This window comes from Polyodon spathula, chromosome 26 (assembly GCF_017654505.1).
Source record: "Polyodon spathula isolate WHYD16114869_AA chromosome 26, ASM1765450v1, whole genome shotgun sequence".
Classification (NCBI taxonomy): Eukaryota; Metazoa; Chordata; class Actinopteri; order Acipenseriformes; family Polyodontidae; genus Polyodon; species Polyodon spathula.
In genome coordinates, this window is record NC_054559.1 from 2,996,718 (window position 1) to 3,068,025 (window position 71,308).

At 41.5% G+C, this 71,308-nt stretch overlaps 4 protein-coding genes across 30 annotated transcripts in view; 2 read left to right on the top strand and 2 right to left on the bottom strand.

Annotated features, from left to right (window-relative positions):
• The window catches only part of mapk8ip3 (mitogen-activated protein kinase 8 interacting protein 3), a 210,818-nt gene extending 206,175 nt beyond the window's left edge, over window positions 1-4,643 (top strand). For all 22 annotated transcript variants that reach the window (XM_041229732.1, XM_041229743.1, XM_041229734.1 and 19 more), the window contains 2 exons: window positions 2,926-3,072; window positions 4,027-4,643. In XM_041229732.1, the coding sequence (XP_041085666.1) occupies window positions 2,926-3,072; window positions 4,027-4,148 (269 nt within the window). In that variant the 3' untranslated portion in view covers window positions 4,149-4,643. The remainder of the gene's footprint in view (window positions 1-2,925; window positions 3,073-4,026) is intronic.
• Window positions 4,644-8,154: 3,511 nt separating this feature from the next.
• Window positions 8,155-13,822, bottom strand: nme3 (NME/NM23 nucleoside diphosphate kinase 3). Its single transcript, XM_041229840.1, has 5 exons — window positions 13,722-13,822; window positions 11,308-11,438; window positions 10,876-10,977; window positions 10,590-10,702; window positions 8,155-10,254 (listed from the first exon to the last, which is right to left on the bottom strand). The coding sequence occupies exons 1-5, from the start codon at window positions 13,765-13,767 to the stop codon at window positions 10,137-10,139; spliced, it is 510 nt and encodes a 169-aa protein (XP_041085774.1). The 5' UTR covers window positions 13,768-13,822; the 3' UTR covers window positions 8,155-10,136.
• Window positions 13,823-15,851: 2,029 nt separating this feature from the next.
• mrps34 (mitochondrial ribosomal protein S34) lies at window positions 15,852-21,733 on the bottom strand. Of its 2 annotated transcripts, none has more exons than XM_041230045.1 (4): window positions 21,651-21,733; window positions 20,772-21,097; window positions 20,009-20,051; window positions 15,852-16,381 (listed from the first exon to the last, which is right to left on the bottom strand). In XM_041230045.1, the coding sequence occupies exons 2-4, from the start codon at window positions 21,087-21,089 to the stop codon at window positions 16,089-16,091; spliced, it is 654 nt and encodes a 217-aa protein (XP_041085979.1). In that variant the 5' UTR covers window positions 21,090-21,097; window positions 21,651-21,733; the 3' UTR covers window positions 15,852-16,088. The 2 variants fall into 2 exon arrangements, with proteins under 2 accessions (XP_041085979.1, XP_041085981.1); XM_041230047.1 differs by having other exon boundaries at window positions 21,667-21,716.
• Window positions 21,734-21,736: 3 nt separating this feature from the next.
• On the top strand, window positions 21,737-46,333 carry LOC121300989 (probable crossover junction endonuclease EME2). Of its 5 annotated transcripts, none has more exons than XM_041230041.1 (10): window positions 21,737-21,780; window positions 22,757-23,260; window positions 30,790-30,929; window positions 31,867-31,959; window positions 36,854-36,978; window positions 38,727-38,793; window positions 40,361-40,476; window positions 43,784-43,979; window positions 44,578-44,771; window positions 45,228-46,333. In XM_041230041.1, exons 2-9 carry the CDS (start codon window positions 22,765-22,767, stop codon window positions 44,746-44,748), a joined length of 1,404 nt encoding a protein of 467 aa, XP_041085975.1. In that variant the 5' UTR covers window positions 21,737-21,780; window positions 22,757-22,764; the 3' UTR covers window positions 44,749-44,771; window positions 45,228-46,333. The 5 variants fall into 5 exon arrangements, with proteins under 5 accessions (XP_041085975.1, XP_041085976.1, XP_041085974.1 ...); XM_041230042.1 differs by having other exon boundaries at window positions 45,231-46,333; XM_041230040.1 differs by having other exon boundaries at window positions 44,578-46,333.
• The last annotated feature ends 24,975 nt before the right edge of the window (window positions 46,334-71,308 follow it).

Consider the following 71,308-nt stretch of genomic DNA (forward strand, 5'->3'; position numbering starts at 1 on the left):
ATTAACAGGATGCAATGCATGATGCTGCAGCTGTCACTGAATTAAAAAAAAGATGGTTTTCGTAAACTCATGTCTAGTTTATATTGATAACATTCCATAGTACTGTAATCTGTTTGGAATAAATATTTTAGTAACACCCTATTACGTTAAACTTGCTTTAGGCTTGAGGCGAATGTTAACTGCAGGACTATTAAAACAATCACGTCGGAGGGAGAGGGATGGAGCGAAATGTAGGTGGGCAGTGCAATCATCGATATTTATTCGAACGATTATATTTTGTGTGCCCAATTAATCGATTGCTATTTTTAGGCTTAACTGACAGCCCTAAAATAAATAAATAATATATATATATATATACACACACACACACACACACACACTGTAGACGTTAGTAGCAAAGTAACGGTGCCCTTTGTTATGTTGCTCTTAAACAGCGGTTGCATTTATGTTATTTATGCATTTATGTTATTCCGGGTTTAAAAGGCATGTCCTATGCAGACAGGCTAAAAGAATTGAACAAAGAAGACTACGCAGCAACCTGATTCAAGTATTCAAAAATTCTAAAAGATATTGGCAATGTCGACCCAAGGACTTTTTCGACCTGAAAAAAGAAACAAGGACCAGGGTCACAAATGGAGATTAGACAAAGGGGCATTCAGGACAGAAAATAGGAGGCGCTTTTTTACACAGAAAATTGTGAGGGTCTGGAACCAGCTCCCCAGTAATGTTGTTGAAGCTGACACCCTGGGATCCTTCAAGAAGCTGCTTGATGAGATTCTGGGATCAGTAAGCTACTAACAACCAAACGAGCAAGATGGACCGAATTTTATAACTCGTAAAGTATCCGGCTTTTTCTGATACTTAAAACAGTTACAGTACCTGCTACATTCTGTTCAAGTATATTTGTTCCTAAGACACTTCCGAAAAACATTAATCAAACTCATCCTCTAAGAGTACATTTATTTTCTTTTACTTTAAAATGTAGGTTACATGTTTACAAATAAAATATTTGTGTCATTATGAAGGAAACAATGCCCAACTGCACAAATAGATACTATATATAGCATGCAATAAGCAAGCTTTGTACAGAACTTGCATTCACTTCCCATGCTCATTTTTTGTCTGTTCTTTTGTATGATCCTTATACAGCTGTATTTTCTTAGTTCCGATCACGTCAAAGCAAACAGTTTTTTATTTTGTTTTTATTTTTTTTACATATTGCGGAAATAAATGCTAGAATAATCGGAGAACGAATTTGCCTTGTAAAACAAACTTTTTAAGCACATGTCACAGAGACGGCCGAAGTGGAAGGCGTCAGACCCAGGAAAAGGAATGAACACAAAGACTGATGATGTGAAATGATGATGACGCTTGCTTGCGCCAGTTTATTGTAAATAAAAGGTATAAACACGAAAACAGAAACAGGACACGGCACTGGTAGCCAAAATAAAACAGACAAACAAAAACGGACTAATACTTAACAAAAACGGTGAGCAGCTAGACACACAAACAAACAAGGTGAGTTTTAAATAAACAGGTATCGTGCTGGTCCCACCAGCACATAATAGCAATTGAAATGTCTAATTCGCCTACCCTCTTTCTTCCGTTCTCCACTCACCGAACACCCAACCGCGAGTATGTGACAGCGTGCATCTATATATACTGTTGTGCTGGGATTCAATTACCAATTAATTATTCACTTGAATCCCAGCACGTGAATTAATAAAGTGCAATTCCCCGTGCTCACATATAACATATATGTCACATATCACATATAATATCACATATTACTATATTTTACTTGCACGTGAAGTGCTGTGCAATCCTTGTGCCTAAATACACATATACATTTTTAAACACTCGTGTTACACAGACCCGTTTATATCCCGTGTACCAATGACTATACACCAACATTTAAACACACCACACGCAACACATAACAGATAATATACACAGGGGCGGGCACTTTGTAACAGCGCAGTACAGACTTTTGGGGTTTTTCGGTTTATCTGGATGAGGACGACTGCTGAGGATTTACAACGACACAACGTCAATACAACATAAATGTTTCTGTTAAGGGGTGGCTGTGTTGCCGTTTTTAATGGTAAGGAAAGTGTCCCCAGAGAAATGTTGCTCGTAAGCGACGGTTGCAACTAAACTGATTTACATTTTTTAAACAGGATATATATATATATATATATATATATATATATATATATATATATATATATATATATATATATATATTACATGAGAGTAGGTGTTAAAACTTGATGCTGATATTGGACTCAGCTCTCGCCAAGATAAGCACCAACTAAGAAACAGCTTCTTTTACTGTAAACTAATGTGATCCATCTGCGTTTCCTTCCATATGATGATGTAGATATCCTTCTGCCTGGTGTTGATGGCTGAAGTGTAATGCTGGCTCCAGGGATCAGCCTATTTTGCCTCCCTGGCGCATCAGCACACACAACGGCTGCAATGCTGGCTCCAGGGATCAACCACAGTGTGGTCTCCCTAGCGCATCAGCATGACAACCGTCTGGACTGAGCTGAGTAGGGTACTGCTCTGGGGTCTTCAAGTGGGCACCTTCCACCCTTGTTGTTTAGTGGACTAGCCAACGACACCTCAAGAGGGTTCGACAGTGATTCTGGCGTCCCACCATCGACGTTGCATTCTTTCTATGATGCTTGAGGTTCGCTTGAGGTTCCAAGGGTATATATATATATATATATATATATATAATATATATATATATATATATATATATATCACCCACACTGGGTCCACAACATCCAAACCCACCAAGCCTAATACCCGAAGATTATAACATACTGTCGGAAACTTTTATAAGGGAGGTTTAGGCTTTTGGAAAAAAATGTTTGAGTTGGTCTTCATTTATTATTGTGAAATTTTAAAATGCAGGCAATGTGCTGGCCACCCTGAATGGAAGCGTTCTCGACAGCCCGACAGAAGTTCCTGGCTCCACAGCACCCCCTGAAGCCGACTCCCAGCGCCTGCACAACGTCCTGGTACTGAGTGGAGGAGAGGGCTACATTGACTTCCGCATTGGTGTGTAGCGCAGCACGGCACAGCACGCTCTGATTTTTTTAATGTATTTCACCTTTATTTCAGGAACTTTGTATAAAAATCTGCATGGATATAACTCAAAGAAAAACTATCCACTAACGTCTGAGTCTCTCAGTCCACAGGCTGCAGCATGTAGCAGGTTTATCCCTGATAAATCCTAAGCACATTTGCTATAGAAGTAAATGTAGCTAACAAAATAATTATATTAATCTTAAGTATTTTGCACCTTCATTAGTTATAGCAAACACATATTTTCATTTTAAAACATGATATCTGGTACTGCACTTGGTTAAAGAAAGTCTGTTACTGCTGTACTCCCTGGATCATTTCACCCCAGCAGTCTCCTGGGCATGTTGGTGGCTAAAGGCATGGCAATCAAAAGGGGAAGCAGCTGATTGATTATTGACAGGAAAGAAGCCATTGTAATTCCATAAATTGTACCCATTTTGCACTTCCATTAACTACATTGGTCTCAAATGTTAAAGAAGCACTTGTTATACTCTCCAGTAAGCTGCTTGATGAGATTCTGGGATCAATAAGCGACTAACAACCAAATGAGCAAGATGGTCCAAATGGCCTCTTCTCGTTTGTAGACTTTCTTATGTTCTTATATAGCAAAGCCAATAAAGGGGTGGGGACAATGTCACCATCCAGTTGACCAAGGTAAGCTAAAAGCCTGGCTTGCAAACAAAGATTTATAACCTAGTGTAGTACCAGATTTCATGTTTTAACATGTGTTTCTTTTTAAACTGTACATTTAAAACCAATATCATGAATAGAGATGCATGGCAGAGAAAATGTATGGAAATATTTTGCTAGCTACAATTACTTAAATATATGAGACCTGCTTCTTTGACTAGCTAGTGTAACTAGCAGTTCACCCAGGCCTCAATCCAGCTTTAACATGATGCTGTTGAATGTGTGCCTCTGTCCTAGGCGATGGCGAGGATGACGAGACAGAGGAGGGTTCCAGCGAGGCTCCACAGGTCAAATCCACCCTGTCCAAGGCAGAGCGCAGCCATATCATCGTCTGGCAGGTGTCCTATGTGCCAGAGTGAGGACAGACAGACAGACAGACAGAATTGCACCCCCTCCCCCAAAACAGCACCCTGCATCCTACCACTGAAAAACAACAACACTGAGAAATCTGCTTCCACTGGAACCTCCATGTCCCCCGTCCAGCCCCCCCATGCTTCTGGTCTACAGGGGATTGCCACGAAACTTGTAACAAAGCTAATGAAGTTAAAAGGAACTTACTAAATCCAATGACAAACAACAAGAAAGGTTTCCAGTCAAAAAGTTTGCCATTGAATTTATTATCACTTGCTATGAAATCTGCTTGAAAGATGCAAAGAAATCAGTCCACTGTATTGAATCCTGGAGGGATTTGTGATGCTGGTGCCAATGTCTTTGTATTGGTGGAATTGACAGTCCAGTTTTGAGGCTGCTTCATAGAGCAGTCTCTTTACCAAATTTACTGTGGAGTGTCAAAAACGGTTAGAAAGTCGACCAAATAATTCCAGCATATTATACCTAATTTCCTTTGCTTTTTAGGTCTTGTGTTCTTGTATGAAAGATGCACACATTATGGTATAAGTGAAAATTTATGAGAAAGGCCACATGGTGAATGACTTTAGGCTGATTTCACAGACCCTGATTAGCAGTGATTTTGGATTACTTTGCCTAAAGTAAGATTAGGTAATCTGAGATTACCGCTAAATACGGTCTGTGAAACCAACTCTTAGTTTTCATTGTCTCTGCATTTAGTGCAGGACTGAAAAATGTACAAGATTGTTTTATTTATTTATTATTAATTCCTGAGGGGAAAAACACATTAAAATGAAATGTTTATGATAACACTATGTAACACAATTTTTGTTCCTGGGTAGTAAGTGTTATTTCCTAATTGCTTATGCCTCAAAAGTATAGAAAATGGCTATTATTCCCCACAAACTTTGCTTTTGTGACCAGGATAGTAATATTTCAAAATATCACTATTTCCAATGGGAAAACAGGCAAATGTGTGTCTTTTTGTTCACAGTCGGAAAAAAACAACATATGAATCCAAATTAACATGTATTTATACTAAAGTAATACAAAAATGACTACAAAAGATTTAGAAGTGAGCAGTTTTTCGAGATTTACGATCATACTGTATTTGCAGTATAATCGTAAATCTCGAAAAACTACTCACTTCCAAATCTTTTGTAGTCATTTTTGTATTACTTTAGTATAAATACATGTTAATTTGGATTCATATGTTGTTTTTTTCTGACTTTATGTGAACGAAAAGACACACATTTGCCTGTTTTCCCATTGGAAATAGTGATATTTTGAAATATCACTGTCCTGGTCACAAAAGCAAAGTTTGTGGGGAATAATAGCCATTTTCTATACTTTTGAGGCATAAGCAATTAGGAAATAACACTTACTACCCAGGAACAAAAATATATATATATATATATATATATATATATATATATATATATATATATATATATTGTTACACGGTGTAATGTGTGCATGTTCATACCCAAAAATCTGTACAAATTGACGGTAATTTAAATGCAAGATTTACTGGATGCACCCCTGAAAGATAACATAGCAGCCAAAGCCATCCACAACCCTAACAACTGTATATATGGTATTATTATTTTAAAAAGTATTTATTTATTGTTTTAAAGAGCATTTAACACAGTCGATACCAAACCTCAAAGCAAGTCAAGCAAACCAAACATAGGAAATTACAGGAAAACACAATTCAAGAGAGTAGGAGAGAGCACAGGGGTCAGAAGTGAAGCTAAGAAAACAGAGATACTGACCTCCAAACGACAGACATCTCAACTAGCAGTCTTTAACGACAAATTATTTTCTTTTAGTACTTCTAAATCAAGCACTTGAGCGTTTAATGGTTATGGATGGGAAGACTGCACTGGCACTATAGCAGGACAGCCTCCATGCTGTGTAACATTCTTGAGCCAGAGCTCAGGATTTCTTGCTTCCAGACATCTAGCCAAAAGAAGCTGCAGCTCACAGGGAATATCTGCACCCAAGTCAAAGAGAGCAGCGGTCTTAGCAAGGGTCCACCATGGGACTCTACTTAATAACTGTAAAGACTGTTTAATGGAATCAGGATTTGTTTGGCATCCTGGGATTTCAGTAACATATTGCCTCGTGGCATTTCTTAATTAGCAAGCTTTGGTCGTGTTGCTCCGGTTCCTTGGCCGGTGCAACGTTCATCAAGTTGAGGGCAAGGTTCTTTAACTGCAGTAGTTAGAATCCAGACCCCAACTGCACTCCAATAACTCACTACCCGCCAATCTGCTACAAACTGCAGACAAGCTACACAAGAACTCATTACCCCAGTGGTGCCCCACTGTGACCAGCAGCAAGGGGAGCGTTGGCAGTCTTAGTCCGTGCTGCCCCGCTGTGACCAGCAGCAATCTCAGTCCATGCTGCCCTCTTTGATCAGCGGCAGTCTCAGTCTGTGCTGCCCCGCTGTGATCAGCGGCAGTCTCAGTCCGTGCTGCCCCGCTGTGACCAGCGGCAATCTCAGTCCATGCTACCCTCTTTGATCAGCGGCAGTCTCAGTCCGTGCTGCCCCGTTGTGATCAGCGGCAGTCTCAGTCCATGCTGCCCTCTTTGATCAGCGGCAGTCTCACTCTGTGCTGCCCCGCTGTGACCAGCGGCAGTCTCGGTCCGTGCTGCCCTGCTGTGATCAGCGGCAGTCTCGGTCCGTGCTGCCCCGCTGTGACCAGCAGCAGTCTCAGTCAATGTTGCCCCCATTGATCAGCGGCAGTCTCAGTCCGTGCTACCCCGCTGTGATCAGCGGCAGTCTCAGTCCATGCTGTCCCGCTGTCACCAGCAGTAAGGGGAGCGCTGACAGTCTCAGTCCGTGCTGCCCCGCTGTGACCAGCAGCAGTCTCAATCCGTGCTGCCCCCTTTGATCAGTGGCAGTCTCAGTCCATGCTGCCCTGCTGTGACCAGCGGCAGTCTCAGTCCGTTCTGCCCCGCTGTGACCAGTGGCAGTCTCAGTCCGTTCTGCCCCGCTGTGACCAGTGGCAATCTCAGTCCGTGCTGCCCCGCTGTGACTAGCAGCAAGGCCAGAGGTATGCTGGCCAGCTCTATCTCTCCGCTCTGTTATGTTTGTAAACTACCTTGTTTGTTGTGTCCCAAGGGCTTGTACACTCGCTACTTAGTATCCTGATGTACGAAGAGGCTTCTTGTAAAGACTGCTGTAAGATTATCTCCCTGCTTCTTTCCCTTTGCTATCTAATACTCATTAAACATGGAACTTTATCTGTATGTAATAAACATATTCATGTTATGAAACACAGGTGTGTGTGTATGTGTGTGTACACCTCCGCTTCATCGCTGTACATTATATCCTGTAGCAGGCTCAACGAAATCCATGCCACAGGTGTGTGTGTGTGTGTGTGTGTGTGTGTGTATATATATATATATATATATATATATATATATATATATATATATATATACCCACCCCAACCCAACATATCCCCCAAAATGTGTTGCTAATGACCCCATTGCGATGCAGAACATCCAATATATACTGGGTCCAATATATTATAAAAATGTTTCATCAATATCAGGGTGTATTATATATCTAATTTTTAAATATAAGTTATGTCTGGTTTCAAAACTACTGCCTAAGTTTTGTTTTCACAAACATCCAATTTCTTTGTGTGAAAATGTCACATACAAGTTCACTTACAGTAACATATTCACATTGTGGACATAGCTGCTGCCATTTGAAATTTGAATACATACAATGCATTGCTCATCACCAAATACATTCCATCCAGTGTTTTTATTTTACCATGAAAAATGTGCTTCCTTGGTTCCAGCTTTGCCCCAATTTATTTGATATATTTACATTGAAAACAGCAAGAGTGAAAACTCTTAGATTTACCAGTTTCACAGCCAGCTTTCATTTTAAAGATTGAGGATCAACACACAGAAGTCATTGACATTGTTAAAGAATAGATACCAGCCACTGGTTACTACTATATATCATAGAAAAAAATGAAACAGACCAGTAAACAGATTTAATCTTGTTAATTATCAACATTTGGTCACAGCAAGTAGATGTTTGATGTAAACCATACAAAATGAGAATACAAAACATTAGAAACATGGTATGTATCATTCATTTGTTTTTTAAGGCTACACCAGCACCTGTTCGAAGAGGATGTGGTCGATAGATCCTGCTGAGCCAAGACTGAACAAGTTGCTCTGAGTCTGGAGTCCTGTTAGATTGAGGGGTGTTGCATGTGTCTGCAAAGGAGACTATTCATCTAATCCTTCACATGTTAACACTCATATATTCTGAGATAAAACTATAAAAAGACCTGAATTAAATCAGCCACTGCCACGCATATACTTTATAATGTCTTTGGTACCACCGACATTTTTACTTCAGGCATTAGCCTTAGCACCTGCCCTGATTTACCACTCATTTTGGCTTGCCTTACCTTCTCCAGAGTAATGTAGTCTAATAAATGCCTGCAACCAGACAGGTTACTTTTTAATAGTTGTACCCGATTGTTAAGTTCTATGTTTAGTTAAGCAGGACAAGGATTTCAGCAACATGTGTACTTGATTGATATTTTTAATGGTCTTGGTTTAACAGTTAACAAAAGTAAAGCAAATAAAACTCCCAGTCATTTGTAACATTCAGCTGGTTTAACTAAGGACTTTAAAATCCTTTAAAAAGCCAGCCAACCAGGTCCCAATATGCTTGCTTAGTGTACCTTGAACAAACAGATATTTGTCCAAGCAATACAATAAGTAAACTGCACTGTAATTTCAAGAATAGTTTTTAATTGAAATAACCAATGCTTAAAATTATCACTTACACTTCACTGTACCAAGGTGCTTTTTGTTTTTTGATTGCTTGCTCAATATGGATACGCACACTTCAAGAATGCTACTAAACTAGTTTCTTCTTGTGTCTGATCGCTCATACAGCCTCATTCTGAGACAGACGAATGGAGTGACAAACACATGAAGGAAGTTTTTACTTTAAATAGAAAATCAAAAGATTTTCAGCACAAAGTTACAAGCAATCATTAATATTGCTTTAGAAATGTAAGACATGCCTTTATAATCTGTGGTTATCACAAAAACAATCTTTAAATCAGACATGGTATCTATTTCTACCCTCCTGTCTATCTGAAAAATGCAGACTCAAACAATGGCTGAACTTTAGCCCAGGACACAATGCAGTGATGTACATTCAGCTCAGGTGGATCATTTCTGAGACAGTGTTTTATTCACACAAAGGTAAATTAACTAGGGAATTACTTTTCAACTTTTACTCGGGATCGTTCACCAGGAGAATAAAAAGATCTTCTAAACATCGCAGTGCATCCAGTTCACGCTCCTTCATGCAGCAACGCTGGTGCTCTGATTAAAATCAGTGGTGTAGTGGTATGAACAGAAAACAAGCACTGTTGCAGAGGGAGCGTGATCTGGATACACTGCGATCTTTAGAAGACATTTGTACTCTCCTGGTGAACAACTCTGAGTAAATGTTGAGAAATGTATTGCCCAGTTAATTTATCACCCATGACGTGTGATTAACAATTCCAAGAGTTGCTTAAAAATATAATGCTGTGGTATGGACAACCCGGGACACAGCAAAGATAACATAGCACTGACCATAACACAGACTCACGGCGGGCCTGGTGAATTGACAGGTCTAGATCAGTTAGGAGCCCCCAGTCCTTGAGCAGTGAGGAGCGAGACAAGAGAGGAATGGAAATGCAAATATGATGGTCTAAACCAGTTAGCCATCAACTACGAGCTAATGTGTGTGTGTGTGTGTGTGCGCGCCTGCCTTCTAGTTGCAAAGAACATAACAAAATTTTAATTAGTGCATGGCTTTATATGGTTTATACTGTCAAAAACAAACTGTGAATGATGAACTTGCAGACTTATTGAACTGTAGTTTGTATTCTTTACAAGAAAGCCTGAGGAATGTGTGATCTCAGGAACTGCGTGTGTCTGTGTGTGTCAGTGCTTTACTCGTAGATCCAGTGTTCTCCAGCCTCCTCCCAGCAGACCAGCTCGTGCTGCTTGAACCAGAGGGAGACCTCCCTCTGAGCGCTCTCCACAGAGTCACTGCCGTGAATCACATTCCTGCACACAAACAACACAGTAGCAATAGAGGGCACAAGCTCTCATGCCTGTACCTCTGAGACCAGGCTTCCAATCCCAGCATTTACTGACACACGAGGAGTTGTGATGCTTTCTTTTCACGATGTACACTACTACACTATCATAATAGATTTATGGTTTATATTGTGATACAAGACCCTCTCTCCTCCCAGGGTTTGGCTGTCTTCCCCCCCTCCCCTCCCCCCCCCCCCCCCCCCCCCCCCCCCCCCCCCCCCCCCCCCGGGGGAGGGAGGGTCGGACAGAGGGTTTCCAAAGCGGAGAGGGGGGAGAGGAGGGTTCAAACGAGCTGAGTGCACCTGCCAACCTCCACACAGTAATCTCCTCGGATGGTGCCGGGGGCAGAGTCAGCAGGGTTGGTCTCTCCCAGCATCTTACGTGAGGTCTTTACCACATCCAGCCCCTGCCAAACCTGAAAGGCAACAGGCAAAATCACTGAGACAGCGCCATCCCTGGAGCACACTGCAGCAGGGTGAATTAAACTGTTAAAGGGATACATTTTCAATATTTATACATGGGCCGCATGGACTGCTCTCGTATTGTGAATATTTATTTAAATCAAAAATAAAGAAATGGCCTGGTTACCATGGCAACGATGGGGCCAGAGCCCATGTATCGGACCAGTCCTTTATAAAAGGGTTTGTCCCTCAGCTCCAGGTAATGTTCTTTCAGGAGGCTCTCTGAGGCCTGCAAGGGCACAAACACAGACTGTAATCACTCAAAAGCACTGCACCAAACACACAGTCACTTCACAGAGAAGAATATTAAAACACTGCACTAACACACAGCCACTTCACAGAGGAGAATATTAAAACACTGCACTAACACACAGCCACTTCACACAGAGGAGAATATTAAAACACTGTGCACTGAACACACAGCCACTTCACACAGAGGAGAATAGTGAATTATCTGTCTCTCGCAGCACTGTGCATAGCTGTAACTAGTAGTCCCACACCAAATCTACAAGCACCAACAACAATAATAGTTAAATAATCAATGCATTCCACAAGTTACCTGCACCAGCTTCAGCCCCACCAGCTTGAAGCCCTTCTGTTCGAAGCGTCGCATGATCTCCCCTACAAGGCGGCGCTGCACGCCGTCTGGTTTCACTGCGATGAACGTGCGCTCGTGAATCCCAGTCCATGCTGCAGAAACACAGAAACAAAACATGCATGTGACAGCAGCACAAACACAACAAACTTTGTGTGTCAATGAAACATATAACTTTTACTGGGCTACATTAAACCCTACTTTCACTTGACTCAATCAATTGGTTTAACAAGACTGGTTTAGAACTACTTTAAGACAGTTTTATGAAACCATGTTCAATAGAAAAAGGTGTGTTTGTCTAATATGTATCAGACAATCAGTTTTTAAAACCTTTTTTTTTAATGATTTAGCTGTCGCCAATGGATTTTTTACCCCATTTTTTCCCCAGTTTGGAATCACCCATTGTATGTATTGATCTCGGTCCACTGCTACAACCCCCGAGCCAACCTAGCGAAACGTGCCCTGCCAAGCCGTCTTTTTCTAACAGGATCATGAGAAAGTTGTTTCCTTATTCATTTTCCTAACTGTATATGTTTAGTTAAGAAAATATGTATATGGTTATACCGAGAGCCCTGTGTTTTTCACAAATACAAAATAAAACGAAATTCAACATATAAAACGAAACAAAATAGAATGACATTTTAAAATTGGGATGTTTATACAAAAAATACTTTAAATAAATACTTGTAGTCGTAGTTGTCAAGGGTCAGCCGTTACATTGGACACGGTCTGAAGGGAAACGGAAGCTCTGTCTAGCACTTGCGCAGATATATAATTTGAAGCAAATCGTTTGGGAATTAATTAAGTATTTGATCGTGAGGGGATGTAGGCAGCTGGCTGTGACAAAATAATGATCTGCATACTTAGCAACTGTTGGCTGGAATGGGAGTCGAAAGATGGCTTAGTTAAGCATTAGCTGTTTATTCCTTTTGGGGAAAATACAGTTGTTTGCTTACATTTTATATATTGCATATAACATGCTAATTATTTGTTTTATTTCATGGTGCAAACTTTGTACTGCAGCAAATGCTGTTTTGGTTTTGAATAAATTTGAATGAATGAATCGGCTTTCCTTAGTGCTTAAATATTGAGAAACCCCAAGCCTGTGTACTGTAGCCCTGCGTCAGTGCAATGGGATTGAAATACAATTCCTATCGTATCTTTTAATGGGTAGATTGGGCAGTGAGTGTGTGTGTGTGTGTGTGTATATATATATATATATATATATATATATATATATATATATATATATATATATATATATATATATATATATATATATATATAGATAGAGAGAGAGAGAGAGAGAGAGAGAGAGAGAGAGAGAGAGAGAGAGAATGTGACATACAAATATCTACCGTACCCGTCATAGATGGCATGGGCATTTATATTTACCGTAAATTTCTCACCCCGGACGTGCAGTGGGGGCCTGCACGTTACCGCCGCTAATTGTTAACAATTAGAGGGTCCTTTGAATATATATATATATTATATATATATATCTAATTCGATATATATATATATATATATATATATATATATATATGGTAGTTAAAACATGGTGTATACTATCTATTGCTGATATATATTTATTTGAATGGTTTTCTTAATGTGTATCTATAATAAAACGACATGTGTGAAAAATAGAATGAAAATGTATTTAAACAAAATATTTTCACGGACCTCTTGTTATACCGCGAATTACATATTTACACTAACCTCATAAAATCTATTACAGACAGCAGCAAACGTTTATACTAATATGAACTTTACTTAAATAAATTAAATACCGTTTTAACTATTAAATATCAATTCCGGTTCATTGCAGTTAGATCCTGTATCGTATTTAATTCATAATTCGGGGCCTACGTCAGACAAGTCAGAAGTAAACATTCCTGGATTCCGTGTGGCGGTTTCTCAAGATCAGCTGTATCCTCAACCCTGTTAACCCTGAACTACATGTAACATGTGTGTCCCACAAATACAAATGATGTTGGCGACGTACTGACAGGCTGTGCTAGTATCAGTAAGTGTCAGTTGCCTGATACACTCAGTTCAATTTAGGAAGAACCTGTCGAACAACACAGAGGGTTACCAAAGGGACTTCTTACACACATTACTAAGAATGAGTACATTTTGCTAATGGCTGCAGAACTTCGACACGTCAACACAAGCATGGTTTTGAATTTGCATTCCAATTATTTCACTATGTAAGTAAAGTTAATTAATTAAAACGCGTGATGTAATGGGAACTAGAACGCGTTGTTGTGTTCTACTACTCTCTGTGAAATCTTTCAGTCCGCTTGACTGCAGATATAAATTCTAACCAGATATCGTTCACAAGTACAATTTTAGTTCATGCATAAAGTTGTTCTTACCTGTCTGGAAGATGTTTGCAAAAATGGCTAAAACCAGACAGATCATTATTGCATCAGCACCACACTCACACTGGACAGGACCGGAGCGCACGCGCACTCACACAAACCAAACAAAGAAGGGGGCGGGGACGTCGCGTCACTGCGGCGGTGTAAGACTTGTGGAAATTAAGCTGCAGTGGATTTTTTTTTGATGCTGACTTCTGTCGTTTCAGACATCTCAACGTAATGTAACCAAGGCTTTCATTAATACAAACGTGCTGAAACCCTATCACATTACAATTAAAACACTTTGTTTTATATATATTTGTATTTATTTATTCATGTATATAGGATAGAGATTTGCTGGCTAGGGTGAACCAGGGTTTAATACAGTTTTTAAGCATGACTACTGTTTTCACATTTAACTAAGAACATAGAAGAACCTGTGACTGCTGCTAAACTACTGTGTCTTCCCTTTCCAATTCGTGGCTGTTTAATAAACATATGTACTGTTTTCACCCTAGCATTTTCCACACTTAATTTAGTATAGTAACCTTGCTCCATTTTGAGGTTTCTCCTCTAATCAGTACTTTCTGTTTTCTACATGTTAACTACTCCCTAATCCATGTACATGCATTTCCTTGAATCCTTACCGCGTTCAGTTTGAGAATTAATCTTTTATGCAGGACTTTGTCAAAAGCTTTCTGAAAATGTAAATAAACCATGTCATGTGTTTTGCAATTATCCATTATCGATGTTGCATCCTCAAAAAATCAAGCAGGTTAGACACGATCCCCCTTTCCTAAAACCATGCTGACTGTCTCCCAGGATACTGTTACCATATAGGTAATTTTCCATGATGGATCTTATTATAGTTTCCATAAGTTTACATATAATAGAACTCAGGCTTGTTGGTCTGTAGTTACCTGGTTTGGTTTTGTTTCACACACCGGACTTTTGCTGCAGAAAAAAGTTTACACAGCCAAAAAGAAAGTCCCAGAAAGAGTACACAGAACTGCACACAAAAAGGAAGTTAGAAAGGCCAAGGACTGGGGTGACACACCTGGGTGCTGCAGAGTTCACAGCCTCCCAGCTCATCACACACCGGACTGCGATGACACACTTGGGTGCTGCAGAGTTCACAGCTCCCAGCTCATCACACTCTGGACTGGGGTCACACCTGGGTGCTGCAGGATTCACAGCTCCCAGCTCATCACACTCCAGACTGGGGTCACACCTGGGTGCTGCAGGATTCACAGCTCCCAGCTCATCACACTCTGGACTGGGATCACACCTGGGTGCTGCTGAGTCCACAACCTCCCCGCTCAGTCACACTCACCAGGCTGCGGTAGGAAGCGATGAAGAAATCATTGTCACACCTTTGCTGGGCATGCCTCAGGCTCTTGGAAGAGGAATGCCTTTATACAGTCAATTCATTCTCTGCACCAGTGCTGTTTATACAGGACTGCCCACTGTGAACCTGTGTCATATGTATCTACTGTAGGTCTCAGAGTTGCTATTTTACAACAAACACGTGCTACAGCAAACATATATTTTTATTTTACGATTTTTTATGTTGATGGCTGAAAGCATGTCAGTTAATAGGGGAAGTAGCTGATTGGTTATTGACAGGAAATAGTTCATTGTAATTGCATAAATCTTACCCATATTGCTCCTCCATTAGTTAAATAGGTCTCAAACGCTCAGTAAAACAGACAACTATCTGGTTGTACACTAGGTTGAAGAAAACTCCCAAGTTTGCTTGCCTTGCCTGCCAGTGTTACTGCTTTACTCTCAAGAAGTGCAATGCAGTCTAAAAGCAGAGATTTATTTTATCTAGTGTAGAACCAGATATCCAGTTTTAAAATGAAAATACATTTGCTAAAACATGTGCTTCTTTCAAAACTGCATGAGGGTACGTACATGGCGGAGAACATTTAAGGAACTATTTTGTTAGCTACAAAACTGCAATGAATATAATGTGGGCTTTTTTTGTATATGAAAGCACAGGGAGAGTGACATTGGTTAGGGAGGAACATTATCTCACTAAGTCATTTGGCTGACTTGGTCAAATGAGTTTATTTTGAGCACTGTGTCTTGTAGCACCAGTTATATTATCTAAACTGTCAGAGTAAGTCTCAAAGCCAGGTGTAAATTTTATGTTATTTGCTTTACTTCAGTAATGGTCAATTTTATTTTATGGAATTAAAAGTTACAGTAGGTACACATTTACTAAAGGGGAAAACAAACTTAACATGACTGTTTCTATCAATTTGCACAGAACTAGAATTTAACCCATTTTGCATTGCATTCCCTGTGCATTCGGCAACATGTGGCGTGATGCACAGCACTCTGTTCTCTCAGCAGGGATCCCAGTTTCCAAATCACTCATACCGGGGTCCCTTCTGCCTGCTGATTGGCATCCATCCGTTTGAAATAGTCCTTTGGAAAGTGCCCATTCCTCTGGAGGTCAATGGCAGGCTCCTGGCCCACAGGCATGCCCTCTTTGTGAGTCTGTGCCAGGATCATGGCGCGGAGGAGGGGTGGGTAGGGCACGTAGCGCACACCTGTCTCAGGCACAGGGGTGAAGTTCTTAAAATCTTCCTCCTCGTGTCGAGGAACCAGACGCCAGTCGTGGTACATGGCCTTGTCTATCTCCTTCACCTCTTTTTCTGTCTTCCCTAGAATGAAACAAAATGAATTCAAATGAGTCTGTGTGTCCTGGGTGCATGCTTTAGAAGCCCTACATTCCCAGTCCTTTAGGACCTCAGGGATTAGAGGAGAGAAGACAAAGCAGCACTACACCTAACAAAATAAATCTACTTGCCATGCACTTCCTTCCATTATATAGGGCTGTAATGTTCCGATTTGAAAGGCACATGTTATGGCAAACATGGATTATCACCCTGAAACATGACGAGGTAATTGAAAGATCTCTGTTTACCTGACTTGCCTTCCAGGAAGTCTGTTCCTGCTTTACGGACTGACTAGGGGAAGCATCTTGTTGGTTAAGAAATAAAGCAGTGAAGAGGTGGGGAAAATTTCACTCTCCAGGTCAATTAACCTAGGAAGTGCAATCTGAACGCATGTCTTGCAAACATCTAATGCAGTACCAGATATGTTTTAAATTGGAAATTCATGTCTGCTAAAATTTGAGAACTACATATATAATGAATGGATGTGCATGGCAGGTAACATTTTGTTTGCTACAATTAGAAGATTAAGTAGCTTGAATTATTCTTCTTATCATTTATTTAATTTTTTTTACTGCCTTTAGCTTTTCATGATATTTCTTAGATCAGTGGTTTTCAAGCTGTGGTACACATACCAGTACTGGTACACACCAGGAGTTGTTTTTTTAGGACGATATGATTCCTCAAGCACAATACTCCCTCAATCGCAACATCGTAATGTATCAATCTGTTTGTACCACTGAATCACAGAGACATGAGAAATGATGATCCTGATGAGACTGACACTAAAGTGGTTGCAACACAAATGCTTTTTTGACAACTTTTTTCTGGGTTAGGCACAACAATGCTGCCTCTCCCTTTAAAAGCATGTGTCAATATTTATGAATGCGACATGATGTCTGTCTGTATATATGCATTAACAAAATGCCCTGGAAACTTAAAATAAAGAAAATAATTTAGGAAGGGCTGTAATGCAGCAAAAAGCTCAACAATTAAACAAAAAAGGAAGTGAAAAGGTTACCGTACCAAGCTGGAAAAAGTTATCTTTGTGAACAATAAACCAACGTTATTTTTAGCCAGTCAAATCTCAGAGTGCCTAGAGTTGAGTCAACACAAAGTTTTTTTTGCATCTGTTGCATCTATCAATCCTCTCGGTATCTGTGATCACTACTTATCTTTCTCTGTCACTCCCATCTCTTTCTACTCTGCCTCCCGTCACCTTCCATTGAAACCTCTGTTCCCTCTCCCCCTCTGTCTTCTCCTCTGCTGCTTTCTTGCATTTTCCCTCTATCGACTCCTTCACCCAACTCTCTGTAGACACGACCCTCACCTCCTGTCTCTACTCCCTTTGCCCTCTCACCCCTCAACCTGCCCTCCTCTCCCCACCCCAGCCCTGCCTCTCCTCCGTGCTCCGCTAGGCTAGTACCGAAATGAGCTCTGCTGAAAAGATCTCAGCTTTACAACAGCTGTTTAAGATTGCACAGTTACTGGTACACCTGGTGGTCCCTGCTGTAAACACTGGTACTTGAGATGAAACGGTTTTAAACCACTACTTTAGTGAATAGTCAGAGCGTTATGCTGGAGCTCAGGAGTTTTTCTTCAGTCCATCATGTATGTAACCTGGGCTAGATTAGCCCTAGTGTCTTAAAGAAGCCTACACTACATATGTCCAGGGAAGACAACTGCAACTACAACTGAAAAACAGCTACTGAACTACACCAAAAGTCCTTGAGTGCAGTAAGAGGGCAGTAAAGAAAACTATTTAAGCTGCTTGGTTAGACGTATAAAACAGTGTCTGACTTATAGAAAGCAATCTCAGAGTCTTTTTCGTTTATCAGCTGGCTTTACTGTGCAACCTACAGGCACCTGAACAACATTTTACTGTGGCTCTCAAAAGTATTCACTCCCTTTGACTTTTCCACATTTTATTGTGTTACAACATGGAATCAAAATGGATTTAATCAGGAGTTTTTGCCACTGATCAACACAAAAAAAGTCTGTAATGTCAAAAAATCTATAAATTGTTCTAAATTAATTACAAATACAATACAGAAAATAATTGATTGCATAAGTGTTCACCCCCTTGAGTCTATATCTGGTAGAGGCACCTTTAGCAGCAATTGCAGATATCAGTCTATTTGGATAAGTCTCTACTTGCTTTGCACATCTGGACACTGCAACTTTTGCCCATTTTTCTTTGGAAAATTGCTCAAGCTCCGTAAAGTTGGATGGGGACCTTTGGTGAACAGCAATTTTCAACTCTTTCCACATATTCTCAATTGGATTGAGGTCCAGGCTTTGACTGGGCCACTCCATGACATTGATCTTTTTGTTTTTAAGCCACTCCAGTGTGGCTTTGGCTGTACGTCTGGGGTCATTGTCCTGCTGGAAGATGAATCTTTTCCCCCAAGTTCACAAGCTTTCCAGGCCCTGATGCAGAGAAGCATCCCCACAGCATGATGCTGCCACCACCATGCTTCACGGTAGGGACGGTGTTCTCAGGATGATGTGCAGTGTTAGGCTTGCGCCAAACACAGTGCTTAGCGTCAAAGCCAAAAAGCTCTAGTTTGGTCTCTTAAGACCATAGAATCTTCTTCCACTTGGTCTCAGAGACTCCCACATGCCTTCTGGCAAACTCTAGCTGAGATTTGATGTGAGTTTTTTTCAACAATGGCTTTCTTTTTGCCACTCTCCCATGAAGGCCAATTTTGTGAAGCACCCGGGCTATTGTTGCTGCATGCACAGTGTCCCCCAGCTCAGCCGTGGAAGACTGTAACTCCTTTAGAGTTGCCATAGGCCTCTTGGTGGGCTCCCTGACTCAGTTTTTGAGGACAGCCTGATCTAGACAGATTCACAGCTGTGCCATATTCTCTCCATTTCTTAATAATGGACTTTACTGTGCTCCGGGGGATATTCAATGCCTTGGAAATGTTCTTATATCCTACCCCTGATTGGTGCTTTTGAAGAACCTTATTCTGGATTTGCTTTGAATGTTTCTTTGTCTTCATGATGTAGTTTTTGTTAGGAAATGTACTAACCAACTGTGGGACCTCCCAGAGACAGGTGTATTTCACCTCAAATCAAGTGAAACACCTTAACTGCACAAAGGTGGACTCCATTCAACTAATTATGTGACTTCTAAAGACAACTGGTTGCACCAGAGCTTATTAGCAAAGGGGGTGAATACTTATGCAATCAACTATTTTCTGTTTTTTATTTGTAATTAATTTAGAACAATATGTAGATTTTATTTTTCACTTTGACATTATGGACTTTTTTGTGTTGATCAGTGGCAAAAATTAAATCCATTTTGATTCCATGTTGTAACACAATAAAATGTGGAAAAGTCCAAGGGGGTGAATACTTTTGAGAGCCACCGTAAAGTCATTTCCTTCCCTTGTCCTTCAGTGGCATTGATATGTCCATGACTGATTTTTCCTTTTCTGATTATAGCAAGAAGCTCAATGTGAATTCTGAAATACAATTTAGACGAAATGAAGAAAAGAAGAAACAAGGTTTTGGCCGGTGCCAACTTCAGTGTATTAAACTAAATACAGCTCAAAATAAGACGATTTGCGAACCCTTGTGTTAGAGTTGGTGCACCACGCGCCTCACCTTTAAACGTCAGGACACCCCAAGCTTTTCCATGGTCCATATTCTGGAATTACAGAAGAGAGAGAGAGAGAGGTGGCGTCAGACTGTGTGCTACAGGAGCCAGGGCTGGACAAGGGTAGGTTAACAGACTTCGCTCTGATGTCATTAGACAGTGTGATGCATTAACAGTGATGTCATACAGGGTGATACATAAACAATTATGTCATTATATAGGGTGATGCAAAAACAATGTACTATATAAACAAATATTACCACATATGTTTGAAGTGAGCTCTGGCACATCGGAAGTCAGGAACTTTAACGTTGTGTAATACAAGATGTTTTAAAATAAAAACACATTTGCTAAAATACACTTTCAAAACTGCACCGCTGCAACCTATTGAATGAAAGTGCTTTACAGAAATGTTATTTAAAGTAAACCACTCAAAAGGTGCGTTAACTAACCAAGGCTTTAAAATCGACAGCTTTATTTTATTAGCTCTCCGATTCCCCGTTATTGTGCTAAGAATCGTTTTCTTCACTTTTTTCCTTAATTCAGGATATGCAGACAATGCAAATACGCAACTAAAGATAACAATGAAAGTGTTAAGTTTATTTGTATTTGTATTTTTTTTTACACTATGGAGTGTTAACAGTTATGGGTGAAGCTATACATAAACTCAGGTACCCTAATAACTCATTCAGCTTAAGAATTGTAAATACAGAACATGAAGTCTGAGATATCAGGATTTTATGTCATCGTTCACTCTCCAGCCCCCCTTACCTCGGCAGTGTAGTCTACCCTGACCTTGGTGACTGTCCAGTAGCAGGGCTCCTGGTGCTCACAGAGCCACGACTTCCTAGTGAAGAGGCGGCCGATACCGAACAGGCGCATCCCGCTGAGCAGAGAGAACAGACGGCTCTCCCGGCGCACGTCCTCCCAGGCCAGCACAGGTAGCTGCTTCCCAGTAAACGGTCGGGTCATGGTGTTGTAGTCCAGGGCGTAGCGCTGGCAGTCCCGCGGGCGCTCCTTTTGGGCACGGTACTGCCGAATCTTCCTGGCCATCTCTGCGATCTGCCGCACACGCTTCTTAGGGGCCATTCTCCACTCTGCAGTACATGGGGATGAGAAAACAGTGAACACTGACCTGGGTCTCAATGAGGGATCCTTCAGCATTAAAATACAGGCACCTCTCACAGGATAACTCTGAAGTGCAGCTAATTCCCAACTTTCCTCGTCCTGATACTCCGTTGCGTTAACAGTGTTGGGCTTGTCTGCTCCTTTAAGATTTTAGCTACTTCAGTCAAGTCCCACCAATTGCTGTTTATTCAAAAAATATTTGCTCAAAATAAGTGATACCACGTTGCACTCTCGTTAACATGATACGGGGAGTCTCTGTTACAATGCAAATAGCACTGTCTATCTGAAACGGTAATTAACAATACGATTCTGCAGCGGTCAAAACAAAAACCGAGCCACCTAAATATACTGAAATATACACTTTTTCAGTATTACAAGCAAAAACCTAGTTTTTGATGTTACATATTCGATAGCCTATTTAATCATACGCCTGTTTATGACCAGAAAACTCTAGATAAACCCTCTCGTTCTCTATATATTATTTTCGTTTTGCTAAACTAAATATTAAACGAAATCCCGAACCTGTTTCAATATTGACCTCAAGTCAGCTTCACACGTGACCCCCTGGGAACGGACCTGGGATTATTCCTTCCGCCAACAAGCAGAGCTTGCAACACATTAGTTCCGCCTGCTGCTGCCGCCGCCTTGTTCAGTATGTATGTTTAGTATATATCATAACTTTTGGTTGATTTAAAAGATTTTTGTGCACCTGTAGTGTTAGTCTTTGATATCATACGAAACTATGTTTCGCTTCCATTGGACAACAGCAAATGAAATTGAACTTCAGGGAATTCTGAATGTTTTTATAACAAGACTAGACACATTTTTATAGTCTAGTCTATTTATCTTGAATACTTGTCTGCACCGTTTATTGTTCAATTCTTACTATTTTATTGGATTAACCTTTTATTCATGTTACCTGCTGTATTCTGTTTTAAACTGACAATGTAGTTTATTTTAATTTGATTTTTTTTATCGCCGTGACACGCTCTGTCTGTGACAATTCTTTTGTGAAGGCGATATTCTAAATACAGATTGATGACTGATAGTTGAGATTCTAAATTATAAAGGATGCAGCTAATTTACCACATCTTTCTGATGTGTTATAGTTTTAAATCTCATTCATAAATAGGTGTTGTTTCTGATTTATGTGCCATTCTTTGCAGCATTGCAATATGTATTGTTTTATGTATTAATATATTTAGCGAATGAATGTTAGCAATAATTCCAAAGAGGTAATATCTTTATGTTGCATTTAGTGGTGCTGATTAGGTGGTGTTTCTGAATGGTTATGGAGACGCGATCCTGCGTTTTCTGGTGAAATGCATGCTGCTACGCAAGTGCAAACAGCTTAACAAAAGAGGATTGCAGGACAAAATCAGACCCGTTTTAAAGCTCGATAATTAGAAATAGTTTCCCTTGTAGGTTTTATAAATAGCCTATTTACCAAAACCACGCGTGGTTTAACTTAAATGCGTTACTCAGTTGGCTAAATTTTCACATGTATAGAGAATTCGGCATTTTTTTTAATATAGAAAATCAGTCACATTTAAATAATGTGTAGCTTTTAGTAACTTCTTAATTGTACGATAATAATAAATAATTAATAATGTCAACATTTCATGCAGCTGACAGGATGATAAAAAGGGCCAAAACCTGGGAAATCTCAGACTCTGACGCAGAAAGTGATACAGAAAACCACCTCCCCAGGTCTCAGACTGGAATTTCAACAGTCATCCCCGAATTTAAATGGTGTCTATCAAACTGTGACAAGGAAACCACCATCAACAAGAACAACAACGCAGAGCATTATGACCAAAGTGTTAATGAAATGCCAAACAATTCCATGCACAAGAAAGATGTGCTGGCCCCTCCATCGACAACCATTGGTTCTGTTAGCGACTACCACAGCCCTACAGGGAAGAGGAACCGAAGAAGAAAGCAGGAGGAAATAGAAGCAGACAAAATAAAGGCTGAACAGAAGAAAGAACGCGAAGCCCAGAGGAGAGAAAGGGAGAGGGTGAAGGAGGAGAAGAGACTGGAACAGCAAAAACGAAAGCAAGCAGCAGAGCTGCTCAGATGCTACCGGCCTGATCAGTGTTTCAAGTACATGACCGTCTGTATTGACCCAGGTGAGTGTCTGTGTGTGTGAGAGATGCCAACATAGAACACATTGCCTCCACTTTAACCACTAGAACACGCAGCCTCCCAGCTCTCACCAATAGACAACACTGCCTCCCTCACAGTCGCTCAGCTCTATCCACTAGACTACACAGCCTCCCAGCCCCTCTGCTGTCATCAATAGACCACACTGCCTCCAGTCCCTCTGCTCTAACCACTAGACCATACTGCTTCCCAGTCTCTCAGCTCTCACCAACAGACCACACTGCTGTGAAAGAATGAAAGTAGTCGATTTAAATCATGATTTAAATAATTTTCATTTACTACACTATTTTATATAGTTTCTCAAGGAAAAGACATGACATTTTAAAAGCCTTTTATGAACACAAACATTGTAAACTATTACTGTCTATACACTAAAACTTTTTTTTTAAATATTTAAATTTAGTAATCGCCAATTGATTTTACCCTGTTTTTCTCCCAATTTGAAATGTCCAATTGTATTTAGGCTCAGCTCACTGCTACCACCCCTGTGCTGACTCAGGAGTGGTGAAGATGAACACACCCTGTCCTCTGAAGCGTCAGCCAACTGCTTCTTTTCACTCTGCAGGCCCGCCATTCTGCCAGCCCAGAGCTACATTGTTGGAGGACAATGCAGCTCTAGGCAGCTTACAGGCAAGCCTGCAGGCACCCAGCCAATCTACAGAGGTCGCTCCTATCCACGGTCAGCAGTGGAATAGCCTGGACTTGAACCAACAGCCTCCAGGCTACAGGGCTCATCCTGCACTCCATGCGGAGCTCCTTTACCAGATGCGCCACTCAAGAGCCCCTTACACTAAAACTCTTAGGGCTGTATTCTAATCATAGCGCAAATGCGACTGGAAGCGCTAACTGCGCTTCCCCCAACCCCCTGATTCTTCTGTGGCGCATAAATGGAGTGAAGATGTAAAAAACAGTACTGCACTGAAATGGTATTCTGAAGACATGTCTTGCCCCGTTATAGAGCACCTGCCCCATCATTAACATATTCGCTAAAGTGATTCTGATGACAGTACAGTGGGGTCCCAAATAGACAATTGAGCTGTGTTAAGACCCGCTGAAACTAGGTTTATTTAGTGGTGCAATCAGGAACTTTAACAATTGAACACACTATAAAAAGCAAAGTAGTCCCAGGTAACAATTGCGTGTGTTTGGACTGACACAGAAAGAGGAATCAAAGAAAGAAAAGAATAACTTGGATGAGGGGTATTTTTCTCTAGCGTATCCATTGCTAAATGCTTGTAGTTCACATATTGCAGTTCACATTTAGAGGATGCCACAATGATAAATAATTTACTTTCGGTATTAATTTATGATCTAACATCCTTAAATTTATAGTTTTGAGTACTGTAGAACTACAACTATGGTACTATAAAAAAAAAATCCATAATAAAATAATAAAAATAAATAAATAAATAAAAAAAACAAAAATCTAATTTAAATAAAATGAGTAAGATTTTTGAAAACGAAAATCACCAACCCTAGTGTTGCTATGAAAGTAAACGTAGTGTTGCTATGAAAGTAAAGTAAACATAGCTTGCTATGAAAGTAGACGTAGCGTTGCTATGAAATGAAAGTAGACGTAGCGTTGCTATGAAAGTAGACGTAGCGTTGCTATGAAATGAAAGTAGACGTAGCGTTGCTATGAAAGTAGACGTGAAAGTAGACGTAGCGTTGCTATGAAATGAAAGTAGACGTAGCGTTGCTATGAAATGAAAGAGACGTAGCGTTGCTATGAAAGAAAGTAGACGTAGCGTTGCTATGAAAGTAGACGTAGCGTTGCTATGAAATGAAAGTAGACGTAGCGTTGCTATGAAATGAAAGTAGACGTAGCGTTGCTATGAAATGAAAGTAGACGTAGCGTTGCTATGAAAGTAGACGTAGCGTTGCTGTGAAAGTAGACGTAGCGTTGCTATGAAATGAAAGTAGACGTAGCGTTGCTATGAAAGTAGACGTAGCGTTGCTATGAAATGAAAGTAGACGTAGCGTTGCTATGAAAGACGTAAAAGTAGACGTAGCGTTGCTATGAAATGAAAGTAGACGTAGCGTTGCTATGAAAGTAGACGTAGCGTTGCTATGAAAGTAGACGTAGCGTTGCTATGAAATGAAAGTAGACGTAGCGTTGCTATGAAAGTAGACGTAGCGTTGCTATGAAATGAAAGTAGACGTAGCGTAGCGTTGCTATGAAATGAAAGTAGACGTAGCGTTGCTATGAAATGAAAGTAGACGTAGCATTGCTATGAAAAGACAGTAGACGTAGCGTTGCTATGAAAGTAGACGTAGCGTTGCTGTGAAAGTAGACGTAGCGTTGCTATGAAAGTAGACGTAGCGTTGCTATGAAATGAAGTAGCGTTGCTAGTAGACGTAGCGTTGCTATGAAAGTAGACGTAGCGTTGCTATGAAAGTAGACGTAGCGTTGCTATGAAATGAAAGTAGACGTAGCGTTGCTATGAAATGAAAGTAGACGTAGCGTTGCTATGAAAGTAGACGTAGCGTTGCTATGAAATGAAAGTAGACGTAGCGTTGCTATGAAAGTAGACGTAGCGTTGCTATGAAATGAAAGTAGACGTAGCGTTGCTATGAAATGAAAGTAGACGTAGCGTTGCTATGAAAGTTGCTAGCATGCTGTGAAAGTAGACGTAGCGTTGCTATGAAATGAAAGTAGACGTAGCGCTTGCTATGAAAGTAGACGTAGCGTTGCTATGAAATGAAAGTAGACGTAGCGTTGCTATAGAAATTGCTAAAAGTAGACGTAGCGTTGCTATGAAATGAAAGTAGACGTAGCGTTGCTATGAAAGTAGACGTAGCGTTGCTATGAAAGTAGACGTAGAAAGTAGACGTAGCGTTGCTATGAAATGAAAGTAGACGTAGCGTTGCTATGAAAGTAGACGTAGCGTTGCTATGAAATGAAAGTAGACGTAGCGTTGCTATGAAAGTAGACGTAGCGTTGCTATGAAAGTAGACGTAGCGTTGCTATGAAATGAAAGTAGACGTAGAAAGTAGACGTTGCTATGAAATGAAAGTAGACGTAGCGTTGAAATGAAAGTAGACGTAGCGTTGCTATGAAATGAAAGAGACGTAGCGTTGCTATGAAATGAAAGTAGACGTAGCGTTGCTATGAAATGAAAGTAGACGTAGCGTTGCTATGAAATGAAAGTAGAGCGTTGCTATGAAAGTAGACGTAGCTTTGCTATGAAAGTAGACGTAGCGTTGCTATGAAATGAAAGTAGACGTAGCGTTGCTATGAAAGTAGACGTAGCGTTGCTATGAAATGAAAGTAGACGTAGCGTTGCTATGAAATGAAAGTAGACGTAGCGTTGCTATGAAATGAAAGTAGAAAGTAGACGTAGCGTTGCTATGAAAGTAGACGTAGCGTTGCTATGAAATGAAAGTAGACGTAGCGTTGCTATGAAAGTAGACGTAGCGTTGCTATGAAAGTAGACGTAGCATTGCTATGAAAGTAGACGTAGCGTTGCTATGAAATGAAAGTAGACGTAGCGTTGCTATGAAATGAAAGTAGACGTAGCGTTGCTATGAAATGAAAGTAGACGTAGCGTTGCTATGAAAGTAGACGTAGCGTTGCTATGAAATGAAAGTAGACGTAGCGTTGCTATGAAATGAAAGTAGACGTAGCGTTGCTATGAAATGAAAGTAGACGTAGCGTTGCTATGAAATGAAAGTAGACGTAGCGTTGCTATGAAAGTAGACGTAGCGTTGCTATGCTAGACGTAGCGTTGCTGTGAAAGTGACGTAGCATTGCTATGAAGATGAAAGTAGACGTAGCGTAGCGTAGCGTTGCTATGAAATGAAAGTAGACGTAGCGTTGCTATGAAATGAAAGTAGACGTAGCGTTGCTATGCTATGAAAGTAGACGTAGCGTTGCTATGAAATGAAAGTAGACGTAGCGTTGCTATGAAATGAAAGTAGACGTAGCGTTGCTATGAAATGAAAGTAGACGTAGCGTTGCTATGAAAGTAGACGTAGCGTTGCTATGAAATGAAAGTAGACGTAGCGTTGCTATGAAAGTAGACGTAGCGTTGCTATGAAAGTAGACGTAGCGTTGCTATGAAAGTAGACGTAGCGTTGCTATGAAATGAAAGTAGACGTAGCGTTGCTATGAAATGAAAGTAGACGTAGCGTTGCTATGAAATGAAAGTAGACGTAGCGTTGCTATGAAAGTAGACGTAGCGTTGCTATGAAAGTAGACGTAGCGTTGCTATGAAATGAAAGTAGACGTAGCGTTGCTATGAAAGTAGACGTAGCTATTGACTATGAAAGAAGCGTTGTAGACGTAGCGTTGCTATGAAATGAAAGTAGACGTAGCGTTGCTATGAAAGTAGACGTAGCGTTGCTATGAAAGTAGACGTAGCGTTGCTATGAAATGAAAGTAGACGTAGCGTTGCTATGAAATGAAAGTAGACGTAGCGTTGCTATGAAAGTAGACGTAGCGTTGCTATGAAAGTAGACGTTGCTATGAAAGTAGACGTAGCGTGCTATGAAATGAAAGTAGACGTAGCGTTGCTATGAAAGTAGACGTAGCGTTGCTATGAAATGAAAGTAGACGTAGCGTTGCTATGAAAGTAGACGTAGCGTTGCTATGAAAGTAAACGTAGACGTGAAAGTAGTTGCTTGCTGAAAGAAAGTAGACGTAGCGTTGCTATGAAATGAAAGTAGACGTAGCGTTGCTATGAAATGAAAGTAGACGTAGCGTTGCTATGAAAGTAGACGTAGCGTTGCTATGAAATGAAAGTAGACGTAGCGTTGCTATGAAATGAAAGTAGACGTAGCGTTGCTATGAAATGAAAGTAGACGTAGCGTTGCTATGAAAGTAGACGTAGCGTTGCTATGAAAGTAGACGTAGCGTTGCTATGAAAGTAGACGTAGCGTTGCTATGAAAGTAGACGTAGCGTTGCTATGAAATGAAAGTAGACGTAGCGTTGCTATGAAATGAAAGTAGACGTAGCGTTGCTATGAAATGAAAGTAGACGTAGCGTTGCTATGAAATGAAAGTAGACGTAGCGTTGCTATGAAATGAAAGTAGACGTAGCGTTGCTATGAAAGTAGACGTAGCGTTGCTATGAAATAGACGTAGCGTTGCTATGAAAGTAAGACGTAGCGTTGCTATGAAAGTAGACGTAGCGTTGCTATGAAAGTAGACGTAGCGTTGCTATGAAAGTAGACGTAGCGTTGCTATGAAATGAAAGTAGAAAGCTATGACGTAGCGTTGCTATGAAATGAAAGTAGACGTAGCGTTGCTATGAAATGAAAGTAGACGTAGCGTTGCTATGAAATGAAAGTAGACGTAGCGTTGCTGAAATGAAAGTAGACGTAGCGTTGCTATGAAATGAAAGTAGACGTAGCGTTGCTATGAAAGTAGACGTAGCGTTGCTATGAAAGTAGACGTAGCGTTGCTATGAAAGTAGACGTAGCGTTGCTATGAAATGAAAGTAGACGTAGCGTTGCTATGAAAGTAAGACGTAGCGTTGCTATGAAAATGAAAGTAGACGTAGCGTTGCTATGAAAGTAGACGTAGCGTTGCTATGAAATGAAAATGTAGACGTAGCGTTGCTATGAAAGTAGAAAGCGTTGATGTAGCGAAAGAAAGTAGACTTAGCGTTGCTATGAAATGAAAGACGTAGCATTGCTATGAAAGTAGACGTAGCGTTGCTATGAAATGAAAGTAGACGTAGCGTTGCTATGAAATGAAAGTAGACGTAGCGTTGCTATGAAAGTAGACGTAGCGTTGCTATGAAAGTAGACGTAGCGTTGCTATGAAATGAAAGTAGACGTAGCGTTGCTATGAAAGTAGACGTAGCGTTGCTATGAAAGTAATTGCTACGTAGCGTTGCTATGAAAGTAGACGTAGCGTTGCTATGAAATGAAAGTAGACGTAGCGTTGCTATGAAAGTAGACGTAGCGTTGCTATGAAAGTAGACGTAGACGTGCATTGCTATGAAATGAAAGTAGACGTAGCGTTGCTATGAAATGAAAGTAGACGTAGCGTTGCTATGAAAGTAGACGTAGCGTTGCTATGAAATGAAAGTAGACGTAGCGTTGCTATGAAATGAAAGTAGACGTAGCGTTGCTATGAAAGTAGACGTAGCGTTGCTATGAAAGAAAGACGTAGCGTTGCTATGAAAGTAGACGTAGCGTTGCTATGAAAGTAGACGTAGCGTTGCTATGAAATGAAAGTAGACGTAGCGTTGCTATGAAAGTGAAAGTAGACGTAGCGTAGCTATGCTATGAAAGTAGAAAGTAGACGTAGTTGCTATGAAATGAAAGTAGACGTAGCGTTGCTATGAAAGTAGACGTAGCGTTGCTATGAAATGAAAGTAGACGTAGCGTTGCTATGAAAGTAGACGTAGCGTTGCTATGAAATGAAAGTAGACGTAGCGTTGCTATGAAATGAAAGTAGACGTAGCGTTGCTATGAAATGAAAGTAGACGTAGCGTTGCTATGAAAGTAGACGTAGCGTTGCTATGAAAGTAGACGTAGCGTTGCTATGAAAGTAGACGTAGCGTTGCTATGAAATGAAAGTAGACGTAGCGTTGCTATGAAATGAAAGTAGACGTAGCGTTGCTATGAAAGTAGACGTAGTGTTGCTATGAAAGTAAATTACGTAGTGTTGCTATGAAATGAAAGTCGATGTAGCGTTGCTATGAAAGTAGAAGTAGACGTAGAAAGTAGTTGCTATGAAAGTAGACGTAGCGTTGCTATGAAATGAAAGTAGAAAGTAGACGTAGCGTTGCTATGAAAGTAGACGTAGCGTTGCTATGAAAGTAGACGTAGCGTTGCTATGAAATGAAAGTAGACGTAGCGTTGCTATGAAAGTAGAAAGTACGTAGCGTTGCTGAAAGTGAAAGTGTGAAAGTAGACGTAGCGTTGCTATGAAATGAAAGTAGACGTAGCGTTGCTATGAAATGAAAGTAGACGTAGCTTTGCTATGAAAGTAGACGTAGCGTTGCTAGAAAGTAGACGTAGCGTTGCTATGAAATAGCGTTGCTATGAAAGTAGACGTAGCGTTGCTATGAAATGAAAGTAGACGTAGCGTTGCTATGAAATGAAAGTAGACGTAGCGTTGCTATGAAAGTAGACGTAGCGTTGCTATGAAAGTAGACGTAGCGTTGCTATGAAATGAAAGTAGACGTAGCGTTGCTATGAAATGAAAGTAGACGTAGCGTTGCTATGAAAGTAGACGTAGCGTTGCTATGAAATGAAAGTAGACGTAGCGTTGCTATGAAAGTAGACGTAGCGTTGCTATGAAATGAAAGTAGACGTAGCGTTGCTATGAAATGAAAGTAGACGTAGCGAAAGTTGCTATGAAAGTAGACGTAGCGTTGCTATGATATGAAAGTAGACGTAGCGTTGCTATGAAAGTAGACGTAGCGTTGCTATGAAAGTAGACGTAGCATTGCTATGTTACAGAAAATAGACTGGTAAGGACTTGAGGCTACAGGTTTAAAGCAAGGTGTAATGCAGCCTAACTTTCCCTGTGACACAGCTGTGTTGGAGGAGGCTGGCTCTGAGATCCTGTGGGAGTCTGTCCACACGATGGAGTCTAGGAGTATGGTACAGCCCCAGCCTGTTCCCTGCAGCATCACCTGGACCAGAGAGAGCCCACAATGCAGCACCACAGATATGGTAGGTTCACATTTGCTAAATATTACCGTTGCCACAGTAACAGTTGAGCATTTAGTCTAGGAAAAAAAGCAGAATTAGCCAGAGCTTGACTGAATTCTTTAAAACAGGAGTTGACAAAGTTAAACCCAATCAGTACTTTAAAGTAATTGTAGTTATCAGAATAATCACTTCCATGAGCTACATGGTTCTCTTTCTTTTCAAAGAAACACTTGATATAGAAAACATGTATTTTCATTTTAAAACAGATCTTTGAGTTAAACAAAAAAAAAACATTCTCAGCCTTGCCTTCCAGGAGACCAGTTATTGCAGAACTTTCTTCATCATTTCACCTCAGCAGTCTGTTCTGGGTCATGTTCCTGGCTGGAAAGCATGTCAGTCAACAGGAGAATTAGCTGGTTGGTTAATGACAGGAAAGAAGCCAGCGAAGGGGTGGGGACAATTTCATGGTGGAGGGTTCCATTGTTCTGATGGGGAGTGGGGAGTCGGTGGAGGGTTCCCTGGTTCTGATAGGGAGGGGGAGTCAATGAAGGGGATTAGGGGTTCCCTGGTTCTGAAAGGGAGGGGAGAATCGGTTCAGGGGTTCCCTGGCTCTAGTGGGGAGGGGGAGGAGTCAGTGGAGGAGTTCCCTGATTCTGAGGAGGGAGTCAGTGTTCCATTATTCTTATGGGGAGGGGGGAGTCAATGGAGGGTTCCCTGGTTCTGACAGGAATGAGGGAGTCAGTTGAGGGGGTTCCCTGGTTCTGATGGGGTGAGGGGAGTCAGTGGAGGGTTCCATGGTTCTGACAGGGAGTGGGGGGCGGGGTAAGTGTAAGGGTTGAGGGGTTCCCTGGTTCTGAGGGAGGAGTCAGTGGAGGGTTCTATGGTTCTGACAGGGACGGGGGAGTCAATGGAGGGTTTGAAGGGTTCCCTGGTTCTGAGGGAGGTTTATCTCCTGCAGGCAGAGAAGGAGCAGAGCTCAGTGAAAGAGGAGCAGATTGTGATGCTGGTTTCTCAGGAGGAATTTCTAGAAATGACTGTCTCCATGAAACAGGTAAGCCCTCCTATAGACATTGTGCTTCTCAGTTACAATTACTGAACAAACTCTTCATCACCACCCCGCTAGATGTGTCAGAATGATACACATGAAATCTGGAATATTAATAATATTAAGCATCTGGAAATCTATAGCGTTATTGGAGAATAAAGTTACCACTGAGACACCACTCCTGACGTATAAAAGTAAGGACCCTCCGTTAACAGAGTGGAGAGCGCTGATGCCCAGCTTTAATGAAAGAGGATATATTGGAATAATTAACCCAAGGGGGAATGAGTTCAAGATATTGTTTTCAAGAGTAGATGCTTTATCTACAAAGACAATTGGACCAGTGAAACTGGACTGGAACCAACAGAACTCTCTGTCTTTTTGAGTTTCCTCTTCTTGAACTCTCTGTCTTTTGAGTCTGTGCCCTGTCTTGAAGCAGCTGTTGATTAGTGTTCAAGCTGCTAGTCTGCGTCCTTGAAAACAATAATAATCTCATAGACTCCAGTTGGTGATTGCAGATGGAAAAAGTGAAGATATAGATAGAGATTCTCAGACCACCTCCCCACCCTCGCTCCACTGTTAAAGGATCAAATCCTCAACCAACTTCTGAATATAAACAGCTTCACATGACATGACCACAGACTGGGGGCTCTAACACATTAAAATGATTGATTGTTTGACCCTTTGGATATTTTCTCTGATTGATCCATTCTGTAACTCTGAACTGCATGATTGAATCACTTATTTACTCCTCTAGCTATTCTGTGTTCAATACAACTGCGTTACTTTACTAGAGTTGTTGTATGTTGTTTTGGATACACTTTTGTCATATATTTGAACCCTTGAAGTATTGTAGTTGGTTTTCCCAGTTAATTTGACCCAGGAGATGGTTGTCTTAAACAATGAAACACCCTGAATCTTCATGACACAAATATGGATTTTCATTTTAAAACATGATATCTGGCACTCCTCTAGGTTATAAAAACATTCTGTTTGCAAACCTTTCTTTTACACTGTCTTGCACTTCCTGGGTCACTTCACCTCTAGAGTGAACTTGTCCCACCCCTTCAGGACATGCCAGCTGCTTCCTCTAATCACATGAGACTCTGCTGGGGTGAAATGACCAGGGAAGGAAAGCAGTAACAGACTGCCTGGAAGGCAAGGTGATTGATAACATGGTGTAGAGATCTGTGTTGTAGTGTCGTGATCTATATAGTATTGTAGAGATCTATGTAATTTGTAGTGTAGAGGTCTGTGTAGAGATGTGTGTAGTGTAGAGATTGTGTAGTTTGTAATGTAGAGGCCTGTGTAGTAGTGTAGAGGTCTGTGTAGTGTATAGGTCTGTGTAGTAGTGTGTAGTGTAGAGGGCTGTGTAGTGTAGAGGTCTGTGTACTGTGTAGTGTAGAGGTCTATAGTGTGTAATGTACAGATGTGTGTAGTGTAGAGGTCTGTGTATTGTAGAGCTCTGTGTAATAGTGTGTAATATAGAGGTGTGTGTAGTTTAGAGGTCTGTGTATTGTAGAGCTCTGTGTAATAGTGTGTAGTGTAGAGGTCTGTGTACTGTGTAGTGTAGAGGTCTGTGTAGTAGTGTGTAGTGTAGAGGTCTATGTACTGTGTAGTGTAGAGGTCTATAGTGTGTAATGTAGAGATGTGTGTAGTGTAGAGGTCTGTGTAGTTTAGAGTCTGTAGTTTAGAAATCTGTGTAGTGTATAGGTCTGTGTAGTAGTGTGTAGTGTAAAGGTCTGTGTAGTGTAGAGATCTGTTTAGTACCAGATGGGGTTATAAAATGAAAATACATGTTTGTTATACATGTGTTTCTTTCAAAACTGCACATTAATTGAATGAGGAAGGCTTTTAAGTCGTGGCACTTTGGATTCTCTAACAAGCTCAATGCCAGAGTAACTTAAAGTAACTTAAATTCAAGCACATAATTGCTATTTTGTGCTGGAAGGACCAGCAAGATACTTGTGTGTTTGTTAGGACTCAAAGAGTTTTGTTTGTCTGTTCGTCTGCTGTTTGTTTAGTGTTAATCCATTTTGTTTGTATTTATTTTGGCCTCAAGTGCCGTGTCCTATGTTTTCTGTGTCATTCAAACCTTTATTTTCTGCTCTGTTTAATTATTAAATGCTGAGCGCAACGAAGCGCTCAGCTTAACCAAACTCCACGTCTCTGTCTGTTCTGTGTTGGTCCCTGTTTCTGGTCTGACGTCACCCACTACAGCCGTCTTTGTGAAATGTGGTGTCAGACCGGGACAACAGCGCCTCCTGAACTCAGGCCAGAGCAGGTACTGCATGGGGATATTTCTCTTGCATTAAAAAAAAAATGGGAAAGAACAGCAGAAGGCAGCAGCCACAACACCAGCTGGAGGAACAGATACCCGGGTGTTACTGCTGCGCTGGGACGGGTCATTCCAGCACAAACTGTCCCTGGTACCCCCTTGGGCAGCGACCCCAACTATGCCCCATCTGCGGAGGTAAGCACTACATGTCCCATTGCCCTGTACATCAGAAGAGGGAGGAGCAGGGATCGCCCCAGTTTCTACAACCAGCAGGGGTGGTAGACTGCTGCTCCCACCACCCCAGCAGCAACAGCCACAGCGGCCAGAGGAGCCAGAGAACCTGTTCCCCTGGTGCACTTGGTGCGGAAAGGAGGATCACCGTTGGAGGGACTGCTCCAAGGTGCCACCGAGCTGGTGCGGGCGATGTGAGGAAGGGGGACACGACTGGTCAGGATGCCCCTATGCCAGTGCCCATGAGATTCCAGCGCCCAGACGGGGGGACCACGAGAGTCCACAAGGAGAGCCGCACCAGTCCCCTGCAAGTGAGGGAGAGCCGCACCAGTCCCCTGCAAGTGAGGGAGAGCCTCTGTTGCCAGGACACTACACGCCGCTCCCACCTCCATTGCTAGGAGACTACACAGCCGCTGCATAGGCTCCTGAGGGAAACACAAGGAAGAACCACCCGGCCGCAGTGGCTACGAAAAAGGCCAAAACCTGCACCCCAGATTGTCCTGACTCCCTTCACGTCATCACTCAGGGATGCCTGCATGACACCACCCAAGAATGCCTTCACGTCATCGCCCTGGGATGCCTGCTCCGCATCGCCCGAGGTTGCCTGCTGCTCCGCATCGCCCGGGGTTGCCTGCTGCTCCGCATCGTCTGGAATCACCGGAATTGCTTTGTCAGGGGTCGCCACCAGCTCTGGGGATGTGCTGGGGCTTGAAGAGCCATCCCGGAAGCCATTAATGGCTCTGCTACCTTTCCACAGTCAGCTAGGGAGCCGCTGGTTGTGAAGAGGAGGAAGGAGGTCTGGAGACCACCAACCCCAGCAGCAGTATCGCTGCCGGAGATCATGGGGGAGATCAGGAGACCTGCTGTCATGGCAGCATTTTCGCTACAGGAAGTGCTGTGGCCGAAGCCACACAAGGCGGTACGGGGAAGGGGAGGGGCCAGGTCTGGAGACCATCAACCCCAACAGTCTTTCCGCTGTTGGAATTGCCCCGGCTGAAGGAGTCAGCCTGGGAGCTGTCGGCACATCTGCTGACAGCCTCACCTTTGGCAGCATTTCCGCTACCAGTGGTACAGTGGGAGGAGAGGCTCGTCCCGCTGTCAGTACGTCTGCTGACAGCCTTGCCAGTAGCAGCCTGGCTACTGGCAACATTGCTGCCTATGAACCCCTTAAAGTGCAGGTAAAATATAATAATACGTGAGCGCAGGAAATTGCACTTCATTAATTCACGTGCAGTTGTACCGAGACTCCAATTGAATGATTGATTAGCACAACACAATCTTGGTACAGCTGCATAAAAGCAGCATGTTTTCACTCGCTTGCGGCTGTGTGTTCGGTGAGTGGAGAACGGGTGTGGAAAGGAGAAAGTAAAAAAATGAAGTAAATTAAATTCAAGCACATAATTGCTATTTTGTGCTGGAAGGACCAGCAAGATACTTGTGTGTTTGTTAGGACTCAACGAGTTTTGTTTGTCTGTTCGTCTGCTGTTTGTTTAGTGTTAATCCATTTTGTTTGTCTATTTATTTCGGCCTCAAGTGCCGTGTCCTGTGTTTCGTTTGTCTTTCAAACCTTTTATTTTCTGCTCTATTTAATTATTAAATGCTGAGCGCAACGAAGCGCTCAGCTTCACCAAACTCCACGTCTCTGTGTTATATGTTGGACCCTGTTTCTGGTCTGATGTCACCAACTACAGCCGTCTTTGTGACAACCCTCTAACAATCCTACCTGTTGTTCACTTCCATTTGAATCATACTGTAGGTCCCACTTGTCCAAAGAAACACATCTTACAGTAAACACGTATTGTTATTTTAAAACATAAATTATACTACCCTGGTTAAAGAAACCTCTGCAAGCCAAGCTTTCAGTTAGTGCTGCACTTCCCTGAGTGACATTTGTCTCCACCCCTTCACTGGCTTCTTTCCTGTCAATAACCAATCAGCTGCTCCCACTATTGACTGACATGCTTTCAGCCAGTAACATGCCCAGGAGACACTGCTGGGGTGAAATGTCCCAGGAAAACTGTACCAGAATTCCTGAAAGGCACGGCTTTTAAACAGATTAACCTAGAGTAGTGCCAGATAACTATTTTAAAATGAAAATACATATTTGATATGTGTGTTTTCTTTTTGTTTTGAGATCTATGTAATTAATGGAAGTGAAAAATGGTTAAGATTTTTGGAATTATTTTCTTAGCTAAAATTCCTTTCAATGTGCTTTATGGATTACATTAGATTTGGTCACTGGAGTTTAACATTTTGTTATTGGGCTTTAGAAGGCCACAGTTCCTCTCTAAAAATACCCCAGTTTGCAATGAATTCTGTTGTTTGCATTGAAGCGGCTGCTGTGTTTGTAGATTGGAACCTGAATGTGTTTGAATGTGTTTTCTCTTGGTACAGAGCCAGCTTGGTCTTGTGCAAGATGATGTATCTGATTCAAAGTCTTCCCTCCTGTTTGATTTTCTTCAGAAAGAACCTGGAAAGATCGGCACTCTTGCAGTGCTGGGCTCCGATCCACACAGCTGGTAAATGTTCTCTCAATGTATAGTATTCTGCTGGTATCGCGACGGGGGTGTATTGGAGGAGGCTGTATCTACGCACATCAAACATATATCTGGAGAACCGCTTCTCCAATTTTCATGACACTCAGGATTAACATTATTTTATTATGTCTGTCAGTCCTAATTGTTGTTCTGTATGATACTGTTTGACAGCTCTGTTTTAAATGTACAGCTGTGGCAATGGGGGATGGGTGTTACTGACAGGCTTCTTTAACTTGTGCAGACACTTCAAAAGGGCAATCTTATTCAGACTGTGTTAGTCATGCCTGAAACGCTTGTATGGGTGAATGAGTAGCGTCATGGTCAAAGCTGGGTAGGAATGAGACTTGGAGACAGGAAGCTGCAGTTTAAATCATGTTTATTTACCAAGACAGGAGCCAAAGAAACAGAGGAACAAAATAAAGGTACAAAATAAAGAAAATAAATATTTTAAACAAACACTCCCTAATATTTAGGCTGGACAGCTGCCTTCACTGAATTATCCCTCTCCTTGTTCAGGCTGGACAACCGCCTTCACTGAATTATCCCTGTCCTTGTTCAGACTGGGCAGTCATATTCACTGAACCCTCTCTCTTAAGCCGGACACACCCTGCACGACGACTCTTATCTGAGTTTGCACAGATTCTGTTATCAGTTGTGCTCAGTTTTGGTTTGACGCCACAATTTAGTTTTTCCCGACTGGGTGTCGCATGCTGCTAAGACTGAATTACTGACCAAAAGTAGATACTGATACATTCTGTGTATGTAAATTTAATTAATGCTGCCCTGTACACAATTTTGTATTAATGTAGCCCAACATATCGACCCTCATTATGCAGGGCATAGTATGCTGATTAGACGACGGAGACAGTGCTGCAAGGCAACCAAAAGAAGCGCTTGGCCTGTTAATTTATCTGTTGACTGTTTACACTGTGAAAACGCTTCAGGCAGTGTTTGACTTTTTGTATAGTTTGTCTACCTGCGGTAAATAAAATCCAACCTGTTGATTTTTATTTGGCTTAGGCAGGTTTTTTTTTTTTTTTCTCAGCGTGTGGATCTAGGGGCTTGTGATTTCTGATCGATTGGAGATTGACGCTCCGGTTACTTCTGTTTTAGCGCAATAAGAAAATATAGGCTGCTGGTAGATTGATAATAAAAAGGTAAATTGATCATTTAACTTTAGATTTAGTAAACGCCTAAAAAAAACTATTCAAATGTTCACATATCTGGTATTTTTTTAATTCAGGACAGCAATTCAAGACTATTTTTACCAGTGGAACTAAAGCTGTCAATATTCCGCCATCTTGTATGACAAGTTACATAACAAGCTATGTCACTTAAAACTGCTTCACCATTGGTTGACACCGTTATGACTAATCGGTCTCAGTCAGACTTGATCAGCAACTGGCGCACACAGACAGACTGATCACATCTGAACGAAACTGCGTCTGAAAAAGATTCAACATGTTCAATCTTCAGATCTGCATAATCTTGGTTTTAAGGGCATGGACACACTGCTACGATTCATCCAGTTGAGATGAGATGAGTCGGGACGGCTTGAGTCGGGCTGTGTGCACCGGGCTGCAGTCCGTGCATCAAACCATATACCACGTGGCTGGGGCTTGATTGGCCATCAGACCTCATCCTCAGTGTCGCTATCCTGTGTGCCCATGTCTTGATGCTGGCTCTGCAGGACTGTATTTAAGCTGTTGGCTGCCTTGCTCTTGTTTCAGGTATTTTCAGAGAGGGGTCTGGAGAGGGCGCAGAGGCCTTGAGGTGACAGAGGCTGATATCGAAGAGGTAAGTGTTGAGCAAGGGATTGTAGCTAAAAAAATAATTCCACGCCATGCACATACATTCACTGTGCAGGGCTTGTGTATTTTCATTTTAAAACATGTCTTCTACTACACAATCTTAGAGAAATCACTGTGCAGACCTTGCATTCAGATTGGCTTGCGTTTCCTTGGTCACCTGGAGAGTGACTTTGTTGCCACCCCTCAGGGCCTTCTTTTCTGTCAGTTACAACCAGCTGCTCCCCCTATTGACGGTCATGCAGACATGAAGAGGACCCCAAAGAGATAAAATGACCAAGGAAATGAAAGATTTTCAGGCAGGCAAGGCAAGCAACCATAGAATGTTCTTTATCCTGTCCGGCTAAAATGAAAATTCCTATTCATAATATAATGTGTTTTTTTCGAACCTGCACATTTGAGGTCTATAAAAATAATGTGTTAAGTGCTGACACATTGTTAACTGCACTGGGTCTGTGTGGCAGTGTTTCTCAGGGTGCTACTCTCCTCTAGATGCTGGTCTCCATGCAGCTGCAGAGACACATTGTTAACTGCACTGGGTCTGTGTTGCAGTGTTTCTCAGGGTGCTGGTCTCCATGCAGCTGCAGAGACACACTGTTAACTGCACTGGGTCTGTGTGGCAGTGTTTCTCAGGGTGCTGCTCTCCTCTAGATGCTGGTCTCCATGCAGCTGCAGAGACACATTGTTAACTGCACTGGGTCTGTGTTGCAGTGTTTCTCAGGGTGCTGGTCTCCATGCAACTGCTATCTCCATGCAGCTGCAGAGACACACTGTTAACTGCACTGGGTCTGTGTGGCAGTGTTTCTCAGGGTGCTGCTCTCCTCTAGATGCTGGTCTCCATGCAGCTGCAGAGACACATTGTTAACTGCACTGGGTCTGTGTTGCAGTGTTTCTCAGGGTGCTGGTCTCCATGCAGCTGCAGAGACACATTGTTAACTGCACTGGGTCTGTGTTGCAGTGTTTCTCAGGGTGCTGGTCTCCATGCAACTGCTATCTCCATGCAGCTGCAGAGACACACTGTTAACTGCACTGGGTCTGTGTGGCAGTGTTTCTCAGGGTGCTGCTCTCCTCTAGATGCTGGTCTCCATGCAGCTGCAGAGACACATTGTTAACTGCACTGGGTCTGTGTTGCAGTGTTTCTCAGGGTGCTGGTCTCCATGCAGCTGCAGAGACACACTGTTAACTGCACTGGGTCTGTGTGGCAGTGTTTCTCAGGGTGCTGCTCTCCTCTAGATGCTGGTCTCCATGCAGCTGCAGAGACACATTGTTAACTGCACTGGGTCTGTGTTGCAGTGTTTCTCAGGGTGCTGGTCTCCATGCAACTGCTATCTCCATGCAGCTGCAGAGACACACTGTTAACTGCACTGGGTCTGTGTGGCAGTGTTTCTCAGGGTGCTGCTCTCCTCTAGATGCTGGTCTCCATGCAGCTGCAGAGACACACTGGTTCTGTGTGGCAGTGTTTCTCAGGGTGCTGCTCTCCATGCAACTGCAGAGACACATTGTTAACTGCACTGGGTCAGTGTGGCAGTGTTTCTCAGGGTGCTGCTCTGCTCTAGGTGTTGGTGTCCTTGCAGCTGCAGAGAAACACTGGAGTTCTATTCCTGGAGTCCTGGGAGGAGCTGAGCAGGCATGTCTGTGCTGTCACCAAAGCTGTAGCAAATCGGCCTTTCAGGTAAGTGCTGACAAGCCCAATCTACTGAGAAAACCTATTATTTGGGTGCAGTAACTTAAATGTGGGGAGCACCATTTAAAACACTAACGATCTCTTTCAATTTCAATGTCCTGTCATTAAAATCCATCCCCTGCAAGTCTATAAATTCATGAAGTTGGCGCATCAGTGTAATTAAAACTTTGATGACCAGACATATATACACAATTCTACAGAACATTGTAGAATTAGCAATTAAATGTTAAATCACAATGTGATAAGCAAATAGTGACAGGATAGTCAGACACCCTGCTACACCCTTAGTATCTGATATTCCAAATCATTCAAACAAAATAATGTTATTACCAAGTTTTATTACAGTTGGATAAGCGCTTCTCCAGATATGTGTGCAGTGTGCAGTGTGACATGCGTGTGCACGACTGTCTCCACTGTATCCCCTTTGCACAGGATAAGAATAGCTTTATTGGCATGACCTTTATTTAGGGTCTCCCAAAGCAATGTTATTGTGCTCAATGGTGACTATGGTTACAGATTATATTTAACAGCAACAAATACACTACAAACAGGAAGGGCAGTGTTTTAAATTGTGTCTCTCTGCCTGTGACTAGCTAAAATATAATCTTGTGTCAGTATTGTTTGGAATTTTATGAAAATGAGTTTTGTTTTGGGAAAATCATAACTGTTGCATCCATACACTAGAAGACACCCATCTTCCCTCTATATATCCCAGTCAGGCTTTTATTCATTGTCTGTCATTTTTGTAGACCATTTGCTATTTGTCTGTCTGAGAGCCTTCAATTCATCCCAGTAATTACCATCAGGTCCCAAACACCACTTCTCAGAAGAGCCTGCTGCTATCTGCTGCTTTCCTTCCTTCATACAGAATCATTTTGCTCCTTTTTTTCCATTTTTCCTGACAGCACATGCAATGGTGCAAATGGATGTGGTGGGTTAGGTTATTTGGAGAATTGTGAGCTGGGCTGCAACAGGATTGATTGACACCACAAGTTATATACAGCCATCTATTTTTGGCACCAGAAACAGTGAGGACTGCAGAGTCGATAGAGACCCAGCTCTGTGTTTCACTTGGTAGCATCACAAAGAACATGCTAATGTTCACAGTGGAATATCACAAAGAATATGCTAAGGTTTACAATGGAACATGCTAATATTCACAGTGGAACATCAGAAACATCATTCTAATATTCACAATGGAACACCAAAAAGAACATGCTAATATTTTCAATGGAACATCACAAAGAACATGCTAACATTCACAATGGAACATCACAAAGAACATGCTGATATTCACAATGGAACATGCTAATATTCGCAATGGAACACCAGAAGAACATGCTAATATTTTCAATGGAACATCACAAAGAACTTGCTAACATTCACAATGGAACATCACAATAACATGCTGATATTCACAATGTAACATGCTGATATTCACAATGGAACACCAGAAGAAAATGCTGATATTTTTAATGGAACATCACAAAGTACATGCTGATATTCACAATGGAACATCACAAAAACATGCTGATATCCACAATGGAACATCAGAAGAACATGTTAATATTCACAATTGAACATCACAAAGAACATGCTAATATTCACAATGGAATATCACAAAGAACATGCTAATATTCACAATGGAACATCAGAAAGAACATTCTGGTATTCACAATGGAACACACACCCTATGCACTGTGCCCACGACCTGCTACGTTTAATGTATCACCCCTTGTATAATGCATTCCTCTGGTATAGCACAGGCGTAAAGCAAAGAATAATACGAATAGGATCAATCGTACTTTAAACTGTGTTTAATATACTATATACTACATTTGTGTCAATTAACCCTAAACTGTACGCTTGTTGTAAAGTTAGACAATCCCAATATATAACCATTGGTTTTAGTTCTAGTTTTCTCAAACTAAATGAAGGCTGGACTGACTTATGATACACAAGTATACAGCACATTGTGTACACAATGTGTCCCCTGTGTATTGGGCCGGGCAATGCTTCTACAATTTGAATTAACAGTGGCTGGGTAGGACAGAGCCCTGCACGTACATACGGGGCAGGGCAAAGCCCTGCTTGTAAATAAATGTATTGTTTTGGTTTTAGAACTGGTGTATTTAATGAATGGTTTGTAAAGATGTATTGTGTGATTTGAAGGTGGTGGTTTGTTGTTGTATGTTTTGTTTGGGATTATTTATAGGGGAAATATTGTTGTATATTATAAGTGTGAGACTGCATGGTCGACAGTTAGTGATTATTGACTAAGTGACTGTCGACCACGTAGATATAAAAACCCTGTGTAGAATGTGTCCATTTTCAGATTTATTGATTCATTTATTGCTAAACTGGATATGGTTGCATCTATAAAAACCCTGTGTAGAATGTGCCCATTTCCATATTCATTTATTGCTAAATGGTCACATGTATAAAAACCTGCAGCTTTTGTTGTTCACGGGTCGGGTTGTACAGAGAGGATGTACGTGAGAGAGCGAGACGAATTCAAACAAAAGTAAAAAGTAAAGAAATGCAACATGTGTTAGTTTTCGAGATTTGTTTTTGTTTGACCATTTATTTTGCTCCATGAGCAGTGGTTTTTGTGAGCGTGGTTTTTGCTTAAACACTTTTCCCCTGCAAGTACCTGTCTGTCTCTGTATCAGCTTCCTGGTCTGGGGATGTCATTACTGCTGTCTTGCAACAAACCCGTAAGAATATTTAAAAACTAGAAGAGATCATTTGGCCAGTTTGTGCTCGTCCGGTTCCTAGAAGCTGGATAATCTCAAAACTTTGGCATGTTAATTGTTAAAGAATCCCAGTGATTCAGCATCAACAATGTGACTAGGTAACCCATTCCCTCTCTATGTGAAGAAGTGTCTCCTTCAGCAACATGACTAGGTAACATTCCATCCCTTCACCACTCTCTTTGTGAAGAAGTGTCTCCTTCCCTGTGGCTTCTCTTCACTTTTCAACTGTGCCCTCTGGTCCTGGTTTCTGTGCTGTGATTCAAGTATTGGTTTTGAGTTCTGTATCAATTCAACCACAGGCCCCCTTATTCTTGTTTGTTCCAGGCTAAATTGATTCTGTTCTTTCAGCCTATTTTCATAGCTCAGTCCTTTAATCGCTGGGATTAATCTGGTTTCTCTTTATTGAACTCTAACAATGTCCTTTTGATGCTGTGGTGACCAGAACATAACATTGTAAGTGCAGCCTCATCAGTGTGTTATACAAATTGATTTGATTTGTGAGTGTGAGTTGTGCATGCTGTCTCAATGTGCGTCTCTAGGAAGCAGATGCAGGAGCAGGCGGAGGTGCTGCCGTTCTGCGCGGATGGCTTGTGGGCTGGAGGGGTGAGAGTGGAGAAGGACGGTGCGGGGCTGAGGCAGGTCTGGCAGAGGCAGCTCCAGCAGCTCAACAGAGTGAGCCCTGCAATGGCAGCAGCCGTAGCAAGTGTCTACCCTTCCCCTCAACTGCTACTGCAGGTAAGCAAACCATACAGACCACTGGGCAAGTTAGTATCCTAAAGATGCAATAAATAGGGTGTTCAAAACTAAAAACAGTAGTCAGATCAGAGCCTTCAGTTCTCCTGAGCTGCTGTGGGGAATTGCTGCGGTGAGGGAACGTAATCTAAATTCGGGAGGAAATCGAGGTCATACGATTAAAATGGGATACAGAGTGACTAACAATTGTAATTGGACGTGGATTTGACTCCCTTCTCCGCGGAGAATGTGAGCGGAGCAGAGTGCAAAATTCTGCTCACTGCACATAATGTCCTCCGCTCCCTCTGCTCCTTCTTCTATTCTGCTCCATTGCTTGTGATCCCCGCTGCAGACAAAATAGGCACGCTGAAGAAAAAAAAGAGCAGAAAAAAAAACAACTGTGCTGTGTTCTTCTCAGTGCTGTGAAAGAGTGGGCCGGAAATGTCCACTCCACGTTCTGCTCTAGCAACTCCCCTGCTCCACTCCCCCGCTCCATATACAATCGGCACGCTCCGCTCATGCGCCGACTCTCCCCAGAGGCAGATTGAGAATGATGACATCACCGCTCCTGTTCCTCTTCTCTTCTGTTTCCTCTGCTCAGGCCTATGAGGAGTGCAGCTGCGAGCGGGACAGAGTGAACCTGTTAGCGGATATAACTGTGAGGGCTGGGGAGGGTGCGAGAGAGAGGCGGCTTGGGCCTGAGCTGTCACGCAGGCTGCATCTCTACATGGGAGCCAGGAACGCTGAGCTGGTTCTGGATTCATGCGGGTGACCAGAGTGGAAGAAAGATCTGAGGTAACCAGCTGGGGTGCTTCGGATTGATGGTTCTGCTGTTTTAAATGGCAGATCCACTTGGAACAGCTGTGTGTGTGTTTGGTTGCATCAGTGTCATTGTATTACAAAGTAGGGAAGGAAACATGCAGCTAGTCACAACACAAAGAGGGGACTTTTCTGGGTTCAGGTTGAAATGATGCAGCTGAAACATTGCCAAACAACGGGGGGGTGGGTGTGTACACTGACATAGCTGGGGAGATCTATGTTACTTACCCTCCCATAACAAAGGAACAAGAGACTCTGTAAATGAATCTCCTATAATTGGAGCTGATGGTTCCATTTGCATTTTTTCAATATATGCTACTTGATGTTATCAAAATATCCCAATATGTTTTTTTCCTGCTTCTGCTTGATGTATAAAATCTTTTTTTTTTTTTTAAGTCAGATTTCACACAGACCTTGTTCTCTTCCATTAAGCAGGTACACGGTCAGCCTCAGTTAGAATGGAGGTTGGCTGGCAGGACCCTTTCCAATGTGCCTCTCTGATATGAAGTTACCTACTGAGTGTTCAGTGGGAAGGATGCTGAATGCAGGATTTAAATCTTATCAGTGAACTACCAGAAAAACACTAAAGGCTGGCAAATATACGTTTAAATGGCAGCTTTACAAAAATGGGATTCTTTACTGTTGTCTTTTTGAAGATTGAATTGTAGTCTACAGATGAGATTGAGTTGTACACCCATTTCTTATTGTGGTTTGCACACCAAGTCCATGATAGTAATGCATTAATTCTGGTATCCATTTTGATTCTGTACGATTTAGCTGCTTAAAATGAAACTAATCCGATGTGCTGTGGAGTTTAAAGTGTGTGTTCCTAACTCAATTTATTACAGAATATGTTACATATTATGTATTGCCATCATTTCGTAGGTCTCGGATTTTCCTACATGTAAAAACCACACATTATGGTAAAGGTGAATGTGATTTTTTGAATGGTAACTTGTTTGATGCTGTTAGAGAAGAATATTTATCAAACGCTCCTTGCAGGTACTTCAATGTTACAAATTCAAGAGGTCGCAAGAAGCTGACATTGAAAATGCGTCAGTCACAGGAAAAGCAGGAAATTGACTCAAATCTGAGCCAGTGAGTCTGGCTTCAAGAGTCCTTTTAAAGAAAAAACATTTATGTTTAATATAATGTGCTCCTTTTTCATACAGTAAAATGTGAGCTAATGAGTGTTCTGAGTCATTTTAAAGAAAATAAATGGCATTTAAATAAATGGCAAACATAAATTATTTTTTTTTATACATAAATGCGCTCAGAGCCATTGCCAACAACAAAAAAACGTTCAGAAGAATCAGCTCACCTGTTTCAGATGAGGTCCTTCAGCAGGAAGTGCAGCACGGAAAAATGTTTTATGTTTATGAATGCTATGAAACAAATACCTTTCAAAATCAAAAATGATGTCTGAGCTGACACTTGGTTTGATATGTAAGACTCTCTTCATGCCTCCTAAATGTTTCATGTTTAACCCTTAATCTATGTTTAAAATTAATCATGAACTGGCACAAAAAAATTCTAATAAAAACTTTTTTTTTTTCACAAACTCTACCTTCAGTAACTCCAACCTTCAATGTGTTTGTTTATATAGTGAAAGTCAAGAGCAAACCTGCTAACTGTTCAGGATTAACAAAACAACTAATATAGTAGAAAACATTTCCCTCCAAGAGCTCACCAAGTCGGCAATGGTCCTGTCATCCACTGCATTGTCTAAATCAGCGGTTCTCAATCCTGGTCCAGGGGGAACACTGCCCTGCTGGTTTTTGTTCCAACCAAGCGCTCATTTTTCATAATTGAACCCTTAATTTAACTAAATTTGCCTAATCTGATCTTTTTAATTATTTTAAACAGATGGAGATTTCACTTTATGTATAAAATTGTATAATAAACTTAATTTCTTTAACTTTTCATAAACTGTTCTATTTAAAAAGTCAAATTAAGCTAATTATTAGTTCCATTAAGGGTTCAATTATGTAATTGATCGCTTGGTTGGAACAAAAACCAGCAGATTGAGAACCACTGGTCTAAATAATACATCTGGTCTAAAATCTCTTCATTTTCACTGTTTCCTTGCCTAGGTAACCAACTAGTGCTTTTCACACCTTCGTGAGATGAATGTGCAAAATCAACACTCTCTAAATGGGACCATTTGGAGTTCTTTCACATAGTGATAGAAGACATTGAAAAGGACTTCTAGCCAAACATTTTTATTACATTTATTTAGTTTATTTTAGTATTTCTTCATGTCGCACTATTTTACTAGTATTTCTTGTGTGTCACTAGAGAATATAGAAAGATTATTAAACCAAAAACTAGAGCAGGCAGAATTCTCCCAAAGCATAGCAATTTTAGCTATATGGTTTTACTGTTGGAATTGTGACTTAAAAAAATCATTCTATATAGGTCAGAAATATGTAGCATTTTCATTTTAAAACTTCTGGTACTACTTTAGGTTAAGTAAATCTCTGTTTGCAGGCTTTGTGTTCAGAGAGCATTTCACTTTTAAAATGTATTCCCTGGAGAAGGAAGTTGTCCCCACCCCTTCTGGGCCACCTTTCCTGTCAGTGTCCAACGAGCTGCTTCCTCAAATGACTGACATGCTCTCAGCCAGTAAGATTTGAGGACTTGCATGAAGGGTGAGATTTATGACAGTGTTATGGTAGACGGTGTATATGTGATGTATGGGGACACTGAAAGTCTTCCAGAATGCCCTGAATTGTTTACAAGAAAGGCATTACATCATCACTGCTGAATCCTGCGCTGTCTGTATTGAAACACACTTTTACACATACTGCTAGCTCTTGGAAAGTGTAATAACCCACTGTATCATAAATATGGTGACAGTGAAGTGCAAAGAGCTAGCAAATCTACACAGACATAGCTGCAGCCAGGAGACGGAAACAGGGTGATAACATCAGAGAGGGGATGGGTCAGTGACACAACATTAACAGTGAAGCAATATTTCTGTTTTATCTCAGAAATGGATTCTGGAAAAAATATAGATTTTTTAACTTGCGTAAAGTGCCGCGTGATCCAGAACTTGCATAAACTAGTAAGTATGCTAGAAATGAAGCTGGAAGAAATGAGACCGCAACAGGATCTTGAGCTGGCACTCCCACAATTCATGGAAGTCTGCACCACCCCTAATAGAATGAAAGCCACCAGGGAAATAGGTCAGAATAGCTGTGTTCAGGTAGGCAGAAGCAGGGGAAAAAAGAAACTTCGTCAAACACAACCACCAGAAATCAAAACCACCAACAAATTTGAGTCGTTTCAAAATTTTGATGAGCAAAACCAACAAGAGAACGAAAAGAACAACATCCAGGACCCTATTGACAGTGGTGACCAGACAGCAAAAATAGGGGAGGTCATGATTGTTGGGGATTCCATATTGAGAAATACGGCAAGTTGAATTCGCAGTTTGGACCCCCTTACTACAACAGTGTGCTGCTTTCTGGGAGTCTCTGTCAAGCACATCACTGAGAACGTGGACAGGCTCCTACATCGAACAGGAGACGACCCGGTAGTAGTCGTCCACATCGGTACAAACAACATTGGAAGAGACAGACCAAAATCCCTGCAAAACAAATTCAGAGAGCTAGGAAGGAAATTAAAAGAGAAAACCAAAACTGTGGTATTTTCTGGTATACTACCCGCACCTTGCAAAGGACCATATGGACAGCTGGAAATAATTAATCAAAACGCATGGCTGAAGACGTGGTGCACACGGGAAGGCTTCGCCTATCTTGATCATTGGACCACATTCTACAACGAGGACTATCTGTATAGATGGGACGGACTGCACTTAATTAAAAAGGGAACGAGTCTACTTGGAGAAAAGATCCTTGAGCAGGTTCAGAAGCATTTAAACTAGAAAGGAAGGGGGGAGAAATCAACAAAAAAACAGAAGGGAGACTGTCCCTACCAGCGGGGACCCCGCCTTGTACACGGTCGTGCCTTTACCAGTGGGGACCCAACTCTGCACATTGTACGGCCTTGCCTTTACCAGCAGGGACCCCGCCTTGCACACTCTGCGGCCGTGCCTTCACCAGCAGGGACCCCACCTTGTACACTGTGCGGCTGTGCCTTTACCTGCGGGAACTCCTATTTTCAAGCCATGCTTCTGATTTCATGGTCCCCTGTAGAGTGCAATTGTTCCCACCCCTTCAGTGCTGCCTTTCCTGCCGACCCCAAAAACACTGCTGAGGTGACCTAGGAAGTGGAGCAGTAACAGACTTCCTGGACTTCAAGGCAAGCAAACTGACAACTTTGTTCGACCTAATACCAGATGTTTTAAATTGAAAATACTGTTTGCTGTAGCATGTGTTGCTTTGAAAACTACTCATTTGAGACCTCTGTAGTGAATGGCACTGCGTGATACATTAATGGGAGTATTTTATTAACTTTACACTGAATTGCAGAGCTCAGCAGGTAAGATTTTGAACATTACTTTGATACCTTAATTTTAATTCTTCACAGTTCAGTCCGCTCCACAGTATGGTATTTTCAGTCTTCTGGTCAAACTTGCTCTCACTGCTGTACAAGCCTTTTGCTTAAGAACATGTGTGTTTCAGCACTGACCCATTTATTAATATACAAATAATAAGAATATATATGCTCTGCCACTCATTCCTCAGGGAGAAGATTGGTGAAAACCACATAACTGTTAAGTGGCTTTGTAGCAAATTCCATTAGTCCAGTATAAAGAATTGCTGGACATGGCTGTTCCAGAGTTAGTCCTCACAGGGCTGCTTGCTCTGCACCAGGTTCCGTAGTGCCGGAGTTAGTCCTCACAGGGCTGGTTGGTCTATTATTATTATTAATTTCTTACAGTTATATACAAAAAATACATATCAAAAATTACAGTACAATCAAGAACAAGATACAAAATACAATGACTTCAATCCTAATAAGAGCAAATACAAAACAGTATGATTTGAGATCGGGGCAGTTCAAGAGCAGATAACAGTGTTGATAGTCACATCAGGGTTAGATACAAGTGCAAGTGAAATATAAAATACTATAGATTGGGTTCAGTGCAGGATTAAATACAGTAAAATAGGGAGCAGCACTCAGCCCAGCTTGTTCTGCAGCAAGTGCTTGAGCCCCGGGGCAGAGGAAGGACGCTCAGGGTGTCCACACTCTCTGGGAGCAGCTGTCGGAGCCGTGCATAGTGCCAAGGAAATTCATGGTTAAATTAATTTTAATATAAGCATTTTCCAGATATTTAATTCAGACTCTTGTCTGTGTGTCATGCTGTGGAGACTGGGTTGTTAACACCGATTCCATAACATTCTTAATCAGATCTTTCAAAGTTGATAAGGCACAAACTGTTAACTGTTTGAAGCTCACCTTCCAAAATACATTCCATTTCTAACACACCCTTTTTATGTGACACGCAACTGTCTATCAAATACTGTGAACCAATGGAAGAACCAACAAAGACTTTACAGTACAAGGGAATGCCTATACATTGTGTTATTTAAACTCAAAACAAGGATTTTCTTTTCTTATCTCTGGGCTCTCTCTGGGTGCTCTGGATTTGCTCTTTCTTCAAAACATCTCATTGCTCTCAATTCATCAAACTCTGAATTTCTTCAACAAAGATGCAGTGATGTAATCTTCAAAACTGTCCCAGAGAAGATGGGCTTCCTCTGGAATGACGAAACTTTTGCCTGCAGACTTCACAGAGATACTGCTAACTTCTATAGAGAGGACGACCGTGTTAAGACTTTGTTTTAAACATCACACCAACAGAATAAGTGTCAAACTCATTACAAGTAGCTGAACTGAAGCCATGCTTTTGATGATATCACAATACGTAATGTGCTTCTATTTAACTAGATGTTGAACATTGTGCATGCTTACTTAGCCACATTGAAGCTAAGTACACAGAAAACAAAACACTGGTACACAAAACTAAACTAAACACTGGTACACAAAACAAAACACTGGTACCTAAAAGAAAACACTGGCAAAGAAAACAAAATACTGGTTTCATAAAACAAAATACTGGTACACAAATCAAAATACTGGTACACGAAACAAAACATTGGTAAACAAAACAAAAACACTGATACACAAAACAACAACTATATACAGCAATTCCACAAGTAGCAATTGTTTTCTTTTTATATCTTACTTCTTATGTTCTTCCTCTCTGAACAACCAACCCTGATGAGCGGCTGATCCGCTCTTTATATACACGTGACCATCTCCAACTTGGAAATCACTTCATTAATTTGGAGATGGCCACATTATGCATGTGTTTAGCTGGATGGGGAATTTTAACCACATCCATACCGTATAACAGTAATAATAAACATTGTGTTTAAACACCAAACAATACCTTTAAATCATATTATAATCCAGGGCTGGCAATGGAAAATAAAACAAGCAATGTGATTGGTTGAGCAAGGTTCCAGCTGTCCGTATATTGGATGAGTACGGAAAGTTGGAGCCTTGTCACATATTCGAAATCAATGCTCTGCCTCACAGAATTTAAAGTATCGGACGGTAGCCACCTTGCTTTTATAGTTACAGATGTACAGCAGAGTGATGTACAAACTGAGTGACCAATTACCCGCAGAAAATCTCAAAGTAGTAAGTAGACATGACGATTTGGATGAAGAACAATTAAATGAACTGGAAGACAGCAACAAAAAAAAAAAATAATGTAAAAATCGGTCTCTACTAGTCATCCCGACTTTGTCACTTAAAATAATGTATTTTTAGCTGTTTGTAAACGCTACAGAAAAACACAAAAAAGATACTTCTGCACATAATCTGACACATACCTTGAAGATTTACTAAAATCCAAGACGTATTTTTTTCATTCCTCCAGTCTGTTCTGCTCAAACAGTGTATCTGCACTGTCAGAGACAGGGAAAAAAAATAACTCAGTGCTGTCTCAACTCCGCCACCTGGTGTATCTTTTTAATGGCATTGTCCACAAAATCTAAACTACAGATGTAATTTCTTTTGCATGTTCCAATAAAATTAATTTACTCAGCTTAACTTAGTGTGAAGTTCAAAGTTATACTTTACGTTATTACTTTATTGGTGTAAGGATATAAATATATAAATAAATAAATAAATATTTTTTTGCTCTAAACATGATTTTGCTTTTTTTTTTTTTCCAAATCCAGTGCTTGAGCTGGATTATAAATGCAGTAAGGCCCTTCAGGTTGTCCGTATACGGTGGATATAGACCTCTAGGGGGTTGGAGGCACTTAACTTTGCTGGGCTTTATTGCATATACAACACAAATTACAAATAAAGATAAGGGTGGGGTGTACCATGTCACACTGCGATACAGACAGTACAGGATACTGCAGGGGATTACAAAACCCTCTCTACATACACAGATAATACTCCTACACAATGACAATGTGAGCTTCCCCACATTGACAAACATTCATTTGCTGTTACTAAGGGGAATGAGATCTGTCTACAAAAAGAACACAAGTTGGACTTTTAAACTCCCTGAACTGTCTATATTATACTTTCTAAATCCAGGTTCAAGCAAGATACATCTTCTGAAAATTCTAGCATGCTAAATGAAATGAACACCAATTTGTACAGTGATGAATGTGGTTGCTGTCTCAGTCTGTATATCCTCCATGTTTCTGGTTTTAAGATGGTGCACATACACAGATTCTCAGAGCGATTCCCTTCAAAATGCATTGAAGTGCCAATCAATAGCTATCTCATAAAACTTATTAAAATCACTCAGATTTTATCTGCAATTATCTATTTGAACTTTCTTTTGACATAAAATTATTTTGATCTGCCAGTTTCCTTAGAAATGATTCACCTCTGAAGTGATTTGAGCAAGATTTAATTTGATTACATTGGACAAAAAAATACATATGCCAGTGTGTAGTGGTAACTCTTAAGGTGGGTCTAAGCATTCACGTCTATGTAATGAATCAGTTGCATTTGCTGGTTTTAATATTTTCATTGTCAGTTCATGACCTTGGTACAGCAATAAAAATATCAGCACCCTTGGGGAAAGGAGAATTGGCTTATAAATCACTCAACCAGACATGGGGTGAAATGCATTGTAGCAGGGCAGGAGCCCTGCACATGAAGCGTGGGTTTTATGTGTATATCTTGTAATTAATTTAATGAATTACCTGATGCTCCTGGGATAGCCTGCCTGCTGTGTGTGTTTGCCAGCTGTGGATAATCAGCAGGTAGGTGTGTTCCAGCACAACGTCGGGTAAAAAGAGGTCCTGTTTGTTCACCTCAGTGCTGCTGCAAAGCCACGGACAACGGACTAAAGATCGTCCACGCCGACGGTCCTGCTAGTAGTCGGAGTCAGGGTTTGGTTGGGATTGAATGGAGAAGATTAGTTCAGGGATTGTAAATCCCACTAATGTATAGTGAGCGAGGTGTACAGAGCGGGACCTCCATGGTTTAGGGAGTAGCGCACGCCGTTGTTACGGCACCTTTATTTTGATAGTTTTTTGTGCTGTTTTATTTGGAATTTTTTGTACAGCTTGCTATAGCAGTCCTCTGTGCGTTACCATCGTTGGTAATGTCACATGACCATTTTTATTTACTTTCACTGTTTGTGTTAATAAATCCTGCGCTCCTGTGCCGGTGTTTCAACTTCAACCCCTGTCTTAATCACCTGCCCGTCACTCGGCAGCGAATGCACACACGCATAAGCAAAATCCTGCTACATGCATATAAATGCAAATGCAAATAATTTCATGTTTTAAAAATTTTGAATTTGCAAATGCAAAATGTGATACCTTCACTACCAAAACTAAATGCAAATATGTGAATTATACTAAATAACTTTCAAATACTTTTCCATACAACAGACATTAATTGACTGATTAGTCTATACAAACATTAGTACAATTTGGGCCATATTCATAAAACTTACCGTCTCCTTTATCGTGCCAGTAACAGTGTTTAACATGACGGTATTTTATCTGGTAATGCATAAATGCCATTTACCATTAAAAAAAAAAGTATTGTGCCATCAAAATGATTTTAGTGCTAGGGGTCTCTGGCCAGGGGCCTAAATCATTGTCTATATTACATGGGGCTATAAATAAGGCCTCTCTTGCCTGCCAGGGCTTTAACAAATTTACATGATAAATTTCACGTTCATTACGGCGATCAGGCAGTTTAGTTTCATAATTCACCTTTCCTATATCCCGAATCACTTCATATGGCCCCTGCCATTTAGCACATCATTTTGATTCTGAGGAGGGAAGCAGCAGCATTACCTTGTCTCCTGGTCAAAAGGTTTGAATTAATGCATTTTTATTATAATGCTGCTGTTGCCAGTTCTGAGCCGATTGGAGGTTGTCCTGGGCCAAACGACCAACCAAATCCAGACTATCTCTTTTCTACATGACCGACTTCCTTTTAACCCTCAGAATGAAGTGTCAGGCCAAATAGTCCAGAGTACTTTGTTCCCATTACTAGTGTCCTCACAGGTCGGGGGGGGGAATTTACAACCAAGAATCATTGTCTTTCTGTCACACCTGCTTTGTGTCGTCACTGTCAGTGCATTAACAAACATGCGAGAAAGGGATGCAGAAACATAGTGTTTCTACAGTACTGGTGGCACCTTTTAACAGCACTTTGCTAATGCTAAATGTTACTCAATACTCTTTGACAGTGTCATTACGTTACCTAACTTAGAACATATTAAAGGGAATTACCAAGAAAATCAGCACCTTGAAGACAAAGAGACTTATAAATTAAATGGCAAACATTCAGTTTCTTTTAGAATTTCTAAATGTAGCACTATTCAGTGTCTAAAAGTAGGGCTAGAACTAATCTGACAATGAATATTTTGGATAAAAATTGTCAAATACAGTGCCCCCCCCCCAAAACTGCTTAACATAAAAAAGAACAGTCGTACAGGTACCACAGTAGCAGGTGCAGATTACACTGCCTCTGAGTTCCTGATCGTGTCTTAAATTCCAGATTTTCTCAATCTATTGATGTAAATGTCTGGTCTGCTTTTAATTTTTTCAAGCAAATTGACTTCATCACAGTGCCATTCTCATATTTTCTCATAATCACTTTGACATCCAACACATTCTTTCCCTTGCCCAGCGCTTCTTTAACCTGTGCTGCATACCAGTCTGTCTGAGGTCGGGATCACTCACTGTATGCCACACTCCGATTGGTGAAACCGCCAATAAAGCCAAAATAAATTCCCCACCAAAATTTCCTGTTATACAGTATACTGATAGCTTTGATTGTGAACTGACAGTCCTGACAACAGGGATGCATGTTACTGACAGTCCTGACAATAGGGATGCATGTTACTGACAGTCCTGACAATGGGGATGCATGTTACTGACAGTCCTGACAATAGGGATGCATGTTACTGACAGTCCTGACAATGGGGATGCATGTCACTGACAGTCCTGACAATGGGGGATACATGTTACTGACAGTCCCAGCAATGGGGGATGCATGTTACTGACAGTCCTAACAATGGGGATGCATGTTACTGACAGTCCTGACAATGGGGATGCATGTTACTGACAGCGCCGGGAAATTTGCATGCATGTTACTGACAGTCCTGACAATGGGGATGCATGTTACTGACAGTCCTGACAATGGGGATGCATGTTACTGACAGCCCTGGCAATGTGCATGCATGTTACTGACAATGTTTCAGTAAAAGACAGCTAAAAAAATTTGGATTATCTATATGAGGATGGTGGGATATTGTTCTGCAAGTTTTATTATTTATTTATTTATTTATTTATATTTTAAATTTAGTTGTTGCCAATTTTTTTCACCCCAGTTTTTCTCACCTTTGCTGGATGCGCCACTCGGGAGCCCCTATTCTGCAAGTTTTGTTGTCATTTAATTGATCATGTACAAGTCAATACCACTAAAGATCACACTGCCAGTCTGACCAGAAAGGGCGCTGTGTAAGTTTGGTAGTACACTTCTCCATAGATAGGTCGACTCGATGGTGGGTGGAAACAGGAAGTCAGCAATCTTGGAGGAAGAGTGTGGCTGTGCATATTCAAAATGATTCCTGTGCGATCAGCTGCGGGCCAGGCAGAGGTGCAGCCCTTTATGTTATTTATTAAATAAAACACAGACATTTTTGGGACAATTAGTCTGAACATTATCTTTGTTTACCATACCACATCACCCGTGTCATACAGTCAAATACGTAGAGAACAAGAAAGCAAATAAAACGGCAACAATGGCAAAGCACTGCATTCTTTGATGCAGAAAAACTTAGACCTGAGGTACTGCGCTCAAGGCGAGTCTTCACTGAAGAAAGCTAAATTAATTGCGTATTTCATTATTGTTTACCTGCCTTTAACACTAGAACCGTCATGGTAGTCATTTTGACGGTTTTCACTTTTAAAATTTAAATTACTCTGCGGGTGTTAAAGATTTGCGGTTGTCTGTTCTTGACTTTTCCTGCATACATATATTAAATATCCTGACGGTGTTTGAAAGTTAAAAAAATAAAAGCACTTCTACCTAGAAACGGCAAAAGTAGTCATTTTGACATCTTATTACAATACATGCTTTTTATTGTCAATATAAACCTACGTTATTTTTTATATGTGTACAAGCCAGTTTGTTATCTCTACCTCCGCTGAGTTTACAGCAGTATGTATTTGAATAAAATATTGCTCAATTGAAGTCTAGATATGTGTTATCCAAATCTCTATTGTAATCCTATCAATTCTTTGAAGAACTGTCGTCTGGCTGTCTACTTCAGCATATATAGTCTGCTGTCTTATAATATTACTATTACAAGAATTTTTCAAGAAATCTTGATAATTCTGCATTTGGATTTGAGAGCAACTACAGATATATTTGCATTAGCAGGAGGAATTTGGAACGACTTCATTGAAAACAGCATTGCCTGTTTCAAGCTAAACATAAAACAACACATGGACAAGCAACTGTTTCCAACAAAAGCACGGTGTTGCTGGGCACCATACACATCAAACAAACCTGTCAAATCTGGGTTCAAGTTTTGGCTAGAAGCGGACCCTACCTCTACCTGTGCAAAGATGAAACTCGCCCAGCTGATAAGAGACTGGGTGGCAATGTGGTACTTAGGCTGTAACTGTGCTTAGGAAAAGGGATGAATGTTACCAATAACATTTTTCTTATTTCACTGTAATTAGCAAAACAAAAACAAAAAAGCCTGGTTGGAACAGTAAATAAAGCGAGAAGAGAGTTTCCACCATCTGCGCAAAACTTAGTTCTCCGTGAAAGCAATCACCAGTGTCCAGTTGCTGTACTTTACAATGTACTGGACATGGCAGCTGTCAATTTCTTCGTTTTGTACAATAAATACACAGGGGAAAATCTCTTATGATGCTAGCCACGGAGCTTTGGCAGAAACATTTTGATCAGAAAGCTGCAAAGCGGCAGAGAAACACAGCTCAAACTGGATACAGTGCGTATCAAGTTACACACTGTGACAAAGTGCCCGCCCTTGTGTGTATTTTCTGTTATATGTTGTGTGTGGTGTGTAAATGTCGGTGTATAGGCATTGGTACACGGGATATAAAAGGGTCTGTGTTTCACGTGTGTTTAAAAATGTATAATTGTATTTAGGCACGGGATTGTAGATCACTTCACGTGCATTTAAAGTATTTAATATGTGAGAACGAGGTTGCACATAATTAATTCATGTGCTGGGATTCAAGTGAATAATTAATTGGTAATTGAATCTCAGCACAACAGTATATATAGATGCACGTTTTACTTTATTAAGTATTTTTTATTTTCAATAAACTGGCGCAAGCAAGTGTCTTCATAATTTCACCTCATCTGTCCTGTTTTTGTGTATTAATTTCCTGGTTCTGACGTCACCACTAGGTCATCTTTGTGAAATGTGGTGTTCTGCGTGGGATAACAGCGCCTCCAAGCGTCAGACCAGGTGAGGTGTTTTTGTGGGAAAAAAAAAGACAAAAGATGGGAAAGAGGCAGCAGCCACAACAACTGCCGGAGGAACAGCAGCCTGGGTGTTACTGCTGCGCTGCCCCTGGTACCCCCTCGGACAGCTACCCCGACTATGCCCCATCTGCGGAGGTGAGCCCTACGTGGCCCTCTGCCCTGTCCATCAGGAGAGGGAGGAGCAGGGGTCACCTCAGTCTCCACCACCAGCAGGGGGAGGTAGACGGGGGGACTGTGAGCGTCCAGCGCCCAGACGGGGGGACCGCGAGCATCCAGTGCCCAGACGGAGGGACCGCGAGCGTCCAGCGCCCAGACGGGGGGACCGCGAGCGTCCAGCGCCCAGACGGGGGGACCGCGAGTGTCCAGCGCCCAGACGGGGGGACCGCGGGAATCCAAAGTCTGACAGGTAGCTGTTCACACCTCCACCAGCAGAGGGTGAATGCCTGCTGGTATCACTTCCCCCACCATCATGAGGAGAGGAGCTGGAGCTGCCTCTGCCTGCACCACCACTACCAGCAGAGGAAGAATGCCTGCTGGTTTCCCCACCAGCACCTGCAGAGGAAGAATGCCTGCTGGGTCCCTGTCCACCAGCAGAGGAAGAATGCCTGCTGGTTTCCCCTTCCAAGGCAGAGGCAGAGCCGCATTAGTCCCCTGTAAGAGAGGCAGAGCCACACCAGTCCCCTGTAATAAGGGTAGAGTACACGCCGCTCCCACCTCCGCCGCCAGGAGACTACACGCCTCTGCCACCTCCATCGGCAGGAGCAGAGCAGCAGGAGCTGCCTCTACCTCCGCCACCAGCGAAGGGTAAATGCTTGCTGGGTCCCTGTCCACCAGCAGAGGGTAAATGCCTGCTGGGTCCCTGTCCACCAGCAGAGGGTGAATTCCTGCTGGGTCCCTGTCCACCAGCAGAGGGTGAATGCCTGCTGGGTCCCTGTCCACCAGCAGAGGGTGAATGCCTGCTGGGTCCCTGTCCACCAGCAGAGGGTGAATGCCTGCTGGGTCCCTGTTCACCAGCAGAGGGTGAATGCCTGCTGGGTCCCTGTTCACCAGCAGAGGGTGAATGCCTGCTGGGTCCCCCACCAGCAGAGGAAGAATGTCCACCAGCAGAGGAAGAATGCCTGCTGGTTTCCCCTTCCAAGGCAGAAGCAGAGCCGCATTAGTCCCCTGTAAGAGAGGCAGAGCCACACCAGTCCCCTGTAATAAGGGTAGAGTACACGCCGCTCCCACCTCCGCCGCCAGGAGACTACACGCCTCTGCCACCTCCATCGGCAGGAGCAGAGCAGCAGGAGCTGCCTCTACCTCCGCCACCAGCGAAGGGTAAATGCTTGCTGGGTCCCTGTCCACCAGCAGAGGGTAAATGTCTGCTGGGTCCCTGTCCACCAGCAGAGGGTGAATGCCTGCTCCATCAACCAGCAGAGGGTGAATGCCTGCTGGATCCCTGTCCACCAGCACCTGCTGGGTCCCTGTCCACCAGCAGAGGGTGAATGCCTGCTGGGTCCCTGGTTTCACCAGCAGAGGGTCCCCTGTAAGAATGCCTGCTGTCCCCTGTAATAAATGTAGACTACACGCCGCTATCACTTCCACCACCAGGAGCCTACACCGACCACTTGGGCTTTTACAAGAGGGTCCTCAGTCTTACGTGACCTCGACCGGCTCCTGTCCACCAGCAGAGGGTGAATGCTTGTTGGGTCCCTGTCCACCAGCAGAGGGTGTATGCTTGCCATGGGTCCCTGTCCACCAGCAGAGTGTGAATGTCTGCTGGGTCTCTGTCCACAAGCAGAGGGTGAATGCCTGCTGGATCTCTGTTCACCAGCAGAGGGTGAATGCGTGCTATTCCTAATCTACATTAATGATTTAGATTCTGGGGCTGTTGCAAACTTGTTTAAATTTGCAGACGACACAAAAGTAGGAGGAGTGGCAAACACTGTTGCAGCAGCAAAGGTCATTCAAAATGATCTAGACAAAGATTCAGAACTGGGCAGACACACGGCAAATGACATTTAATAGAGAAAAGTGTAAGGTACTGCACGCAGGAAATAAAAATGTACATTATAAATATCATATGGGAGATACTGAAATTGGAGAAGGAATCTATGAAAAAGACCTAGGAGTTTTTGTTGACTCAGAAATGTCTTCATCTAGACAATGTGGGGAAGCTATAAAAAAGGCTAACAAGATGCTCGGATACATTGTGAAAAGTGTTGAATTTAAATCAAGGGAAGTAATGTTAAAACTGTACAATGCATTAGTAAGACCTCATCTTGAATATTGTGTGCAGTTCTGGTCACCTCGCTATAAAAAAGATATTGCTGCTCTAGAAAGAGTGCAAAGAAGAGCAACCAGAATTATTCTGGGTTTAAAAGGCATGTCCATATGCAGACAGGCTAAAAGAATTGAATCTGTTCAGTCTTGAACAAAGAAGCTGACGTGGCGGTGGATTAAAAGAACATAAGAACATAAGAACATAAGAAAGTTTACAAACGAGAGGAGGCCATTCGGCCCATCTTGCTCGTTTGGTTGTTAGTAGCTTATTGATCCCAAAATCTCATCAAGCAGCTTCTTGAAGGATCCCAGGGTGTCAGCTTCAACAACATTACTGGGGAGTTGATTCCAGACCCTCACGATTCTCTGTGTAAAAAAGTGTCTCCTATTTTCTGTTCTGAATGCCCCTTTTTCTAAACTCCATTTGTGACCCCTGGTCCTTGTTTCTTTTTTCAGGCTGAAAAAGTCCCTTGGGTCGACACTGTCAATACCTTTTAGAATTTTGAATGCTTGAATTAGGTCGCCACGTAGTCTTCTTTGTTCAAGACTGAACAGATTCAATTCTTTTAGCCTGTCTGCATATGACATGCCTTTTAAGCCCGGAATAATTCTGGTCGCTCTTCTTTGCACTCTTTCTAGAGCAGCGATATCTTTTTTATAGCGAGGTGACCAGAACTGCACACAATATTCAAGATGAGGTCTTACAATGCATTGTACAGTTTTAACATTACTTCCCTTGGATTTAAATTCTACACTTTTCACAATGTATCCGAGCATCTTGTTAGCCTTTTTTTATAGCTTCCCCACATTGTCTAGATGAAGACATTTCTGAGTAAACAAAAACTCCTAGGTCTTTTTCATAGATTCCTTCTTCAATTTCAATATCTCCCATATGATATTTATAATGTATATTTTTATTTCCTGCGTGCAGTACCTTACACTTTTCTCTATTAAATGTCATTTGCCATGTGTCTGCCCAGTTCTGAATCTTGTCTAGATCATTTTGAATGACCTTTGCTGCTGCAACAGTGTTTGCCACTCCTCCTACTTTTGTGTCGTCTGCAAATTTAACAAGTTTGCTTACTATACCAGAATCTAAATCATTAATGTAGATTAGGAATAGCAGAGGACCTAATACTGATCCCTGTGGTACACCGCTGGTTACCACACTCCATTCTGAGGTTTTTCCTCTAATCAGTACTTTCTGTTTTCTACATGTTAACCACTCCCTAATCCATGTACATGTGTTTCCTTGAATCCCAACTGCGTTCAGTTTGAGAATTAATCTTTTATGCGGGACTTTGTCAAAAGCTTTCTGGAAATCTAAATAAACCATGTCATATGCTTTGCAATTATCCATTATGGATGTTGCATCCTCAAAAAAATCAAGCAAGTTAGTTAGGCGCGATCTCCCTTTCCTAAAACCATGTTGACTGTCTCCCAGTACCCTGTTACCATATAGGTAATTTTCCATTTTGGATCTTATTATAGTTTCCATAAGTTTGCATATAATAGAAGTCAGGCTTACTGGTCTGTAGTTACCTGGTTCAGTTTTGTTTCCCTTTTTGTGGATCGGTATTACGTTTGCAATTTTCCAGTCTGTCGGTACCACCCCTGTGTCAAGAGACTGCTGCATGATCTTGGTTAGCGGTTTGTAAATTACTTCTTTCATTTCTTTGAGTACTACTGGGAGGATCTCATCCGGCCCAGGGGATTTGTTTATTTTAAGAGCTCCTATTCCCTTTAACACTTCTGCCTCAGTTATGCTAAAGTTTTTTAAAACTCGATAGGAATTGGCTGACATGTGGGGCATGTTGTCAGTATCTTCCTTTGTAAAAACTTGTGAAAAGTAATCATTTAACATATTTGCTATTTTTTTTTCTTCATCTACGATTTTGCCATTTGTATCTCTTAAACATTTAATCTCCTCTTTGAATGTTCTCTTGCTGTTGTAATATTGGAAAAACATTTTGGAATTTGTTTTAGCTCCCTTAGCAATGTTCATTTCTATTTCTCTCTTGGCCTTTCTAACTTCCTTTTTGACTTGCGTTTGCAGTTCCGTGTACTCTTTCTGCGTACTTTCTTTTTGGTCCTTTTTTAATGCTCTGTAAAGTGCCTTTTTTCGCTGAATATTTTTTTTAATTGATCTATTAAACCATTTTGGCAATTTAGTTTTACATTTAGATTTGTCTACTTTAGGGATGTAATTGTTTTGCGCCTCTAGTACTACATTTTTGAAGAACAACCATCCTTCTTCTGTGGGTGTTTTCTCTATTTTACTCCAATCTACTTCTGTTAGTCTCTGTTTCATGCCTTCATAGTTTGCTTTTCTAAAATTGTAAACCTTAGCTTTAGTCATTACTTTTGGGGTTTTAAAAAAACACTTCAAATGAGACCATGTTATGGTCTGAGTTTGCCAGTGGTTCTCTGACCTCTGTTTTAGTTATTCTATCTTCGTTATTTGAAAAGACTAAATCAAGGCATGCCTCCCCTCTAGTGGGTGCCTTCACAAATTGTGTTAGGAAGCAGTCATTTGTCGTTTCCACCATTTCTATTTCATCCTTCGCGCTACCCACCGGGTTTTCCCATTTTGTTTGGGGGAAGTTGAAATCCCCCATTAGTATGGCTTCTCCTTTGCTGCACGCATTTCTAATGTCATTGTATAACAGATTATTTTGCTCACCGTCTGAATCTGGCGGTCTATAGCATGCTCCTATTATTATGCCCTTTGAATTTTTGTCCGTTATTCTGACCCATATTGATTCGGTTTTATTTTCTTTGTCCAGGTTTAACACCTGGGCTTCAAGACGGTTTCTTATGTATAGCGCTACCCCTCCTCCTCTTCTGTCCTGCCTGTCTTTCCTATACAGTGTATACCCACAAATATTATATTCGTCCCCATCACTCTCAGATAACCACGTTTCTGTAACACCTATCACATCATAGTTACCTGTTAGTGCAGTAGCTTCAAGTTCTAGAATTTTGTTTCTGATACTTCTAGCATTTAGATAAATAAATTTAATGGTTGTCTTACCTGAGTTGTTGTTCTTGTTTTGATGCGGTCTCCCTTCTGTTTTTTTGTTGATTTCTCTTCCCCCCCTTCCTTTCTAGTTTAAATGCTTCCGAACCTGCTCGAGGATCTTTTCTCCGAGTAGACTGGTTCCCTTGTTATTTAAATGCAGTCCATCCCGTCTATACAGATAGTCCTCGTTGTAGAATGTGGTCCAATGATCAAGATAGGTGAAGCCTTCCTGTGTGCACCACGTCTTCAGCCATGCGTTTTGATTAATTATTTCCAGCTGTCCATATGGTCCTTTGCAAGGTGCGGGTAGTATACCAGAAAATACCACAGTTTTGGTTTTCTCTTTTAATTTCCTTCCTAGCTCTCTGAATTTATTTTGCAGGGATTTTGGTCTGTCTCTTCCAATGTTGTTTGTACCGATGTGGACGACTACTACCGGGTCGTCTCCTGTTCGTTCTAGGAGCCTGTCCACGTTTTCAGTGATGTGCTTGACAGAGGCTCCTGGAAGGCAGCACACTGTTGTAGTAAGGGGGTCCAAACTGCGAATTGAACTTGCTGTGTTTCTCAATATGGAGTCCCCAACAATCATGACCTCCCTTCTTTTTGCTGTCTGGTCACCACTGTCAATAGGGTCCTGGATGTTGTTCCTTTCATTCTCTTGTTGTTGGTTCTGCTCATCACAATTCTGAAGTGACTCAAATCTGTTGGTTGTTTTGATTTCTGGTGGTTGTGTTTGAGGAAGTTTCTTTTTTTTCCCTGCTTCTGCCTACCTCAAACCAGCTGTTCTGACCTTCTATCTCTCTGGTGGCTTTCAGTTTGTTAGGGGTGATGCAGACTTCCATGAATTGTGGGTGTGCCAGTTCCTCAAGATCCTGTTGCTGTCTCACTTCTTCCAACTTCATTTCTAGCATACTTACTAGTTTATGCAAATCCTGGATCGCGCGGCACTTTTACGCACACTTGGTTTAGCTCTGCGGGGTTTTCTCGGATTTCCCACATCAATCAGGTGTCACAGATTACAGGCTTGAAGACCATGTTGAGTTTTTTTTTTTTTTTTAAGTTTAGTTTCTTCTGCAGCCGTCCACCTGCTTTCCTCAATGCATCGAAACTGCTCTGTACTTTTCCACGCCTGTACTTCTCCTTCTCCCACTCGCTGTCTCTTCCACTCGCTGTCGCTGGGAAGACGGCCTCGTTTACCTGCGTTGTTCTGCTCTGCTGTTCGCTCCTCCCCTCGCCCGTTTCTCAAAACGACGCTGAATTTGAATCAGCTGCTCCGGGTTTCAGCTTGTTTGTTATCATAAAAACACACGCGGCTGTTTGACTTTGAGATGCTGCTGTGTGTCCCCAGTGTCCTCTGTTTTCTGATTAAACCAGCGACAGCGAGTGGAAGCGAGAAGTACAGTACAGCGTGGAAAAGTACAGAGCAGTTTCGAAGCAGTTGGAAAGCAGGTTGACAGCTGCAGAAGTGGTCTTCAAGCCTGTAATCTGTGACACCTGCTTGATGTGGGAAATCTGAGAAAACCCAGCGGAGCTAAACCAAGTGTGCGTAAAGTGCCGCGCGATCCAGGATTTGCATAAACTAGTAAGTATGCTAGAAATGGAGCTGGAAGAAGTGAGACAGCAACAGGATCTTGAGGAACTGGCACACCCACAATTCATGGAAGTCTGCATCACCCCTAACAGACTGAAAGCCACCAGGGAGATAGAAGGTCAGAACAGCTGGGTTCAGGTAGGCAGAAGCAGGGAAAAAAAGAAACTTCGTCAAACACAACCACCAGAAATCAAAACAACCAACAGATTTGAGTCACTTCAGAATTTTGATGAGCAGAACCAACAACAAGAGAATGAAAGGAACAACATCCAGGACCCTATTGACAGTGGTGACCAGACAGCAAAAAGAAGGGAGGTCATGATTGTTGGGGACTCCATATTGAGAAACACAGCAAGTTCAGTTCGCAGTTTGGACCCCCTTACTACAACAGTGTGCTGCCTTCCGGGAGCCTCGGTCAAGCACATCACTGAGAACGTGGACAGGCTCCTAGAACGAACAGGAGACGACCCGGTAGTAGTCGTCCACATTGGTACAAACAACATTGGAAGAGACAGACCAAAATCCCTGCAAAACAAATTCAGAGAGCTAGGAAGGAAATTAAAAGAGAAAACCAAAACTGTGGTATTTTCTGGTATACTACCCGCACCTTGCAAAGGACCATATGGACAGCTGGAAATAATTAATCAAAACGCATGGCTGAAGACGTGGTGCACACGGGAAGGCTTCACCTATCTTGATCATTGGACCACATTCTACAACGAGGACTATCTGTATAGACGGGATGGACTGCATTTAAATAACAAGGGAACTAGTCTACTTGGAGAAAAGATCCTCGAGCAGGTTCGGAAGCATTTAAACTAGAAAGGAAGGGGGGAGAAATCAACAAAAAAACAGAAGGGAGACCGCATCAAAACAAGAACAACAACTCAGGTAAGACAACCATTAAATGTATTTATCTAAATGCTAGAAGTATCAGAAACAAAATTCTAGAACTTGAAGCTACTGCACTAACAGGTAACTATGATGTGATAGGTGTTACAGAAACGTGGTTATCTGAGAGTGATGGGGACGAATATAATATTTGTGGGTATACACTGTATAGGAAAGACAGGCAGGACAGAAGAGGAGGAGGGGTAGCGCTATACATAAGAAACAGTCTTGAAGCCCAGGTGTTAAACCTGGACAAAGAAAATAAAACCGAATCAATATGGGTCAGAATAACAGACAAAAATTCAAAAGGCATAATAATAGGAGCATGCTATAGACCGCCAGATTCAGACGGTGAGCACAATAATCTGTTATACAATGACATTAGAAATGTGTGTAGCAAAGGAGAAGCCATACTAATGGGGGATTTCAACTTCCCCCAAATAAAATGGGAAAACCCGGTGGGTAGCGCGAAGGATGAAATAGAAATGGTGGAAATGACAAATGACTGCTTCCTAACACAATTTGTGAAGGCACCCACTAGAGGGGAGGCATGCCTTGATTTAGTCTTTTCAAATAACGAAGATAGAATAACTAAAACAGAGGTCAGAGAACCACTGGCAAACTCAGACCACAACATGGTCTCATTTGAAGTGTTTTTTAAATCCCCAAAAGTAAAGACTAAAGCTAAGGTTTACAATTTTAGAAAAGCAAACTATGAAGGTATGAAACAGAGACTAACAGAAGTAGATTGGAGTAAAATAGAGAAAACACCCACAGAAGAAGGATGGTTGTTCTTCAAAAATGTAGTACTAGAGGCGCAAAACAATTACATCCCTAAAGTAGACAAATCTAAATGTAAAACTAAATTGCCAAAATGGTTTAATAGATCAATTAAAAAAAATATTCAGCGAAAAAAGGCACTTTACAGAGCATTAAAAAAGGACCAAAAAGAAAGTACGCAGAAAGAGTACACAGAACTGCAAACGCAAGTCAAAAAGGAAGTTAGAAAGGCCAAGAGAGAAATAGAAATGAACATTGCTAAGGGAGCTAAAACCAATTCCAAAATGTTTTTCCAATATTACAACAGCAAGAGAACATTCAAAGAGGAGATTAAATGTTTAAGAGATACAAATGGCAAAATCGTAGATGAAGAAAAAAAAATAGCAAATATGTTAAATGATTACTTTTCACAAGTTTTTACAAAGGAAGATACTGACAACATGCCCCACATGTCATCCAGTTCCTATCCAGTTTTAAATAACTTTAGCATAACTGAGGCAGAAGTGTTAAAGGGACTAGGAGCTCTTAAAATAAACAAATCCCCTGGGCCGGATGAGATCCTCCCAGTAGTACTCAAAGAAATGAAAGAAGTAATTTACAAACCGCTAACCAAGATCATGCAGCAGTCTCTTGACACAGGGGTGGTACCGACAGACTGGAAAATTGCAAACGTAATACCGATCCACAAAAAGGGAAACAAAACTGAACCAGGTAACTACAGACCAGTAAGCCTGACTTCTATTATATGCAAACTTATGGAAACTATAATAAGATCCAAAATGGAAAATTACCTATATGGTAACAGGGTACTGGGAGACAGTCAACATGGTTTTAGGAAAGGGAGATCGTGCCTAACTAACTTGCTTGATTTTTTTGAGGATGCAACATCGATAATGGATAATTGCAAAGCATATGATATGGTTTATTTAGATTTCCAGAAAGCTTTTGACAAAGTCCCGCACAAAAGATTAATTCTCAAACTGAACGCAGTTGGGATTCAAGGAAACACATGTACATGGATTAGGGAGTGGTTAACATGTAGAAAACAGAAAGTACTGATTAGAGGAAAAACCTCAGAATGGAGTGTGGTAACCAGCGGTGTACCACAGGGATCAGTATTAGGTCCTCTGCTATTCCTAATCTACATTAATGATTTAGATTCTGGTATAGTAAGCAAACTTGTTAAATTTGCAGACGACACAAAAGTAGGAGGAGTGGCAAACACTGTTGCAGCAGCAAAGGTCATTCAAAATGATCTAGACAAGATTCAGAACTGGGCAGACACATGGCAAATGACATTTAATAGAGAAAAGTGTAAGGTACTGCACGCAGGAAATAAAAATGTACATTATAAATATCATATGGGAGATATTGAAATTGGAGAAGGAATCTATGAAAAAGACCTAGGAGTTTTTGTTGACTCAGAAATGTCTTCATCTAGGCAATGTGGGGAAGCTATAAAAAAGGCTAACAAGATGCTCGGATACATTGTGAAAAGTGTAGAATTTAAATCAAGGGAAGTAATGTTAAAACTGTACAATGCACTAGTAAGACCTCATCTTGAATATTGTGTGCAGTTCTGGTCACCTCGCTATAAAAAAGATATTGCTGCTCTAGAAAGAGTGCAAAGAAGAGCGACCAGAATTATTCCGGGCTTAAAAGGCATGTCATATGCAGACAGGCTAAAAGAATTGAATCTGTTCAGTCTTGAACAAAGAAGACTACGTGGCGACCTAATTCAAGCATTCAAAATTCTAAAAGGTATTGACAGTGTCGACCCAAGGGACTTTTTCAGCCTGAAAAAAGAAACAAGGACCAGGGGTCACAAATGGAGTTTAGAAAAAGGGGCATTCAGAACAGAAAATAGGAGACACTTTTTTACACAGAGAATTGTGAGGGTCTGGAATCAACTCCCCAATAATGTTGTTGAAGCTGACACCCTGGGATCCTTCAAGAAGCTGCTTGATGAGATTTTGGGATCAATAAGCTACTAACAACCAAACGAGCAAGATAGGCCGAATGGCCTCCTCTCGTTTGTAAACTTTCTTATGTTCTTATGTTCTTATGTTCTTATGTTCTTAAATGTCGGTGTATAGGCATTGGTACATGGGATATAAACGGGTCTGTGTTTCACGTGTGTTTAAAAATGTATAATTGCATTTAAGGCAAGGGATTGTACATCACTTCACGTGCATTTAAAGTATTTAATATGTGAGCATGAGGTTGCACATAATTAATTCACGTGCTGGGATTCAAGTGAATAATTAATTGGTAATTGAATCCTAGCACAACAGTATATATAGATGCACGTTTTACTCACTCGGGGTTGTTGGGTGTTCGTTGAGTAGGAAACGGGAGAGAGGAGAAACCAGTTTAGAGTTTGATATCAATTGCTATTACATGCTGGTGGGACCAGCATGATACTTGTTTATTTAAACCACCATGTTTGTTAGTGTGTCTGTCTGCTCACCGTTTGTTAAGTGTTCGTCGGTTTTTGTTTGTCTATTTATTTTGGCGTAAAGTGCAGTGTCCTGTCTTCTGTTTGTTTAAACCTTTATAATATAATTATAATTTTGTATATACAGCAGTTTACATCTGTTTACACAATATATTCTTTTAAAATGTTTATTTTATTACAGTTTATAATTTTTTTAAGTCATGAATTATATGCGCTAATTTCGAAAATAAAGCCTTTTGTTTATTTTTTCATTTAAATATGATGTTCATAAATACATCTTTTGAGTTGGATCTGATAGTTTGTGTTTCATTTTCATATCGAAACTGTTTAAAATGTACCCGTCAAAATGACTACCACTGGCTGTTCTAGGTAGTAGCAGAAACCCCGCGGTTCTAGTGTTAATAAAGCTATAATAAGCAACGTAACTGCTTAATTAAATTATGTTATCTGACAGTAAAAAAACAAGCTCAAAGCTATTTTTCTAGCTATAAATTCCTTAAAGGAAATTGATCACTTTCTGTGTAAAGGATGTAGTCACTGCAATACAGACTGTTTGTTTCATAAAGACATTCTGTCTGGAGACACAAAAGAATGCAGGATTAGCAAAAAAACAATTGGGAGGATTAAATATGCATTTATATTGGGGGCGCTGTGGCAGGGACAGGGTTAACGTCTCTGCCAGCAACCACAGGTGTGGCCACTCTCCAGTTAGTGCAGATTGGTTCTAATTGGTGAGTGGCCACCTGCATAAAAGCAGGCAGAAATCCTGTGTCTAGGGCAAGAGGAGTTGGTGTTTTGAATCTGTGTTACTAGATTATATCTGTAAGTAGTGAAGATGAATGCCCAGCCTAAAAACTGTGTTTTGGTTGAACATTTTGTTTTGGCCATTGTGCCCTTTTGTTTGTGTTTTGTGTTTTGTTTATTAAACTGTGCTGTTTGTGCTTTAAACTGCAGCTTCCTTGCCTCCGAGTTGCTTTCTTAGCACTTGTGGCGGAATGTCCCGTCCCCGTATATATATATATATATATATATATATATATATATATATATATATATGGACTGAGCTGGCTGACGGAGCCTTAGAGGGAGGTCGAGGAGGCCCTCCCTGCTGGGATCAAGCTCCTGTGGGCCCGAGATGGGGAGCACTGGGAGGCCTGGGAGCAGCAACACCACCCAGCATCCCTCCCAAACATCGTCGCCATGGTGCTCAATTACCTGGCTGCAGATACAGGAGGGGACCCGCAGCCATCGCTGCCGGCTCTAGCGCAAGAGGAAGAGGTCCCACTTCTGATTCCGGCGCCAGAGGGAAAGGAGCCGTTGCTGTCCTCTCCAGCGCCAGGAGGAGACTGCTTCTTTGCCTTCTTGGCCGGGAGCTCCCCTACTAGCGCCGCCTTCTGAGGGTCCGCTGCCGATGTTGCCTGGGATCGCCGGAACTGCTTCGCCTGGGGTCGCTACCAACTCTGCTTCGCCTGGGGTTACTGTCAGCCCTACTTTGCCGCAGGAAATACTGTGGCCGGAGCCCAACAAGGGGGAGCTGCCAGCTATGAAGGATGGAGAGGTCAGGAAACCAACTTCCCCTGCAGCACTTTTGCTGCAGGAAATTCGGTGGCCGGAGCCCTATAAGAGGGAGCTGCTAGCTACAGAAAAGGGGACGGGAAGGTCAGCACGTCCCCACTGCAGCTATCCTGTTCACAGTGCTATTTAAATTATTGGTAATACACAGCAGTGAGCAAGGAGTCAGTCAACACTTTTTGAAATCAAAGTGTTTCTTATTTTATCCTCGTTATTGTAATGCCAGTAAAACGCTAAACTTCATTTGTGGAGTGCTGTAAATAGGATTACTCTCGCATGACCTTGCTGGACTGTCACTAAACTGTTTCATATTTGTTATTGTTATTGTAATGCCAGCAATAAGATAAACAGGTCTTTTCACAACTCCTTCATTTGTATATTGAACTACAGTGTTAGTAGGAGACTGTAACATGATTCTCACAAAGTGCTGGACATTTGTTTTCTCTGAACTGTTATAACTCTTAGGTTTTATTGTTTATTTTAATGCCAGCAATGAGCCAAGTGATGTCTATAAACATTGTGACAGGTTTGAAGTGTCTTCAGGTGCTTATTACAGCAACAAGAATCTGATTAAACAAACTCTTGGCTTTAATAAAAATAAAAGAATTGTGGTAATATTTAATGTACTTACTTTAACAACCAACATTATATTTATGTTCAGATGCCATGTTTAATTATTAACACAATGATAAGTGGTGAAAAAATGGAATTGGCCATTTTTGAAAACCAGACATTTGCTATTCCCACGCATGGAAAGTCAGTAAACTATATATATTATTGAACAGTACAGTATACACAGTGTCTTCCTATAGCACAGTATCACATTAAACAGTACAGTATAGGCAGTGTCACATTGAACAGTACAGTATACAGTGTCACATTGAACAGTACAGTATACACGCTAGTGTCTTCATTTTATATTTTGTAGTGCTGGGACAAATATCCGAACACATTTTTTTTACGGCCAATGAGAAAGAGCTCTGTGTGATTTG

Bases quoted from the DNA above. Each gene is read 5' to 3' on its own strand.
- nme3 (XM_041229840.1), bottom strand. From the start codon at position 13,767: ATGATCTGTCTGGTTTTAGCCATTTTTGCAAACATCTTCCAGACAG. The intron at 11,439-13,721 runs GTAAGAACAACT...GTGTTTCTGCAG, and splicing joins TGCAAACATCTTCCAGACAG to CATGGACTGGGATTCACGAG. The intron at 10,978-11,307 runs GTAACTTGTGGA...GTGCCCTTGCAG, and splicing joins TGGGGCTGAAGCTGGTGCAG to GCCTCAGAGAGCCTCCTGAA.
- mrps34 (XM_041230045.1), bottom strand. From the start codon at position 21,089: ATGGCCCCTAAGAAGCGTGTGCGGCAGATCGCAGAGATGGCCAGGAAG. The intron at 20,052-20,771 runs GTAAGGGGGGCT...CTGTAATTCCAG, and splicing joins GGGTAGACTACACTGCCGAG to AATATGGACCATGGAAAAGC. The intron at 16,382-20,008 runs GTGAGGCGCGTG...GTTTCATTCTAG, and splicing joins GGGTGTCCTGACGTTTAAAG to GGAAGACAGAAAAAGAGGTG.
- LOC121300989 (XM_041230040.1), top strand. From the start codon at position 22,765: ATGATAAAAAGGGCCAAAACCTGGGAAATCTCAGACTCTGACGCAGAA. The intron at 36,979-38,726 runs GTAAATGTTCTC...CTCTTGTTTCAG, and splicing joins GGCTCCGATCCACACAGCTG to GTATTTTCAGAGAGGGGTCT. The intron at 40,477-43,783 runs GTAAGTGCTGAC...GTGCGTCTCTAG, and splicing joins GTAGCAAATCGGCCTTTCAG to GAAGCAGATGCAGGAGCAGG.